This window comes from Hypanus sabinus, chromosome 8 (genome assembly GCF_030144855.1).
Source record: "Hypanus sabinus isolate sHypSab1 chromosome 8, sHypSab1.hap1, whole genome shotgun sequence".
NCBI lineage: Eukaryota > Metazoa > Chordata > Chondrichthyes > Myliobatiformes > Dasyatidae > Hypanus > Hypanus sabinus.
In genome coordinates this window covers 78,243,631-78,315,719 of record NC_082713.1, presented here as the reverse complement: position 1 = coordinate 78,315,719, position 72,089 = coordinate 78,243,631, and the positions used below count along the sequence as shown (strand labels likewise).

Below are 72,089 nucleotides of genomic sequence, written 5' to 3'. Positions count from 1 at the left end.
CTACAGGCCCCCAAATAATAGCCTGGATATAGGGTGCAAGTTGAATCAAGAGCTAAAATTGGCATGTCGCAAAGGTAATGCTACGGTTGTTATGGGGGTTTTAACATGCAGGTAGACTGGGAAAACCAGTTTGGTACTGGACCCCAAGAAAGGGAGTTTGTAGAATGCCTCCGAGAAGGATTCTTAGAGCAGTTTGTACTGGAGCCTACCAGGGAGAAGGCAATTCTAGATTTAGTGTTGTGTAATGAACTAGATTTGTTAAGGGAACTTGAGGTCAAGGAGCCATTAGGAGGTAGTGACCATAATACGTTAAGTTTTAATCTACAATTTGAGAGGGAGAAGGGAAAATCGGAAGTCTCAGTATTACTGTTGAATGAAGGGGTCTATGAAGCTATGAGGGAGGAGCTGGCCGATGTTGAGTGGAAAGATACCCTAGCAGGGATGACAGTGGAACAACAATGGCAGGTATTTCCAGGAATATTACAGAATATGCAGGATCAATTCATTCCAAAGAGGAAGAAAGATTCTATGGGGAATAAGGGGTGACTGTGGCTGACAAGGGAAGTCAGGGACAGTATAAAAATAAACGAGCAGAAGTATAACATAGCAAAGATGAGCAGGAAGCCAAAGGACTGGGAAACTTCTAAAGAGCAACAGAAGATAACTAAAAAGGCAATACAGGGAGAAAAGATTAGGTACAAAGGTAAACTAGCCAAGAATATAAAGCTTCTTTAGGTATGTGAAGAGGAAACATTTAGTTAAGACCAAAGTTGGACCCCTTAAGATGGAAATGGGTGAATTTATTATGGGGAAGAAGGAAATGGCAGATGAGTTGAACAGATACTTTGGATCTGTCTTCACTAGGGAAGACACAGACAATCTCCCAGATGTAATAGTGGCCAGAGACATGACTCCAGGGAGACCAAGGATGGGAGCTCAACATCCAGGGATATTCAATATTCAGGAGGGATAGACAGGAAAGAAAAGAGGTGGGGTAGCATTGCTGGTTAGAGAGGAGATTAATGTAATAGAAAGGAAGGACATCAGCCTGGAGGATGTGGAATCGATATGGGTAGAGATGCATAACACTAAGGGGCAGAAAAAGCTGGTGGGAGTTGTGTACAGGCCACCTAACTGTAGTAGTGAGGTTGGGGATGGCATTAAACTGGAATTTAGAAATGCGGGTAATAAACGAACAGTAGTTATAATGGGTGACTTCAATCTACATATAGATTGGGTGAACCAGATTGGTAAGGGTGCTGAGGAGGATTTCTTGGAATGTATGCGGGATGGTTTCCTGAACCAACATGTCGAGGAACCAACTAGAGAGCAGGCCATTCTAGATTGGGTATTGAGCAATGAGGAAGGGTTAGTTAGCAATCTTGTCGTGCAAGGCCCCTTGGGTAAGAGTGACCATAATATGGTGGAATTCTTCATTAAGATGGAGAGTGACATAGTTAATTCAGAAACAAAGGTTCTGAACTTAAAGAAGGGTAACTTTGAAGGTATGAGACGTGAATTAGCTAAGATAGACTGGCAAATAATACTTAAAAGGTTGACGGTGGATATGCAATGGCAAGCATTTAAAGATCGCATGAATGAACTACAGCAATTGTTCATCCCAGTTTGGCAAACAAGTAAACCAGGAAGGTAGAGCACCCGTGGCTGACAAGGGAAATTAGGGATAGTATCAAGTCCAAGGAAGAAACATATAAATTAGTAAAAAAAAAAGTGGCACACCTGAGGACTGGGAGAAATTCAAAGACCAGCAGAGGAGGACAAAGGGCTTAATTAGGAAAGGGAAAAAAAGATATGAGAGAAAGCTGGCAGGGAACATAAAAACTGACTGTAAAAGCTTTTATGGATACGTGAAAAGAAAAAGGTTGGTCAAGACAAATGTAGGTCCCTTACAGTCAGAAACAGGTGAATTGACCATAGGGAACAAAGACATGGCAGACCAATTGAATAACTACTTTGGTTCTGTCTTCACTAAGGAAGACATAAATAATCTTCCGGAAATAGTAAGGGACCGAGGGTCTAGTGAGATGGAGGAACTGAGGGAAATACATGTTAGTAGGGAAGTGGTGTTAGGTAAATTGAAGGGATTAAAGGCAGATAAATCCCCAGGGTCAGATGGTCTGCATCCCAGAGTGCTTAAGAAAGTAGCCCAAGAAATAGTCGATGCATAAGTGATAATTTTTCAAAACTCCTTAGATTCTGGATTAGTTCCTGAGGATTGGAGGGTGGCTAATGTAACCCCACTTTTTAACAAAGGAGGGAGAGAGAAACCGGGGCATTATAAACCGGTTAGTCTGACATTGGCGGTGGGGAAAATGCTAGAGTCGGTTATCAAAGATGTGATAACAGCACATTTGGAAAGAGGTGAAATCATCGGACAAAGTCAGCATGGATTTGTGAAAGGAAAATCATGTCTGACGAATCTTATAGAATTTTTTGAAGATGTAACTAGTAGAGTGGATAGGGGAGAGCGAGTGGATGTGGTATATTTAGATTTTCAAAAGGCTTTTGACAAGGTTCCACACAGGAGATTAGTGTGCAAACTTAAAGGACAAGGTATTGGGGGTATGGTATTGATGTGGATAGAGAATTGGTTGGCAGACAGGAAGCAAAGAGTGGGGGTAAAGGGGACCTTTTCAGAATGGCAGGCAGTGACTAGTGGTGTACTGCAAAGATCAGTGCTGGGACCCCAGTTGTTTACAATATATATTAATGATTTAGATGAGGGAATTAAATGCAGCATCTCCAAGTTTGTGGATGACACGAAGCTGGGCGGTGGTGTTAGCTGTGAGGAGGATGCTAAGAGGATGCAGGGTGACTTGGATAGGTTAGGTGAGTGGGCAAATTCATGGCAAATGCAATTTAATGTGGATAAATGTGATCCACTTTGGTTGCAAGAACAGGAAAACAGATTATTATCTGAACGGTGGCCGATTAGGAAAAGAGGAGATGCAACGAGATCTGGGTGTCATTGTACACCAGTCGCTGAAGGTGGGCATGCAGGTACAGCAGGCGGTGAAAAAGGCAAATGGTATTTTGGCATTCATAGCAAAAGGATTTGAGTACAGGAACAGGGAGGTTCTACTGCAGTTGTACAAGGCCTTGGTGAGACTGCACCTAGAATATTGTGTGCAGTTTTGGTCCCCTAATCTGAGGAAAGACATTCTTGCCATAGAGGGAGTACAGAGAAGGTTCACCAGATTGATTCCTGGGATGGCAGGACTTTCATATGAAGAAAGACTGGATCGACTGGGCTTATACTCACTGGAATTTAGAAGCTTGAGGGGGGATCTTATTGAAATTTGTAAAATTCTAAAGGGATTGGACAGGCTAGTTGCAGGAAGATTGTTTCCGATGTTGGGGAATTCCAGAATGAGGGGTCACAGTTTAAGGATAAAGGGGAAGCCTTTTAGGACCAAGATGAGAAAAAATTTTATCACACAGAGAGTGGTGAATCTATGGAATTCTCTGCTACAGGAAACAGTTGAGGCCGGTTCATTGGCTATATTTAAGAGGAAGATAGATGTGGCCCTTGTGGCTAAAGGGATCAGGGGGTATGGAGAGAAAGCAGGTACAGGGTTCTGAGTTGGATGATCAGCCATGATCATACTGAATGGCGGTGCAGGCTCGAAGGGCTGAATGGCCTACTCCTGCACCTATTTTCTATGTCTCTATGTTTCTAGAGGACCTGGGTTAACAGAGGAACTGCAGGAAATTCACATTAGGCAGAAAATGGTATTGGGTAGACTGATGGGACTGAAGGCTGATAAATCCCCAGGGCCTGATGGTCTGCATCCCAGGGTACTTAAGGAGGTGGCTCTAGAAATTGTGGAAACATTGGTAATCATTTTCCGATGTTCTGTAGATTCAGGATCAGTTCCAGTGGATTGGAGGGTAGCTAATGTTATCCCACTTTTTAAGAAAGGAGGGAGAGAGAAAACAGTGAATTATAGACCAGTTAGCCTGACATCAGTGATGGGGAAGATGCTGGAGTCAATTATAAAACATGAAATAGCGGCACATTTGGATAGCAGTAATAGGATCGTTCGAAGTCAGCATGGATTATCGAAGGGGAAGTCATTCTTGAGTAATCTTCTGGAATTTTTTGAGGATGTAACTATGAAAATGGACAAGGGAGAGCCAGTGGATGTAGTGTACCTAGACTTTCAGACAGCCTTTGATAAGGTCCCACATAGAAGATTAGTGGGCAAAATTAAAGCACATGGTATTGGGGGTAGGGTACTAGCATGGGTAGAAAATTGGTTGGTAGACAGTAAACAAAGAGTAAGGATTAACAGGTCCCTTTCAGAATGGCAGGCAATGACGAGTGGGGTACCGCAAAGCTCAGTGCTGGGACCATAGCTATTTACAATATACATGAATGATTTAGATGAAGGGATTAAAAGTAACATTGGCAAATTTGCAGATGACACAAAGCTGGGATGCAGTGTGAAATGTGAGAAGTATGTTATGAGTATGCGGGGTGACTTGGACAGGTTAGATGTGTGGGCAGATGCATGGCAGATGCAGTTTAATGTGGATAAATATGAAGTTATACACTTTGGTGGCAAGAACGGGAATGCAGATTACTATCTGAATGGTGTCAAGTTCAGAAAAGGGGAAGTACAACAAGGTCTAGGTGTCCTTGTTCATCAGTCACTGAAAGAAAGCAAGCAGGCAGTGAAGAAATCTTATGGCATGTTGACATTCATAACAAGGAGAGTTGAGTATAGGAGCAAAGAGGTCCTTCTGCAGTTGTACAGGACCCTGGTGATACCATACGTGGAGTATTGTGTGCAGTTTTGATCTCCAAATTTGAGGAAGGAGATTCTTGCTATTGTGGGAGTACAGCAGAGGTTCATGAGGTTCATTCCCGAGATGGCGGGACTGCCATATGTTCAAAGATTGGAGCGAATGGGTTTGTAAACACTGGAATTTAGAAGGATGAGAGGGGATCTGATTGAAACATACAAGGTTATTGAGGGATTGGATACGCTAGAGGCAGGAAACATGTTCCCATTGTTGGGGGAGTCCAGAACCAGAGGTCACAGTTTAAGAATAAGGGGTAGGCCATTTAGAAAGGAGTTGAGGAAAAACTTTTTCACCCGGAGAGTTGTGGATCTGTGGAATGTTCTGCCTCAGAAGGCAGTTGAGGCCAATTCTCTGGATGCTTTCAAGAAAGAGTGAGATAGAGTTCTTAAAGATAGTGGAGTCAAGGACTATGGGGAGAAGGCAGGAATGGGTACTGATTGTGGATTATCAGCCATGATCACAGTGAATGGTGGTGCTGGCTTGAAGGGCTGAATGGCCTACTCCTGCACCTATTGTCTATTGCCAATTGACGTCACTATCAAAGCTTATGATGCATACAAAGTACTGACATAATCTTTGTTTAATATCCAAAGTAGTTCATCTGCAATTGATATTAAACAAATAGTGTCAGTATGTCATTATAATTAGTCTAAAAATTGACTAAAACGAAAGGACATTCCAAAAAGGAGTCCCATGCTTTAACAGGAAATGTCTTCAAATGCTGTTGTTCTAATGTTCTCAGGGGATGCAAGAAAGAGCTTGTTCAGTTCAGTTCAGTTCAGTTTATTGTCATTTAGAAACCACAAATACAATGCAGTTAAAAAATGAGACAACGTTCCTCCAGAATGATATCACCAAAGCACATGACAAAACAGACTATACCAGAAAATCCACATAACGTTTGGCAATCCACAATCCAGAGTCCAGAGAGGCTGCTGCGTATGAATATCACGCTACCGTCTTAGCGCTTTCCCCGGAAAGGAGCTCCAAACCCACCAGACAAAACAAGACTACCCCGGCACACAAAGTCAGGAGACTAACTCTAGCACCCAACAAACCAAAAACTAAAGCTACAAGACCTGCACAAAACCACATAGTTACAACAGTGCAAACAATAGCATAACTGAAAAAAAAACATGGGCACAGTAAAAATAGTCCAAAAATGTTAAAAGACTATAAGTTCAAAGGAAAGCACAAAACAGTTTCCACAAATCCTCAGGGTCCTAATAGACTCACCATCCCACATCGGTGGCAGAAGGGAATACCCCCACTATGAACTTCCACAGCGCCGCCGGACTCAGCCTCGCAGACGCAACACACAATGAAAGTTCCGTCTGACTCAGCATCACAGACAGCTCCCCAGCACCCTGATCGCAGTGGACTCCAAGTGCGTCGAACCTCCGAGCCTCCGATCTTCCATTCTGGCACAGCTTCTCCGAGCACCATCTCCTGCCAAGTGCATTAAGATGCCCCCGCCAACAGCTACCGGCAACGCGACCCCAAGGACTGCAGGCCCGTTCTTCGCAGCAGAGACCTGGACCTCACAACAGCAGCAGCAACAAAGAAGGTCATCCTGGAGATTTCCAGATGTTCCTCCGTGCTCCCACATCCGTTTTTCATCAGATTAGGATTGCACACGGCACCCCGCTTAACAAATAACATATCAGCTCTGGAGTGGCCTCTGCAAGCTGCGTCGCGCTGCCATCTTGGCTCAGCATTTACTCAGATATGTGATCTGATGCTGTGTTACCAAATCAAAGGGACTTCCCCAATTTGAGCTGAAAAAGCATACTTTGCCAATGCCAAGAGCACCAGTGACAGGATATGGAGACTACAGAGATACACTGTACAGCATCTCACAACAAGCACGCTATCAGCTCACCATTTTAGTGGACTGGAAAGTGTAACTCAAGAGTTGGAGAATGAGTAGAGAACTATAGTTGACAGTGTTCAACAAGGAAGAAGATGATGTAATGACATTTCTCTAGGTGTTACTGACAGGACGTGTGTGCAGTTGTACATGTCACAAATATCTACATGTGCTGCAGTATCTTTGCAAGTGCAATTACGGTGTTTGTATATTTTAAATATGAGGAAGAAGGAGCTGTGTTGAACCATGAGGTATTGGAATTCTGGTTCCTGTATGTCCTGCTTGATGGCAGCATCAAGAAGAGTACATGCCCAAAAGGTGAGGGCAAATGATACCTGTCAGCTTCCTGAGAACATCTTGAAGATGCTTTGATATTGGGCTGAGGTGTACCATGCTAAATGTTTCTATCTATCATCTACATGTTTCTGTCTCACACCCCACTCACATCTGTATAGTGGGTATCTCTACACATTATGTGTACTGTTAATGGAAACATGTATTATGGGAGAAAATAAAAAATAAACAATCGATTAAGTCTGAAAATTTTGCTTCTGTGACCTGAGATGGATTGGAACGACATTTTTTTCTGCTGGAAAAAAAGGTGAAGGAAATGAAATTTAAATAATATAATTTCTTTATCATAATTGCAACTGATAGATTCTGGAAAACTGGTGCAAATCTCATCACAGAGATTAAACAGCTGCGAAAGGATTTCTATTTTTCTGCTGTGATAATGACAGTAACTTTTATTCCATGAGGAAGCACCAAAAGCTAATTCATGAAGTACAGGAAAGCATGGGCTGACTGTGTGAGGAAGTTGGTAGAAGCAGGGATTCATGATCTGACAATGTCCATGATGTCTGGTTTTGAACGGGATCGGTATATTGGTGTCAAATGTATTCAGCTCAACAAGTACTGGATCTGCTATATGGGAATGAGATAGGGCAGGTGTCAGAAGTGACTAGGGGAACACTTTGAATCCAGTGACCACAATTCCATTAGTTTCAAAGTAAATATGCAAAAAAGATAGGTCTGGTCCACGGGTAGAGATGCTAAATTGGAGAAATACTAATTTTGATATGGCAGGTGTGGATTAGACAGCCTATTTTCTGACAAGGTTGTACTTGGTAAGTGGGAGGCCTTCAAAAATGGAATTTTGAGAGTTCAAAACTTGTACTTGCCTGTCAGGATAAAAGGTAAATGTCGGGAAAATTGGATTTCAGGAAATATTGAAACCATGGTTACGAGAAGAAAATGAGGTGTGTAGCAGGAATTGGAAGGTAGGAACAAATGAGGTGCTTGTGGAATCTAAAAAATGCAAGATAACACTTAAGGAAGAAGTCAGGAAAGATTAAAAAAAAAGATAGAAATTAAAACACCACGTCAAAACAAAACTACATCATGAGACGAACACGCAGCATAACGGAGTCACTGACAAATTAAACCATGAACTGACCTGCATCACAGCAAGGCTTTCCCGCTTTATACCTGTTGGAACAGGCCATCACATGGTGGGAAATTACATCACCCCACCATCACAAGACCATTACATCATGCTCACCAGGTACTCAATTACATCATGCTCATCAGGTACTCAATTACATCATGGTCATAAGACAATCTCAAGATACCCACGGGGTATGTAACAGAGGGTATGAGCTATTTGGAGAGATTGAACAAATTGTTTTCTCTGGAGTGTTGGAGGTTTAGTGGAGATCTGATAGAAGTTTATAAAATAATGGGAGGTATAGGTATGATAGAGAGTCAGAATGTTTCTCCCATGTTAGAAATGTTGAATTCTAAATGGCATAACTTTACATGAGAGGTGGAAAGTTTTAAGGAGAAGTGGAGGAACACCATTTTTCTCAGAGAATTCCTTAGGTTCTACTGGGCAGGCAAACCAATGACAGTGATCTCTCTCAACACAGTCACTACATGTAACATTGCCAGTCTACTCTGTCACCACTCAGTGAAACTGCGAACCTGCAAAAACATAACAATAGGACCAGCGGGCAAGGTTTGGTGATTGAACAGAAGATGAATATGTGTATAGGCAAAAGTAATAGAGTGAACCCCTATGTGAGGACTGCCAAGTCCAAGATGCAGCAGTGCAGCATTTGGAAGACAACAATGCAGGACTGGACATCTTGCCAACCTCCTGGTGGGTCATGATACACCAGTAGGCTGCCTGACAAGCTGGACTCCTGCAGGGTGAAAATGGGACACCACATCATGTCTGTGCTTAACAAGGACTGAGAGGAAGGGGAACCAGATGGGTGCTTTCTGGTTGTTTACAGCCACAGTAAACAGAGGCACAAGACAGTCTCATAGAAGGAGAAAGAGATATATTGCTTATGAAATAAAGTGGAATTGCTAAACCAGTGATGTGTTACTATGGGGGTGGTTGCCTAACCTGCGTAGACTCAGGCCAAGGAGTTAGAGGATAGGAGTACAGAGATGGTCTGTCAGCTAGGAAAAGTGTAGCAGTTAGAGACTGCCTGCAGCACTAACTGGCAACCATATCTCATTAAGATCCGAGCCCTGACGTTGTGGGAGGGTGACTACGACATGTGGGTGTGGTATGGGGTTATTTGGTTAGATGGTGATGATGGGGAAGAAAGGTTAGCAAAGAGGTTTTCCCTTTAAGGAGTGCACTTCCTCCGATGCAGCCATTTCATTGTAGGCCAATCCTAGACCTGGCAAGTGTGCTTCTGCTCCCCAGTCTCTCCAGCCCCTATTGAACAGGCAGGGAAGAGCAACAGGCTGGGGAGATTCCCACCTGCTTCAAAAGTGTGCCAATCATATCAGTGCCCAAGAGGAGCAGAATGAGCTACCTCAACGACATTCGCCCAGTTACACTCACATCTACTGTGATGAAATTCTTTGCGGTTGGTCATGGCAAGAATCAACAGCATTTTATCTATTGCCACAATAGGCCGACAGTGGATGAAACCTCACTGGCTCTCCGCTCAGCCTTGGATCACCTGGACAATATGAATACCTACACCAGGCTGCTGTTTATTGATTACAGCTCAGCATATAAAACCATCATACACTCAGTACTGATCAACAAGCTCTAGAAACTGCATTTCTGTATGTCCCTCTGCAACTGAATCCTTGACTTCCTTATCAAGAGATGACAGTCAGAGCAGTTTGGAAATAGCATCTCCTCCTCTCTGACAATCAACACTGATACACTCATGTTTAGCTCACTAGGCTACTCTCTCTATACGCATGACTGTGTGGCTCGGCACAGCTCAAATGCTATCTGCAGATTTTTCAATGACAGAAGTATTGTTAGCAGAATTTCAGATGGTGATGAGGAAGTGTGCAAGAGTGAGAATCAGCAGGGTGAGTGGGGTTGAATTTGTTCTGGTGGAAAGGGTGAGCAGTTTCAAGTTCCTGTATGTCAACATCTCTAAAGTTCTATCCTGGGCCCAATATATTGATGCAATTACAAAGAAGGGATGACAATGTCTATAGTTCATTAGGAGCTTGAGGAGACTTGGTATGTCATCAAAAACTGTCGCAAATTTCTACAGATGTTCCATGGAGTACATTCAAACTAGTTACATCACCATCTGGCACAGAGGGACCATAGCGCAGATTCGGAGAAAGCTGCAGAAAATCTTTTCTTTTTCCTTGGAAGTCTGGTTACAGGCTACAGCCATTGGTGGAGCAGTAACAGTGATGAAAGGCTGTTGCTCTCCACCCTGTATCAAAGAGAATCTTTACCCGGGGGAAGACGGGGAATCTAGCTCATTGGCTTGGTCAGGGCCGGGAGGTGCATGGGCTAGTAGATTCCTATTTGTGATCTGTCTATTCCCAAAGTCCTGTCTCTGAGTAATTCCTATAGAACGAGAAAGGGGAAGGAGTGTTGGGGCTGGTGCTATGATAAGCACAGGTCCAATCTGTTAGTGGGAACACTAAAAATACTGCTACAATACTATAGAATTGCAGATCCTAATAATTACCAATGGAAAAATTCATCGAATGCACTCTGCCATTTTATTTTGATTGACCTTAAATGAACAAAATCAATGCAAACATCTTGTGTACATAATGGACTGCCATCATACAATGCTTTCATCCTCCAAATCTTCATTTTCATTGTAACATTCAGGATGATTGTTTTTATTTATTTATTATTGAGATATAGCCCAGAATAGAGCTCTCCAGCCCTTCAAGCCACACCACCCAGTAATCCTCTGATTGAATCCCAGCCTAATCACCGGACAATGTACAATGACCAACTAACCTACGAACTGGACTGTGGGAGGAAACCTGAACACCTGGAGGAAACCCATATGGTCATGGGGGGAACATACAAACTCCTTCCAAGCAGCTTCAGGAATTGTTGATACCTTCAGATTCTTAATATTTCCTAACTTGTTGAAGCCGTAAGATCATTTCACTTTCACTCCTGGCTGTTTCTGGCATCTCCAAACCCGAATGTTTGAAACTGTAGTGTGCAAAACAGTTCTGGTTGTCTTACTGCGTATTTTTCCCCAACTATCAGTGACAAAATACACAGCATTTTTAACAAAAACACACAATCAACACTGTTTAAAAACTGATCACTATAAGCACAGTGTAGTGTTTAACAACCTTGCTAGTACACACGATTGGTGCTAGTTAAATCTGTTCAGCAACAGTCTCCTGTCCCAATTAAGTGACAGTGTCCCTAGTGAACAAAGGCAATCCCAGCTATTTTCTTGATTAGTTTTGTTCAAGAGTTGTCTCAATAAGTGACTACTCTAATTAACAGTTGGCCCAATGAGCTGGAATCCACTCTCGTTAACTTACTTACTGGTAATGAGTGCCTTGTGTCCTCACTCACCATACCCAGGATTTCAATTTCACAAAACAGCCATCTCAGTGACCATAGAAAAGGAATGAAACTATACAAATGGAATACATGGAGAGTTTGCAACAGCTTAGAGCAAAGAGTAGAGGCGTACAGTACATGCATTTCGTCAAAATGTGGGCAGTGAGGCATTCGAGATTAGAAAGGGCAATTTACTTAATGTAATAATTAGCCTGTGTTTTTGGATACTGCCAAGTTATCCTGGAGCTTCTGCACATAAAGATTTCATTTGACTGACAAAACTGTCAGCAGGGAGCTGTATCAGAACACATCAGGATGGTCAGAGACTTTTTGCCAGGTAGTGGGTATCTCACACCAGAGGGCATAGGTTTACGGTGAGAGAGGAAACATCTAAAGGAGATCTGTTGGCAAAGCTTCCCACAGAGAAGGCGGTGTACATATGGAACAAGCTGACAGAGGCAGTGTAGAGATCACCATAATTACAACATTTTAGACAGGCACGTGAATAGGAGTGACTCAGAGGAAAAGGGGTCAATGTGGGCAATAGAGAAACCTACTGACTCTTCCCATCCTGTCACCTATAAAAATACAGTTCACTTTTCTACAGTTCCTCTGTCTCTGCAACATCTGTTCTCTAGATGAGGGTTTCCATTTCAGTACATTTTCCCCTTCCACTTCCATCAATACTCCCCTCATCCCCATCTCCTCCATTTCTCAGAATTCACTCTTACCCCGTCTCCCTGACACCATAACGGAGATAGAGTTCCTCTTGTCCTTACCTACAACTCCACTAACCACTGTAGCCAGTACATCATTCTCTGTTATGTCTTGAATGGGATCCTACCACTAACAGATCTTTCACTCCCCAGAACTCTCTGCTTTCAGAAGGGATCACTCTCCATGCAACTCCCTTGCCCACTCATCCCACCCAACCTGTCATATACCCCTCTATCAGGATGAGTGCTACTTCTGCCCCTATACCTATCCCTCACCACTGGTTTACCAAAGAGTCATTCCAGGTGAAGCGACACTTTACTTGCAAGCCTCCTCTACATCGGTGACCTGAAGTAGACTGGGGGGGGCAATGTTATCGGCACCACCAATGCCCGTCACAAAAAGTGGGTTTTCCTGGTATCCACCAATTTTAATTCCACTTCCCATTCTCATTCTGACATATCAGTCCATGGCCTCCTCAACTGCCACAATCAGGCCACCCTCAGGTTGGAGGAAGAACACCATATTCTGCCTGGGTAGCCTCTAACCTGACAGCGTGAACAGTGAGTTCTCTGACCGTGGTAAGTAAGTTGTTTATTGTTTCCCTTTTCTTTTCAACCAGGAATCTGACTTGGGCAGCAAATATAGGGTAGGAAGGAGATAGGAGATGAAGGGAAAGGGTGCCATGGAGGGGTTTGAATACAGGTAAGAGAATGCTATGAATGTGTTATCCTTTTCTAGGAGGCAGCAAGTACTGACCAGTGGGTGGGAGATGGTAAAACCGGATTAGGTTGGAGAATGAAGCATTTTGCACAATATTAAATATGAGGATGGTGGAACAAAGGAGACAGACTGGGAGGAATTTAAAACAACGAGTTGAAAGGTAAAGAGCCCCTGGTGAGGATTTCATCATGGTTGGAATGAGGTGGGGTGGGAGTGGACAATATTGAATAACCACTGAGTAAAGGCATTGAATGCATTCAGTTTTCTATTATCCCTACACGTGATTTGATTTATCAACAGTAGTTCACTAATCCTGCCATAGTCACTGTTAGGTACCAACCCTGAAGTTGCAAACAACTCACAAGTTTGTGCCTTGCAGGATTCTCACTCCCTTAGCCACGTACTACAGACTGCACTTTGCTGATTGATGACTGATCTACACAGAATTTGTTCACATATTTACAAAATCCAGATAGCTCACAAATGTGAACACCATGATCTGCTCACATCCTTAGAGTAACATTCAAAACAAGGGTTAACAAGATTTCCAGTGACACTGAAGTGACTTCACTACCAGAGTTTTTGATGCATCCAATGTACTGACATACTCATTGTTTGATATCTAAAGTAGTTCATCTGCATTGGACATTAAACAAACAATGTCAGTATGTCATTATGATTCATCTCAAAAATTGACTTAAAGGAAAAGACATTCCAAAAAGGAGTCCCGTGCTTGAAAGGGAAATGTCTTCAAATGCTGTTGTTCTAATGTTCTCAGGGGATGCAAGAACGAGCCTGTTCACTCAGATGTGTGACCTGATCTGTGTTACTGAATCAAAGGGACTTTCCCATTTTAAGCTGAAGTTTTCTCAGTTCCAAAAGCATATTTTACCAATGCCAAGAGCACCGGTGACAGGATATGGAGACTACAGAACCAGTTACCCCAACAAATGCTTTCTCATTTTTTCATTTTCTATCATTTTTATTGATTTAAAAGAATAAGGATGAATACAAGTCAGAGGAGAAGTTATCTCAAATACATATTTCAATAAAAATAAACAAAGAAAAAAATATACACTGTCAAAATCATGTATAGTATAATATTGAGCTAATATTAAAAAAAGAACCACAACTCCTCTTAACAATTTATATAAGAAAATACTCAAAATTTCTATTATTGAGAAAGAAAAAAAAACTAAACTAACCTAAAACAAAAAAGAGGACTGGGTGATCCATTTTGAGGATATAATTTTTAAAAAAAGGAAAAATCCTTCTGGTCAATGTAAAACTTTGCAGAGAGGAAAGAAAGATTACCTAAAAAAGTAAAAAAAAAATTATATCATATGAAAATATTGAATGAAAGGTCACCAGGTTTGCTCAAATTTAAAAGATGTATCAAATGTCTGACTTCTAATTTTCTTCAAACTTAAACATGGCATGACAGAGGAGAGCCAGAAAAAAACAGGTGGATTGGGATCCATCGAATACAACAAAATATCTCTCCTAGCCAATAAAGTTGAAAAAACTATCATGCGTTGAGCAGAAGCAGGAACATTTCCTGCTTCCTTTGGAGTAATCCCAAAGATTGCTGTAAATGAATTAGGTTGTAGGTCCAAGCCTATGACTTTTGATAACGTTCTAAAAACATCTATCCAAAAGTTATTTAACTTTATACAGGACCGAAACATATGAGTTAAGGTAGCCACCTCAGTGTTGCATCTATCACAGGTGGGATTTATATTAGAAAAAATATGTGCTAGTTTATCTTTTGACATATGCACTACCTTGAACTGAATCAAGGAGTGACAGGTGCAGATAGATGAATTGTTAACGAAATGATAAATTTTATTTCATTAATCATCTGAAAGTGACTCCTGAAGTTCCAATTCCCAAGCACGTTTAACCTTATCATTAGACATCATTCATAATTTATTAGCGGCTTATATATAATGGCTATCAATCCTTTTTGAAATGGTTTAAGGTGAAAAATAAGATCTATCAAATTGTTAAATGAGCAAGTGGGTAACTCTGTAACAAATCACCTAAAAAATTCCTAACTTATGAATATCTAAAAAATTATGCAATAGATATATCATATTTATCCACTAGCTGTGAAAAAGACATTAAACAATCCTCTAAAAACAAGTCTAAAAAAGTTTTTATTTCCTTACTTTTCCATGTTAAAAAGTCCTTATCTAGAATTGATGGTTTAAAAAACTAGTTAAGATGGATATTACTAGAGAGAACAAAGTTACTTAAGTGAAAAAAATCTCGCGAAACTGTTAGCAAATTTTTAATGTATGTCTAACAATGGGACTAACATCTTGTCTACCAATCCTAGAAAACAAAAAAGGAAGAGGATCTCCCAGTAAAGAAGCCAAAGAAAACCCGCTTACCGAGTTCTCCGTCTAACCATAAAGGACAGTCCTGATTATCTATACCGTAAATCCAAAACGTAATGTCATGAATTTTAATTGCCCAGTAATAAAATCTAAAGTTTGGTAATGCCAAGCCTCCATCTTTATTTAATTTTTGCAATAATGGTTTACACACTGTAGAACTCTTATTATTCCGGATATGACAGGATCATAGAATCTATTCTATCAAACAACATTTTTGGGACAAAGGATGGAACAGCTTGAAATGTACATAGAAATTTCTGTAAAATCGCAATTTTTATAGCATTTATTTGACCAATTAACGATGTTGTCTTAGGTGACTATTTGGAAAGCGTTTGTTGTGTATATTAAATTAGAGGAAGAAAATTATACTTATGTAAATCTTTGAAATTTTTAGTAATTTTAATACCAAGATAGGTAAAATCATTTTAGCGATATTAAAAGGTATTTGATCATAATAATCAGAATATTTATTAATAGGAAATAATTCACTTTTATGTAAATTTAATTTATATCCAGAGAAAGTACTAAATTCAGTAAATATGGATATCATAGAGGGAACAGATTTCTATTTGTACCTGCCATTTCTTGATACAGTTCAAAGTAGTGCATCGGGCACATAGGTCAAAGGATAAACTAGCACGTATTTTTTCAAACCTCTATCCTATATCTGACAGATATAACATTGAGGTGTCCACTTTAACTCATATGTTTTGGTCTTGCATAAAGCTAGACAATTTTTGGAGAGATGTTTTTAAAGTGTTATCAAAAGTCTTGAATCTTGACCTACAACCTAATTTACTTACGGCAATCCTTGGGATTATCCCACTGGAAGTAAAACATTCCTGTTTCCGCTCACTGTATGATGGCCTTTTCAACTTCATTGGGGAAGAGCCATTTTACTGAATTGGAAGGATTCTAATCCACCTACTGTCTTTTATTGGCTTTCCTCCATTATATCCTGTTTAAGTTTAGAGAAAATAGGAAGTTGAATATTTGATACATCCTTTAAATTTGAGCAAATCTGGTGACTTTTTATTCAATATTTTCATTTGATTTGATTTATTACTCTTCCAATTTTTTTTTTCAAAATTTTAGATTTGATCAGAAAGTCTTTCCTTTTTTTCTGGTCGTATCCTCAGAATGGACTCCCCAGTCCTTTTTCCCCTTTTCTCGGAGAGTATAGTGGTTTTTCAAAATTTAAAAACTTACATTTTTTTCTTTCTATGAATTGATGAGAATTAGCTGTCTTTTTTATTATATACTATGTATTAGCTTAATACTATGTATGATTTTGATAATGGCTATTTCACTTTCTGTTTGTATTGGTATTGATGTGTATATTTGAGATAATTCTCCTCTTGTTTGTATATGTGCTCTTTTTAAAGCAATAAAAAGATTAGTAAAGAAAGAAGAACCATTTACACTGTATATCATCTTACAACAAACACACTATCAGCTGACTATCTCAGTGGTCTGGAAAGTGTAGTTCAAGAGTTGGAGGAAGAGCAGAGAACTGCAGTTGACAGTGTTCAACAAGGAAGGAGATGATGAAATGACATTTCTCTTGGTACTGTTGACAGGATGTGTGTGCAGTTGTATATGAGATAATGATCTACATATGCAGCTGTATTTTTGCAAGTGCAATTAGGATGTTAAATATGAGGGGAAAGAAGCTATGTTGAACCTTGAGTTGTAGGACTTCAGGCTCAAAGTACCTCCTGTCTGATGGCAGCATCAAGAAGAGTACATGCCAAAAAGGTGGAGGCCAACAATGCATGTCACCTTCCTGAGAACATGTTCCTTTCTATCATCTACATGCTTCTGTCTCACACCCCGCTCACTTCATGTCATGTGGGAGAAAATTTTAAAAAATAAATTAATGCCTACTAAAGTTTGCTTCTGGGACCTGACGCAGATCAAAACTACAAGCTTTTCTGCTGGTAAGTAGCTGAAGGAAATGGAATATAAATTATACCATTTCTTCATCATAATCACAGCTGATAGATTCATGGAAACTAATGCAAAACTCTCCTTACAGATTAAACAGCAGGGGAAGAGTTTCTATTTTGCCTGCTGTGAGTTTGAAGTAATTTTATTCCACAAGGAAGCCGCAAAGGGTAATTTACAAAGCAGTTACAGGAGAAGATCTGGACTAACGTGTAAGAAAATTGGTAGAAGCAGGGATTTGTGAACCACCACTGTTCTTTATATCTAGTTTTGAGCAGTATTGGTACATTGTCATGAGGATTGGCATATGCCATTAGATTCAAATTAAATATATAAAAATATAGGTCTGGTCCGCAGGCTGTGAAATTGGAGAAAGGTCAATTTTGAAGGTATCAGAAATGATTTAGCAAGGGTGTATTGGGACAGGCAGTTTTCTGTCAAATATGTACTTGGTAAGTGGGAGACCGTCAAAAGTGAATTTTGAGAGTTCAAAACTTGTATGAGCCTGTTGGAATAAAAGGTAAAAGATAACAATTGTTGTATTGTAGGGAACCTTGATTTTCAAGAGATACTGAGACTCTGGTAAAGAGAAAACAGGAGGTGCTTAGCAGGAATAGGAAAGCAGAAACAAATTAGGTGCTTATGAGAAATGCTAGAAAACTTACAAAAGAAACCATTAATGCTAAAAGAATGCATGAAATTGCTCTAGCAGACAAGGTGAAGGAGAATCCTAAGGGATTCTACAGATATGGTAAGAGCTAAAGGATGGCAAGAGGCAAAATTGGTCCCCTGGAAGACGAGAATAGTAATCTATATGAGGAGCCAAACAGATGGGGGATATCTTCAATGAATTCTTTGCATCTGTATTTACTCAGGAGATGGATACAGAGTCTATAGAAGTGAGGCAAAGCCCCATCAACTTTATGGACCCTGTATGAAATACAGAGGAAGAGGTGTTTGCTATCCTCAGGAACTTCAGGGTCGATAAATCCCCAGGACCTGACAATGTGTTCCCTCAAACCCTACAGAAGGCAATTGCAGAAATTGCCGAAGCCCTAGCAAAGTTATTTAGATCATCATTAGCCATAGGAGGTACCAGATGATTGGAGGATAGCCAATGTTGTTCTGTTGTTTAAAAGTCTCTAAACATAAAGCAGGAAGTTATACGTGAGTGAGGCCGACATCAGTTGTGGGAAAATTATTGGAAGATATTCAAATGGACCAGGTATATAACTATTAGATAGACATGGACTGATTAGGTAGTCAGGTAGTCAGATAATACAGATACAGATTCTGTATCACTGTCGCCAATCACCTTTCCAGCTCTTCGCTTCATCCCACCGCCTCTGGCCTTCTCCTATCATTTCGCATTTACCCCTCCCCTCACTACTTTCAAATCTCTTACTATCTTTCCTTTCGATTAGTCCTGACGAAGGGTCTCGGCCCGAAACATCGACAGTGCTTCTCCCTATAGATGCTGCCTGGCCTACTGTGTTCCACCAGCATTTTGTGTGTGTTGTTTGAATTTCCAGCATCTGCAGATTTCCTCGTGTTTGCTTGGACAAAGTAAGTACTTTTGATTCTGATGGTTCTGGTAACCACTTCCCTGATTGGAGTGTGGTAAACAATCCATAAGCAGGGTGGGTGAGATCCTTCATGATGTTACTGGCCCTTTTCTGGCACCTTTCTGTATCCACTCTATGTCCTTGATGGTAGGTAAGCTGGTGCTGGTGATATGTTAGCCAGTTTTGACTACCCTTTGTAGAACCTCCCTGTCTGCCACAGTTTCCATATCATGCAGTGATGTAGATGTTATCTAGTCCACATCTGTAGAATGAGGACTTGAGTGTGGATGTGCATAATCCAGTTGTTTTCAGCATCTTATGATACTTTCTTGTGCAAATGGATTCCGATACTCCTCACTTGTAGATCCCAGTAAGTACAGATTGCCAAAAACTGCTCCTCCACAATCTCCATCAGCACAGGAACACCACAGGGATGTGTATATAGACCCCTGAAATAGTTGTGTTAAATGTATGACTGTGTAGCGAAGTACACTCAAACACCTTATACAAGTTTGCAAAGGACACCACTGTTGTGGGCTGTTTCAAAGGGGCTGATGATTCAGCACACTGGAGAGAGGTTCTAAATTTGGCCCGGAAGCGTAATACCAACAATCACTCACTCAATGGCAATAAGACCAAGGAACTGATTGTAAACTTCATGGGAGGGAAACCAGAGGTCCATGAGCCAGTAATCATCGCAGGATTGGAGGTGGAGAGGGTCAGTTACTGTTAATTCCTGGGTGTCACTGCTTTAGAGGACCCATCCTGGACACATCATATAAATATTATTGTGAAGGAAGCTTGACAGAATTTTGCACAGGTTCAGCATGACATTGAAAACCTTGACAAACTTCTACAAATGTGTGGTCAAATCCAGAATCAGTTTTATTGTCACTGACATGTGACGTGAAAATTATTAACTTAGCAGCAGCAGTTCAACGCAATACATAATTTAACAGAGTAATAATAATAATAATAAATAAAGTTAAAAAATAAATGAAATTAAAAATACAATAATAAATAATCAAGAAAATTAATTACATATATTGAATAGATTCTTTAAATCGTGTCAAAAAAAAATACTGTATATTAAAAATAAAGCTAGGTTGTGTCCAAAGATTCAATGCCAATATAAGAATTAGCATTGGGGTGGGAGGAACCAAAATCCTGGGAGGGAGCCAAATCACAAACAAGAGAAAATCTGCAGATGCTGGAGATTTGAGCAACACACACAACATGCTGGAGGAATTCAGCAGGCCAGGCAGCACCTATGGAAAAAAATACAAAGTGTCCTGCTGAAAGGTTTTGGCCTGAAATGTCGACTGTACTTTTTTCCATAGATGCAGCCTGGTTTGCTGAGTTCCTTCAGTATTTTGTATGTGATCCTGGAAGGGAGGTTTGCTAATGCTATTGCAGAGGGTTTAATCTAGATTTGCAGGGGGATGGGAACCGAAGTGGAGAAACAGAAGATGGCACAGAAGTAGAGACAGCTTGCGGAGAGTTTGTGAGGAAGCACAGACAAATGTTAGAGCAAAGGTGCACTCAGCCAGGTGGTTTGAGATGTGTTTACTTTAATGAAAGTAGTATCATATACAAGGTGGTTGAATTTAGAGTGTGGATCAATATGTGGATCTATGACTTGGATGTCTTAGGGGTAGGAATGGCTGCTGAATGTGCTGGTCTCTAGAAGTTTCAAAAAGGACAGGAAGGGAGGCAAAAGAAGTGGGGGCATGGCATTGCTAATCAGGGATAGTATCACAGCTGCAGCAAAAGAGGAACTCAAGTAGAGTGATTTTAACTTTCCTAACATTGACTGGCATCTCCTCAAAACAAGTGGTTTCAATGGGGTGGAGTTCGTTAGCTGTGTTCAGGAAGGTTTCCTGACATAATATGTAAATAAGCAAACTAAAGAAGAGGCTGTACTTGCTCTGGTATTAGGCAATGAACCTAGTCAGGTGTCAGATCTATCGAGGGATGAGCATTTTGGAGGCAGTGATCACAACTCTATCTCTTTTACCATAGCACTGGCGAAGGTTAGCAGCAGACAATTTAGGAAAACATTTAAATGATTTAGGGGGAAATATGATGCTGTTAGGCAGAAATTTGGAAGTATAAATTGGGAGGAGATGTTCTCGGGAATTGCACAGCAGAAATGCAGCAAAAATGTGCAGGGAACATTTGCATGATGTTCTGCATAGGTATGTTCCATTGAGGCAGGAAAAGGATGGTACATTAAAAGAACCATGGTGTACACAGGATGTAGAAAATCTAATTAAGAAGGAAAGAATAGCTTAGCAAATGTTCAAGAAACTAGGTACTGTTAGAGGTCAAGAAAATTTCAAGGTTGACAGGAAGGAGCATAAGAATCTAATTAGGATAGTTAGAAGGGGCCTGGTGAGGGCCTTGGTGAAGAGGAATAACGAAAACCTCAAGGCATTCTACAATCATCTGAAGAGCCGTGTGAAAATAGGACCAATCTGGTGCAATAGTAGAACCATGTGCATGGAGTCAGAGGAAGTAGCGGAGGTAATTAATGAATACTTTGCTTCAGTATTCACCGGGGAAAAGTTTCTTGACAATTGTGGGGATAACCTATAGCAGACTGTAACACTTGAGCATATAGACATTAAGAAAGGGGATGGGCTGGAGCTTTTGAAAAGTATTAAGTCAGATAAGTCACCAGGTCTGGATGAGGTATACCCCAGGCTACTGTGGGAAGTGAGGGAGAGATTTGCTAAGCCTCTGACGATGATCTTTGCATCATCAACAGAGATGGGAGAAGTGCCAGAACATTGGAGGGTTGCAAATGTTGTTCCCTTGTTCAAGAAAGGGAGTAGAGGTAACCCAGGAAATTTTTGACCACTGAGTCTGACTTCAGTGGTGGACAAGTTGTTGCAGAAGAATATGAGCATTTTGAGAGACATAATCTGATTAGGGATAATCAGCCTGACTTTAAGCAGTACAGGTTATGCCTTACAATCATGATTGAACCCTTGAGGATGTAACAAAATACATTGATCCAGGTAGGACAGTGAATGTAGTGTACATGGATTTCTGTAAAGCATTTGATAAGGTTCCCAGTGCAAGGTCCTTTCAGAAAGTAAGGAGACATAGGATTTAAGGAGACCATGCTTTGTGGATCCAGAATTGGCTTGCCAATAGAAGGCAAAGGGTGGTTGTATATGTTCAAATTCTGCATGGAGGTCAGTGACCAGTGGCATTCTGTAGAGCTCTGTTCTGGGATCCTTCCTGTTCGTGATTTTTATAAATAACCTGGATGAGGAAGTAGAAGGGTGGGTTAGTACGTTTGCTGATGACACAAAGGTTGGGGGTTTTGCAGATAGTCTGGAGATTTGTCAGAAGTTGCAGCAGGACATCAATAGGATGTCCATTCAGAAAGTAAGGAGGCATAGAATTCAAGGAGACCTTGATCCAAAATTGGCTTGCCCATAGAAGGCAAAGGGCTGAAAAGTAGCAGATGGAATTCAAACCAGGTAAGTGTGAAGTGGTTTATTTTGGTAAGTTAACTTTGAAGACAGAATATAATATGAATGGCAAGACACTTGCCAGTGCGATGGATCAGAGAAGATCTTCTACACAGGACGTTCAAACCTGCTACACAGTTTAACAGTGTTGTTAAGAAGGCTTATGGTGTGCTGGCCTTCCTCAACTGTGTGATTGAGTTCAAGCGCCGTGAGGTAATGTGACAGCTATATAAAACCATAGGCAGACCCCATTTGGAGTATTCTGCTCAGTTCTGGTCATCTCACTACAAGAAGGATATGGATACTATAGGGAGAGTGCTGAGGAGATTTACAAGGATGGTGCCTTGACTGGAGAGGATGCCTTATGAGAATAGGTTGAGTGAACTTGGCCTTCTCTCCTTGGAGTGACAGTGGATGAGTGGAGACATTATAGAGGTGTATAAGATGATGAGCGGTGTTGACCGTGTGGACAGCTGGGCTGAAATAGCTAACATGAGGGGCATAGTTTTAAGGTGTTTGGAGGTAGTACAGAGGGTATCTCAGAGGTAATTTTTTTTACAGAAAGTGTGAGTGTGTGTGGAATGCACTGCCGGCGATGGTGGTAAAGGTCAATACAATGGGATTTTTTAAGAGACCCTTCCATAGGTACATGCAATAGAGGGCTATACATTAGGAAAATCCTAGGCAGTTTCTGGATTAGGTTAGATGATCAGCCCTTTAATGTGCTGTAGATTTCTATGTTCTATGCTAATAATCTCAGGATTGTATGTGGTGACATATATGTATTCTGATAATAAATTTTCCTTTGAACTTTAGAAATTAGAGGCGTTGGTGAACTTTTCTGATTGTGCAGGATGTGGTCGGAGACCTTGAAAAGATTTGTAAGATGTGCACGCCTGGGATTTCGAAACTGCTCGCAGCTTCCAGTCCCTTGCGGCAGATGTAAACAGGGTGTAACTGGTGCGAGTTCTCCTGAAGTCAATAATCTCCTCGTTTGTCTTGTTGACCTCTAGAGGAAGAAGTTGTTAGCCTGGCACCTGGCCTGGAATTAACATTATGGAGATGTGCTCAGCGAGATCAAGATGAGGGAGTGGGGTGGTTTTGTAAGTACCGTGTCTGCTTGTATAAACATGGTCGAACCTAGTGGCCATAATGACGTGTTACTGGAATTTGGGTAAAATCTCCTGTAACCAGTTAGGATACTCCCCGCTGAGTATCTATAGAAGTTTGTCTCTCACATTATTTTGGTTTTATAGAAGTCCCTCGCGTGCTATTCAACTCTTCATGTTGCCCATCAAACCGCAGGACCTTTGATTGCTTTAGGTAGTCGGCTGCGGTAAAGTATTCTAAACGTAGATGACTGCCTGAAGAATTCAGAAATGTATACATTGATGGGCATGCGGGTAAGGGTATATTGCAGGAATCTAATAAAGAGCATTCTGTAAGTACAGAGTTTCTAAGTGCACTGTCAGCACTCTTGACACACCCAACCAACAGAATGAAAAAGAAGTCACCCGGCAACAAGTAATTACATACATATCTTTATTTCTTATTGGATAACACACAGCGATCTGTCCAATCGATGAGAGGTACACAGTGTGAAGGAGAGATGAAGCACAGAAATACAAATCGCAACGGACTTCTGATCAAAGCGGACATTCACTGACGGAGCCTTCTTGATCAAAGATCCGGTGCAGGTAAAGACAAGAATCTGAATGACAAACTGAGTCTATTTATTACTTTTATAGATGTTAATCTATTATAGATTGAAACAATTCTGGACAGCGTACCCTACCTGTTTATAAGCAAGGTCTCGTTGTAAACGACCGTAAATCCAATATACAGCGCGAACAATTTGAGAAACCTCCTGAACCGGTGTTACTTTTCTGTCCTTTTTACTGGCGTGTAGGGATTTTACATCGGGGATCTGCAGGTTTCTGAGTAAAACTGAAGTTGAGCATGTAACAATAGCAGCAAACTGCCCTAAATTTATGATAAAGAGGTTCGGGTGTTTCCAGGGAACGAGAGCTGAAGCAAATCACGATTCAGAGTGACCCAGGATGCTGCAAACAAGACAGCAGCTTATTGCAAACCGCCCAGAAAACAAGTGAGGAAACAACAATTTTCTGTTTACGCAAACGCGAGAAAATATGCAGGTGCTGGAAATTCAAGCAACTCACACAAAATGCAGGAGGAACGCAGCATCTATAGGACGAAGTACAGTTGATGTTTCGGGCCGAGCCCATTCGTCAGTCCCCGTTTACGTTTAGTTAACTTTTCCAGCCTGTCTGACTATTCCCGGCATTGAATGAGATGTCATCACAAGACCGCTTAAAACAAGGTACAGATGGATTAACAAAAGCATCTGACCCGCGTTCTTTGTGGAGAAGTTGTGGAGGCCCAAGCGTTTGTGGGCTCGTCTCTCAAGTTTCAATACCACCGGGTGCCAATGGAAAGATGGTACACAGTTCATATGGAAAGGTCCAGCCAGCCAGAGGACAGTGACCTTGGAAGTTGTTCGAGCCATCTGACAGAGCGCTGCAACGATGTTTCGTTGTAGACAACCTGAAGTGGACGGTGTGTGGGGTCGGTCGTTCCGCAAAGGAAAGTTGAGAGCTAAAACACACTGCCCCGACCTCACTAGTTCCAGTCAGCAGCGTTCTTAGCCGGATAAGCAGTGGAATCGCTAAAGCACAGAATTCATTGATTGAGTGTGTGCCTTCAGGTTCCTGTACCTCCTTCCTGATGAGGAGCAATGAAAAGAGGGCAAGTCTTGGGTGTTAGGGTTCCTTAATGTTGTTTGCCGCATTTCGGAGGCATCGCCCCTTGAAGAAGTGCTGGTTGCTGGGTAGGCTACTGCCCATGATGGAGCTTACTGAGTTTACAACTTTATGCAGCTTATGTTAATCGTATGCAGTGGCTCCTCCCGACCAGCCGGCGATGCAGCCAGTTAGAATTTACTCTCTGGTGTAACATTGTCTCACTCTATTCTAACTCATCAATGCTTTATGGATACAACACTGAAACATCTCATCCTCTTGATTTAGTTTGGTATTTAATTTTATTATTTTCTGTAATAACGAGATAGAATTTCAATAAATCATCTTTTTATTTTAATTTAATTGCTATTTCCCTGACAGCTGCTGTCCAGAAAAATAACATCTTTCTATGAATTGCTTGGACTGTGAGTGCAAATTTTTATTTTCCCCGAAGTGATTGCCACTGTCTTTCCACCGAGACAGCAAGTGGTACCTTGCAGCACAAGGGTTTCTGTCACTGCATGGCAAGGTAGCAACTGACTTATGTTTGAGAGTCCAGACAACCTCTATTTCTTGAGTTTTATGATAAGTTTTTCTTCCTTGGTACATTGAGAAGGAAGCACGACTGCCCTCACAATCACTTTCTTCAGGTTGACTAAGGCAAGGTGAGTCAATGCAGTTGCATATTTTCAAGTTGCATGCCTAAAACCAACACTTAGTAAGAATGATTGTGTGATTTGCCTCAGAGTGTTGGATATGTCTGCTATTAAAACAAAACACACCTCCTTCTCTGTCATCTCTTCTAGAAGTAGAAAAATCACAGAAGGAAAGTCAAAAAGGCTCCCCAGAGCATCCATTTAAAGCCCTGTAGGCACCAGATCATTATACACGCCAGCCAACAAAAGACGGAGATCAGGAATGGGAGGGTCAAGCTCCAGGTAGGTCGGAAATTACGGACTTTGTTTCTTCCCAGCTCTCCTGCGTGAACAAAACCTGCCAGAGCAGATGCCGTACAGTGTTCAGCTTTCTCTTTAGAACAAGGCAGATCTGGATCTCTGGCAGATTAAATCCTTTTTATTTGTTTTTGAGATATGGACATGGACATCAAGAACATCATAGAGTAGGGTACATGGCTGGCACAACATTGTGGGCCAAAGGGCCTGTAATGTGCTGTAGATTTCTATGTTTCTGTGTAACAGCAGTTATTACAAGTTTCTAACAGCCTGTGAGCATGTGGCTGGGACCTGCCTTCTTGAAAAACTGCATTGTGGATCAATCTGATCCCATCTTGGGGTTGGCTCACAATTTCATCACAGTAGACCTGGCAACATAAAAGAAGCAACAATAGCTTTCCTCATAAGCATGGTGCATGATGGAGATGAAGATACATGAGGAAATGTTACCTCATACTAAAGCCCTGGTCCATTCTCTTAGTGGACATTTTATTGTAGAATAGCATAAACAGCCAGCATGATTAAATCTTGCAAGTATGATTCAATGTTTTGGGCAGCATATGGTGTACCAGTCCAACTTCTTAAGTGCTGCTGGAGCTTGATTCACTGTAGGAAAGTGAGGGGTAATCCTGCATTCTTGAGACTTCTGCCTCACAGGTATTAGAAGGCCTTGGGGTGTCAAGAAATAAGTCACTCACTGGAGGATACTGTTACAAGAATTATCCTTTGTAAAAATTATCAGTGAGGCACAGAGAATTTGTAATTACCAACAATAACTTTTATTTTCTCAATTAAAAAGTACGTGGGTTCACAAACTACCTACATGCGTGAAAACTACAGGAATCCCTGACCCTCCATAAACAGTCAATGAAGAGAAAAGCTATTACCCAAGAATGGAGTCTATGCTGGCCAGGCATTCCTCTTGGTCCCAATCTCCACATGTGGGGTCATCCATGTCTGTGATGGCTGGTCTCTGGTTACTGTAGAGTTATTGCCCCTGTGTATTTGGAGTTCCTGACTCTTGTACTCTTTCTCTTCAATTGAACTGTTGGATCTCTATCCCATTGGCTCAAGCTCACCTGAGCTATCTGGTTCACCTTCTTACTCGTCATTGTACAGGGCTACAACTAAGATTGGTTCTGCCCACCCCAGCCTTGTGTATGAGTCTTTCAACTCTGACTGGTCTGAACCAGTTAAATGAGGCAACCCAGACAGAGTGATGAGATTACCGATTGCTTCTTTGGTAGGTCTGGCATGTTACATAATAAGTAGCTACTCCTCCAAAGATGGTCTCAGACTTAGCAGGTCATTACCTGAAGCTTCCTGTGTTCACATTCAATTGCTCTGTTTAGATTATCTAAGAGCAAGAATCAGTTCAGAATCCACAAAACGGAGGGAAGAAAGATAACTAGTTTGTCTGCTTCCCTGTCCTTCATTAGACTGTAGATTCTTCTATCCAACATCGCCCTCCTCTTACCTTGGAGTTACTTATCTTAGGATCATTATCCTCCTCTCAAACAGTTGAACCCCAGCAGATGCACAACACTTGCATTCTATAAAGAATATTAACATTTACTTACTAAATTCACACATTTTATACTGACAATCATCTCTGCTGTTTCATTAAAGCATTATCCTCAATTTTTTCCATTATTTCGGCCTTCCAACTTTTCAGTTGATATACATTGAGTAAGACAATTATCAGGGTACATAAAATTAATAAATTTTACAACAGCATGTGATATTATTCTTACCCACAGATAAATTTGAACATTTGTCCCCAATTGGAAATCTTAATCCAAAAGCCTGGTTGTTCAATATTTCATTTGCCTTACCAGCATGTGTTTTTAATTACTTTAGTGTGTTTAGTTCATTGATGAATTATCTCTCTGGCCCCCTCCACAACACGTGTCCAGTCTGCAGTCAAGTGATGAATTGGTGGCAATTCAGTAACAACATAGTGCTACAGATATTCATCTGTATCAGTGTGTTGGATCTTGAAGTTCTCCTTCATACAAGTTTGAGTCCTCTATTTCTCCTTTTCTGGACCACATTACCCATGTCAGTTGAGAAGATATGCTTTTTATTTTTGTTCAATGAGTGTTTTCCAAGCAATGATATAACTGTTGACACATTTGTCCGCTGCACTGGCTCTGGATCAAGACTGACCATGACCATGACCATGACCAATGCCTGTAACACACAAGGGTATTATCTGTTATTCTTCCCAGTTTAAATCTTAAATTATTTTAAGACCATATTTTCTATTTGCTTTGTAGACTATCCAATCTGGCCTCCCAATTGTCTTTGGACTCAAAGCATCCATTTTTCCTCACCCAATATTGTTTCCAGATAGGAGGGACAAGCACTGTCATATCTTCCTTTTCTCTTGATTTTTTTTTTGACAAATCTTCCCTGGTTCTCAGGATGAGGGAACTGAAAATCACCCCCTTCATCGGACCTGTCCCCATCTTCATGGTAGAGTTGTTTCATCCTCCAGTCTCCCAGATCACGGCTATCATGTACATCAATTGTTACATGCTGATGGTGATAACGTTCCTTTTTTTCCCCACCAATTTCAGCTGGTTGATATGTTGGCAACCACTTTGATCTGGAGAAGTCAGTACTTTGTACATTGAAGGACTTCATAGGGCCCTGCAAACTTTGGATTTAAAAAGGAGGTGGGTTGATATATTCTAATCATCACTCTTTGTCCTGGGCTTAATTCTATGGGACTGACTTTTGAGGAAAAGTAGGCTTTACTCTGTTGCTTTTTCTTTCCTTTTTGGTGGGCTGCCACATAATTGGCCTGTCTCACTGTCTCTACCAATTATTATACACACTTTTCTGATACAATCCTGTTGATTTTGGGTTCTGACAAATCTAATCCTAACAACTCCTCCAATCCTGTCGTGTCTGTTCCGGTCATGAATTTATACGGGACTTAACCAGTTGATGATGTCACTGTATTCCTTATTATTAGCAAGGCACAAGGCAAAACTACTTGCCATGTTGTTCATGGTCCATGTTGTCGCACCATTTGTGCAATCATATTTTTTAGTGTTTGATTCATCCTTTTCACAATTCTACTTGACTGTGGTCTATAAGTTGTTGGAAATCTCTGCTTAATCCCTAAAAGTGCCATGACATCTTGAATTACCTAGGCCATGAAGTGTGTGTCTTGATCCAATTCGCTACTCCAGGGTAGTCCCCAGCGAGTGAATATCCGTTCCAATAAGATTTTTGCATGGCCTCTTGCTGTGTTTGTCTTAGCCGAGAAAGCTTCCACCCACGTCATAAAGGTTTCTATTACTATCAGAATATACTGTATTTGTATCCTCCTGAGGTGACTGGCAAGTGGCCAACATAATTTATCTGCAAATTAGTTCAAGGCCCTTCCACTGGTTTGGTGTGTCAAAGGGCTCCTTTCTTTACATTTCTTTCAGGATTATATTGTGCACAAATCAAGTATTTTTTGACATAATGCTCCACATCATCCTTCATCCTAGGCTGCCAACACACCTCCTTTCTTTTTTTCCAGGGTGCCTTCAGCACATTGGTGTCCCCATATTTCATGGTACCAATGGATCATCTGGTTTCTTCCTCCCTATGGAATCACAAGCTTTCCTTCATGAAGGTCAACTCCATCTTTGACAAACACTCCTTTATGCTCTTTGTATCTTTCAACGCTGCACCCTCTATCAATTTTTAAAATTCATTATCTTTCTACTGCTCCTCTGTTAAATCCATAACCTTTATCTGTTGTTCTTTCTGCCTCCCAATCTCCCCAATCTGTGGTTGCCATTCCTGCCCAAGTAAAGCACCTTGCCTTGCCAATTTGTCAGTCTTTCCCTCGGGAGATAATTTAGAGCAGGCTTTCAGCTTTATGACTCCATATTCCTTTCCCTTTACCTCTTAAATATGCATTTTAATAAAGCAGCAGATGGGAAGGGTTTCCCGTCAGCTGAAACAAACCTTCTGGCTTCCCACAGAGGCAAATATTCTGTAAGGCTATTACAAACGTATAGGCTAACAGAGTGTATGACTGACCCTGGCAGAAAACATTCTGGCTGGTTGATCACATACTCAGGCCAATTCTGCTGCCTGTGCACTTATGGTTTTGGGTAACCTTAAAGCTATACTATATAATTCCTGACCATGTTCACCGTCTACATATATGCCACACCCAATTCTCTTCTCACAATCCTGTACTGATCAGGAGCGACCTACAAAAATAATTAAAATGGGGCTTTTCTTTTTCCGTTGTATTTTTATTTTCAGGCATTACTTTATCAGACCTGCTTCCACTCCTTCCTGTTTTTTTGATACAATTGGTACTTTGGGTTCATTTGCTCTCATAACTTGACACTCATGTTCACTTCCTTGGTACACCAGATTATCGGCTAACATGGAGGTAGTGTTTACTTGTTTTACATTAATATTTCTTCCTTGCAGCTGCAATGTCCATCGAGCAATTCTGTTGTGGCTTACTGAACCATTTTTAATTCTTCTATCTAACAGTCATTGTATAGGGATATGTTCTGTCAGTCTTGTAAGTGGATTACATCTCACTCTATGTAGGCAAAACATTGTAAAGCCCAGAAAACAGCGAACAAGTGTTTTTCACTTACATTATACCCCTGTTCTACTGGTGAGAGCATGTGTGATGTATGCACTACTGGTCTTAACTTCCCATGTGTCTCCTCTAATAGCATGGCTGAGAGTGTGGTATCATTTGTAGCCACTTGCAATGAGAATGGCCCATTCAAATTTGGAGTTTTTAAAGCAAGTGCAGTGGCCAACGCTTGCTTCAGAGCAGTGATGGCTTGATCTGTCCTGATTTTCATTCCCATGCCACATTCTTTTTCAGTAACTCCATTAAAGGAACTGCTTTAGTGGAAAATCCATCAATGTGATCCTTACAGTAGCCTAGCAGCCCCAGAAAGGACTATAGCTCTTTTAGGTCTCAGGGAATAGGGGAGTTTCATAACTGATTCTACTCTTTACTTATCCATTTCTCTTTTTCCCAGGTCAAGATCATTCCCAAATAACTAACTTGCTGTTTCATCACCTGTTCTCTTTTAGGGTATACCTTTGTTCCCAATGCAAGTAATAATTGCAGCAGTTCTGTCAATAGCTGACAAAGTTCCTGCTTGGTTTCAGTCTGAAAAAGTAGATTATTTACATATTGTACCAAGCACTCGGGTTTTGAAAAGTGTTTTAACCCCTTCCCTAAGCACTGGAGAAATATAGATGGGGAACTATGGAACTCCTATGGCAGGACAGTCCATGTATACTGCTGAACCTGAATGATAAATGCAAACTTGTATTGACACTCTCGTTCTAGTGGGGTCAACCAAAATCCATTATTTATGTCTAAAACTGAATCATTGTGCTCTTTCATTTTATTTGACCACAGTCTATGAGTTAGTTGCTACAGTTAGGGCTGTGAACGGGGTTACTTTACTCAGCTCTCGATAGTCTATTGTCAACCTCCAACTACCATCTGGTTTCCTCATTGGCCATATTGGTAAGTTATTCACGGAGGCTGCTGGCCTCAGTGCCCCTTGTTATACCATCTCTGTATCTTACCTACATCTTCCTCTGCTTTTTTTGGAAACCTATATTGCTTCTGTGGTTTCAAGTTGGGACCTTGTATACACACAATGTCAGCCATCTTTCCGCAGTCATGCTTGTGCCATGCAAATGCCCCCGAGTTTTGTGCAATAATTTGATGCACCATCTGCCCTGGATGAGACTAGGATTCAGGGCCAGGGCTAGGACTAAGACAAGGAATGTGGGACCAGGACAAGGAACTTGGAACTAGGTGCCTGGGCTAGGACTCTGAGCCACAGACTGGACAGGGACCCGGAACCTGAGTCTTGACTTGGGCTCGGACCCCGGATCTAGGCGAGGTCGAGACGTGGCTACAGGACTGGAGGTGGAACTCCTGCACAGGACAAGGCACATGGACAGGACGAGAATACAAAGCCATGACTTGGACAAGACAAGGTTCTAGGACTTGGTTTGGACAGGAAGAGGCACCAGAACTGGATGAGGACACGAAGCTCAGACTTGGACAGGGAACACGGTACTCCAGAACAGAGCCTGGACAAGGACCCAGAACCTAGGTCTTGGTTGGAACTAGGAACCCGGGTCTAGGCGAGGACAAGATGTGGGTACAGGTCATGGCGTGGCTACAGGACAGGACAAGACACATGGATGGGATGAGACTCATTGACGGGATGAGAACACGAAGCCTTGACTAGGTCTTGGGAGACAGGAAACACAGAGCCTAATTCTTGGGCAGGATGCAGATCTCCTGGGCAGGCAAGGCCTCAGGCAAGTTTACAGAAGGGAAGGGAAGGGACAAGTCTGGCCAGGAATCCTCAGTTTGCAGAGGTATTTATATGCCAGCGCAAAATGAGAATCAGGTGCATCAATTAAGATACACCAATGGTACCAGGGAAAACAGGAAAAACCGGAATAAGGATCGATGAACTGGACCGTGAACTGGAATGTGGATTTCATGGACCGGACCATGACAATTAGTGGTGTTGACAGTGGTCAGGGATCCTCCAGTGTCCCATAAAAAGATAACAGGGCCTCTGACCCTATGACTCACTAGAGGTCTTCCAGTTTCATCCTGCCTTGTGTCACACATCCATGTTGGTGAGGCCTGACACCGTCATTGAAGCTCAGGGTACAATTCCCTGGATGGTGGTGTCTCCACCTTTGTTATTTTGTGGGCTCCATTTTTCTGACCCCTCCAAGGGCAAACCACATGGCTGTTTTCTTGTCTCAGGTTCAGACATTCTCTCGTAAAGTGTCTCTCTTGACCATGGTTATAACATTTAATTACTCCACCTTAAGTTCTCCCTATTACTGGCCCTGTTCCATTTCCTCTGCCCTTCCTTGCCCCTTGACAACGTGGCAGGGAAGCACTCGGCGTGGATCCCCTGCCCTCATTTCTCCAGGTAGTTGCCTGACTTTTAACAGCTATCACCATCCTATTAGAGTTTAGATGGTCTTTGCATCTCCTTTCCCCACACTCCATTCATTTTCCTCAGTACCCATGCCTCAGTATGTATGGGTTCAGAAGGATCAAATATTTCCAGTGCCTTATCAGATTCACCTATACAGTGAGATACCAGTGTCCTCAATCATCTGTTTGAGGCCTTTGGTCCAAACTGAACTCGATCTAATGCTGTTCCATAAACCCCTTGGAACACCATCCATAAACGAAATGCAAATACAGTGGAATGTTCACCTCTCCTCTGGTAACACTTGGCTAATGCATCTACTGGGTCCCCTCTGTTAACACACATAACAGTCAATATTGTGTTCTTTGGTTCCCCCACCATGTCGTTGGCAAAGCTGAGTGTATATTTGGATGCAAAATCATTATAATCAGTTTCCTTTCCTCGGAGTCATCTAGGCCATGTATTACTCTGACTAGTGGTTTGGAAAAGCTCTCGAGGATAGTCTCCGAGCATACATGTCCCGATATCTTTAGCAATATCTCTAAACAGTGTGGTGTATGTTATATTCTGATTTGGATTTGCTCCCCCTGCTCCCCCCTCCCTGATAGTAACAAGGGGTGCCAATCGTGCAGACGATAGCACTGGCTCCTGTTGGTAGGGTGTTGGTGGCAGATCCTCGGAAAATAATGCTTCATAATTATTGTAACCTTATCTAGTAGCTTCATTTGCTAAATCATGTCAATCAATGTCTCCATATTTAGCTTCCACCCCCTTTTCAGATCCAAAGCACATATTATTCCTTGCTGTGCAGCAAGTTGGTCCTGCAAGTTTTGAATCTGCTTGAAACACTTTGCATGATCGTTAGTGTTACCCTTCCATTCCTGTGTTGATTTCTGAATCACACTCATAGCTGTTTTTAAATCACTGCACGGTTTCCTTAATACTTCCAGTTCCTCCTTCACCAATTTGGTTACTTCCTCTAGTTTACTTTTTTCATTAAGTAAGCTCTCACACTTCAATTGAAACTGGTTCATATGCATCGACCATGCTTCTATGACCCTGTATATCAGTAACCCTTTCTCTAAATGTTTCCAGTTCCTTTTGGAGCCTTTTGTGTTCACCTTCTAACCTTTCTTGCTTGGCTTCTACTTGATGCTGATATTCTAAAATTTCCTACCTTAACCTATCTCACTCGGCTTCTGCTTTATGACGACATTTGTTTTCTGATTCTAATTTGTGCCATTCTGCCTTAGCATTTTGTCATTATTCTAACAAATCCTCAATTAAACAGCCAAATAGTTGGCTGGTTTTGTAATTGTTTAAACTTCCTGCTCAATAGCTTCCCTTGAGCAATTTTCCACAGGGCGTCTCCAGCAGTTTTCCCTACACAGCCAGGGTGTGACTCTTCATGTTGTGACCATTTCCCCAACATGTATTTCTGGAGGCATCCTCTCCAATCAAAACAATCTAATTCCTCTGGACTTGCAGAATTTCCTGTATTTTTCATCCTGGGTTGGTAACGCCCATCTCCCCGGTGCCAGACTTCTCTGTACCTCACTCACGTGGTCCGACTCGAGTCTCCCGCTGAACAAAGATTTATTTTCGATACCCCACCCATGGACGCCAATTCTGTTACAAGAATTACCCCTTGTAATAATGATCAGAGGCACAGAGATCTGTATTTACAGACAGATAACTTTTGTCTCAACTAAAAAGCATGTGGGTTCACAAATCTCCTAACTGTGTGCATCCTCCTAGAATCCCTGAACAGTCAAAGAAGAGAAAAGGTATTACACGGGAAAGGAGTTGACGCTGGCCAGGCATTCCTCAAAGTCCCGATCTTCACTTGTCCGTGGCATCCTCCTTATCCACAATGGTTGATCTCTGGCTGCTGGAGAGTTATCACCCCTGTGTCTTTGCTCCTGACTCTTATAGTGTTCCTCATCAATTGAACTGTTGGATCTCCATCTCATTGGCTCATGGTCACCTGACCTACCTGAGTCACCTTCTTACTGGTCATTGTAGAGGGCCACAATCAATATTGTTTCATGGTTCTGCCACCCCAGCCTTATGTGTTTCAGTCTTTCAACTCTGACTGGTCGAAACCCGTTAAATGAGGCAACTCAGACAGAGTGATGAAATTACCAATTGCTTGTTTGGTAGGTCTGGCATTTCACATAATAAGTAGCTACTCCTCCAAGAAGGGTCTCAAATTTAGCAGGTAATTACCTGAAGTTCCTCTTGTCCACATTCAGTTGCTCTGATTAGATAGTCCTAGAGCAATAATCAATTCAAACAGCTACTTCTTTGAGAATGGCCTTAGGTTTCGCAGTCATTACCTGAAGCATCCTGTGTCCACATTAAGTTGCTCTTATTAGATTATCCAAGAGCAAAAATCAGTTCAAAGTCCACAAATTGGGGGGGGGGGGGGAACAAAGACAACTGGTTTGTCTGCTTCCCCTGTCCTTGATTAGACTGTAGTTCCTTCTGGCCAACAATGTCAGGACTTTGACCTTATTGATTCCTCTTCTGACCACCATTTTCATTTTTCTGGTCTTGCCAAATACTTGATCAGTGAGGAATTTAGCTACAATACTGAAATGAAGTGCTTAGATTCTCCTCTGGAGATTTTTTAGTTGAATGAGTTTCACCACTGTTTTGGTTATTCTCTACCTGAATGCTTCTTACCCCTTTCATATTTTCAAGTCACTCTCTCTCTGTTATTTCTAATTGACTTGGTGACTTAAGAATCTGGAAATATTCAGGCCATGAGATTTTTCATAGCTCCAGAACAGTCAACCTTTTATTCCTTCTGTTATATATCTTTCATCAGGCCAACATGTTCCCAGTCACCTCATCACCCAATGGATTCTTTTGAATGTAGGGGAGAGTGAGTGGCCCATGGGAAACAGATTGTCACAGAGAAAGATCGCAATCTCCATCCAAACAATACAGAAAGAATTAAACCCACTTTACTGGATGCATGAGCCAGCTGCCTTAACTGAAGTACCATAGAGTCACTTCACTGTCTGTTGTTACGTTATATGGAGGTAGGAAATGGTATATTTTCATTGTGAGTGAAATTGAATTTTGTCCTTCAGCAAAGATCAAACTTTTGACCCTGTAGTGAAAGGAAGTCATCCATAAGGCACTAAAGATGGTTGGCTTGGCAATGAGTTGAATCATCTGTAACAACCTGCATCTCTGGTTCAATCCTTTGCCTTGGTTCTGTCCTCAGAAATTGGAACATTCTCTTTGTGATCAAATGGGTTTACTGAGCTGCTGCGATTTCTCTCATTTCTCAACAAAATACAAGTTGTAATGTTAGTTGGCCAATGTAAACAGTTGGTTTGTAGGTTAGTTGAAGGTAAATAAAAGGTTGTCTCAGTTGATAGACAGGCATGAAATGAATAATAGGTTGCTTCGAATTAAGTGGAATGAAGATATTGCTGAGGGCCAGTCTACTCAGTGGGATGGATAACTTACTGTCTTGGAAAGGAGAAGAAAATGCAGAACAAATGAAGATGCAAAAGAGCAACAAACACAACCATCATTGTTTAGACCATAAGGCATAGGAGCAGAATTTACCCCATCGTGTCTGCTCTGCCATTCAATCATAATGGAATTATTATTTTTCTCAACCCCATTCTCCTGCTTTCTCTCCCTGATCTTTTATGACCTTACTAATCAAGAGCTAGTCAACTTCCACTTTAAATACTGTATACCCAATGACATTGCTTCCACTACTGTCTGTGGCATTGAATTTCACAGATTCACCATCCTCTGACTAAAAAGATTCCTCTTCTCCATTCTAAATGGATGGCCTTGTGTTCGAAGGCTGTGACCTGTGGAAACGGACGCTGGAGTTACTGGAAATGTCTCCTCTGTATCCACCATAACCAGGCTTTCATTATTTGGTAAACTCTCCACAATTCTTCTAAACTCTCATGAATACAGGCCCAGAGCTACCAACCATTTCTCAGACATTAACTCTTTCATTCCCTGGGACATCTTCATAAATATCCTCTGGCCCCTCTACAATACTAGCAAATCCATTCAGAGATACAGGGCCCAAAAACTGCTCACACTACTCCAAGTACGGTTTGATCAATGCCATATAAAGCCTCTGCGTCACATCCTTCCTATAATTATTCTAGTCCTCTCAAAATCAATACTAACATTGCATTTACCTTCCTTACCACTGACTTAACCTGCACGTTAACTGTTAGGGATTCCTGCACAGGGACACCAAAGTCTCTTTGCTCCTCTGATTTATTAATTTGTTCTATGTTTACAAATAGTCTTCCCCTTTATTCCTGCTACCAAAATGCATGACCATACACTTCACTACACTGTATTCTATCTGCCACTTCTTTGCCCATTTTATGTATTACCTTTATTCCCACTCTTTATTTTATGGCAGTCAACCAATCATCTATTTGTGCTAGTTTTTTTTTCCTGGGATCTTAGCTCATCTTGTTTCCAGCCTTCTATGCAGCATCTTGTCAAAGGCCTTCTGAAAATGCAAGTAAACAACATGTACTGTCTCTCCTTTATCTATCGTGCCTGTTATTTTCTCAAACAATTCCAACAGATATGTCTGTCAAGATTTCCATTCAGGAAACTATTCAGAGTTCTGCCTATTTATCATGAGAAGGACTTAAACCAATTAGGCAAATAGGTGAAGAATTAGCAAATGGAATACAGCTTCAGCAAGTATGTGGTCATGTGCTTTGGTAATAACAATAAAAGTATAGACTATGTTATAAATGGGGAGAAAATCCAAATATTGGGAGTCATTGGGATGGATTCCCTAAAGGTTAGTTTGAAGGTTGAGTCCGTGTCGAGGAAAGCAAATGCAGTGCTAGCATTCATTTTGAAAGGCCCAGAATATAAAACCAAGGATGTAATGCTGAAGCCTAACAAGGCATTGGTGAAGCCCCCTTTATGTATTGTGAGAAGTTTTGGACCGTTTATTTAAAAAAGGATGTGCTGACACTGGAAAAGGCTTAGAGAAAGTTCATGAGAATGATTCTAGGAATGAAAGGATGAATGTTTGAGGAGCGCTTGATGGCTGCGAGTCTGTATTTGCTGGAATTTAGAAGAATGAGGGTGAATGTTATTGAATTGTATTGAATGTTGAAATGCTTCGATATAATAGACATGGAGAAGATGTTTTCTATGGTTGGGGGGGTGTCTAGACCAAAGGGCATAGAGTCAGAATAGAAGGGCGTTAATTTACAATGTAGATGAGGAGGAATTTCTTTACCCAAAATTCATTACCACAGGCATCTGTGCAAGCCAGGTTGTTGGGTGTATTTATGGAGGTGGTTCTTGTTTAGTCAGGGCATGGAAGCTATGGGTAGAAGGCAGGAGAATTGAGTTGAAAGGGAAATGGATCAGTTATGGCAGTGCAAACTTGTAGGGGCAAATATATCTAATTCTTCTCTTATGTCTTGTGCTCTAATTATTCCCTGAAACTCCAGCCATTACTGTTCTATCTTCCCTGCTAGTATCGCCTTCAGAGGAACTTTGGCCAACTCTTCTCTCATGCTTCTATTTTCCTTTATTTAACTCCATTAGTGATACATCCAATTTTATCTTCTCCTTCTCAAACTGCAGATGTGTTCTATACTAGTAGGATGACTGTCTCCTAAAGGTTCCTTTACCTGAGGCCCCTTAATCAAATCTGATTGACAATGCAACACCCAATCCAGATTTGTCTTTTCCCTCACGACCAGAAGTTGCTTGAAAAAGCCATTTTTTTTTTTAGGCATTCTACAAATTCCTTCTCTTCGGATCCAGTACCAAAGTGATTTTCCAATAAACCTGCATATCTTAATCTCCCTAGACCATAACATTACCCTTTCCTATCTCCCATTGCAATTCCCATTGCATTACTCTACACACTGCATCCACAAAGGAAACAGCCTTATGAAGGACCCCATGCAATGCTCATACAATCTCTTCTCCCTCCTGCTGTCTGGGAAAAGACTCCAAAGCATTCGGGCTCTCACGACCAAACTATGTAACAGTTTCAAATCTCTTACCATCTTTCCTTTCGGTTAGTCCTGGTGAAGGGTCTTGGCCCGAAATGTCGACAGCACTTCTCCCTATAGATGCTGCCTGGCCTGCTGTGTTCCATCAACATTTTGTGTCTGTTGTTGTTATGTAACAGTTTCTTCCCCCAAGCTGTCAGACTCCTCAATACCTGAAGCCTGGACTAACACCTTGCCCTACTGTCCTGTTTATTATTTATCGTAATGCCTGCACTGTTTTTGTGCACTTCATGCATTCCTGTGTAGGTCTGTAGTCTAGTGTAGCTCTCTCTGTGTTGTTTTTATTTATTTATTTATTTATTTACATTGTTCAGTCTAGTTTTTGTACTGTGTCATGTAACACCATGGTCCTGAGAAACGTTGCCTCATTTTCACTACGCACTGTACCAGCAGTAATGGTCGAAATGACAATAAAAGTGACTTGACTTGTACCGCACACCATTGCTTCCGTTTGGAGGCCTCTATTTAGCTCCCATCGGGGTCTTTTTTTTGATATACCCTTACAGATTCCTAACTCTACCAACAAGTATTCTCCATCTTCCTATCATATGCTCTCTTTTTTAAGTGACTTGATTTATTTGTTTTAACCAATAAAGCCTTCCTAACCTCTCTGCTTAGCTGCCTGTCCTTTCAAAATGAAGTGCATCCTTGGTTGTTAAGCTCCCAGCTGTGATCTTTCAGCTATAACCCAGTGATGCCCACATTGTACCTGGCAATTTGTAATTGTGCTATCAGGTCATCTACTTTATTATATATACATCATGTATTCAAATATAACAGATTCAGTACTGTATTCACTACTGTTTTCAATTTTATCTCCATGTTGTCCAAAGATGATTACTTATCCCTTTCTAAACTTTATCTTATTAATTATTCTGGAGATTTCTGTAAATTCTCCTACATTCTCCGTTCCTTTAATGTTATTCTCACGCTTCCAGCATGTTAAACCAGCCACTACTATTTAGTTTAAAGCCCTAACCACAGCCTTAGCCATGTGATTTGTCAGGACCCTGGTCCCAGCATTGTTCAGGTGGAGCCTGAACCATTGGAACAGCTCCCTTTCTCCAAAACTCGTTCCACAAGTTCAAACCCACTTCTTCCACATCAAACTTTGACAACACATTTAGCTTTCTGATCTGATTACCCTGTGCAAGTTTGCATGTTGCTCAGATAGCAATCCTCTTGTTCCTGCCTTTTAATCTAGTCTGTGGCTTCTTAAATTCCCTCTATGGAACCTCCTACCTTATTCTTCCTACTTCGCTGCTATCCACATGGACGAATAAAATTGAAACTGACCCCTTCCCATGCCAAATTTCTCTGCAATTCAGATGAAGTGTACCAGACCCATGCAGTCCTGTTGAAGGGTTTCAGCCCTAAATGTCTACTGTACTTTCTTCCATAGATGCTGCCTGGCCTACTGCATTCTTCCAGCATTTTGTGTGTGGGGCAAGTTCAGGGGCTGAGACTCCTCCAGCACTCCCTCTTGGACCCTCCCTCTCTCAAGTGCTTCACTTGCAGTCACAACCTCATGCCCATAATCACAGAGCAATTAGTGCCCAGGTGACACTCTCCCTCCCTGATGCATCACGGTGTTTAAAGCTCAGATTCCAGCTCCTCATATTTGAGCACAAGTTCCTCGAATAACTCACACTTGCTGCAGATTTGGTCACAAGGAACCACGATGGGGTGCACCAGCTCCCACATCACCTGCTCCTGCATCAGTATTTTACTTAATTTGTAACTGGGTATCCTTTTACTTAAGTATTTATGTACAGTACTGTACAAATATCATAGGAACCCTAGATACATTATATATACCTGTGACCTTTGCTCATACTCAAGCTACTCACCTGTATTTCCTTACCAAAGACCCTGGACTACTCCACTGACCCACTCACAAAGCCAAACCAAAATCCCCTCCAGGACTTTGGTGTCCACCTGTTCCCACCAAAACCTCAATTCCTCAATAATGGCAGTTCTGCTTAAACCTCACTTTTTATTGCCTCGTGAAAGTCACACACAAGTAGATTTGCAGATTTACTCTCCCCCCATACAGATCTCACTATTGCTATTCCAAACTCCAGTTTATATGGACTACATCACTAACAGTTGGTATGAATTCTTCTTGGTGCCTGCTGAAAGATTGTGGTTCTTTTTTGCTGTACTCAATGAATTTTTAGCCTGGGATCAAGGAGAGTTTTCATTATGTATGGGAAGCAGTTTTCATGTCCACAATTGAGCTAAGTTGAAAATGAGGTTTGAAGATACAATTGTCCTGGAAAAATCCAAATTAGGCAAAGGTGGGCTGTGAATAAGTGCTTCCTGAGAGCCCGATCGTGGCAAGGCCCATTACTTTGTGATCTTTTATATTTTACAGATTTGATGTTATTAGCCGTACTGGATTTGACACACCTGAGCAAAGTTCTGGCTTGTGTAGATGCCTGCATTGAAAGCTAGTTTTAGAGCGAAGGTCTTCTGTACTATATCTTGGAAGTTGCTTGTTCTCATTGCCTTTATATTTATGTATTGCCATCTTCCCTTTGTTGGTATCATGTAGAGTGAATGGAAGTGTCTGTGTCCAGGTTCCGTGGTGGCATAGACCTGTATATCAAACAACATGCTTGTGAATATTTCAGCTATGCTTTTAGCACTTACGCCAGCTGAAGATGACCATGTTCTTGGAAACTGTCCTCTTTTCCCCTCAACTATTTCTCTGCAACATAATTCAGAGCTTATTGTGCTGAGACTAGATGATTGACTGTGGTATCAAAAGTTCAATTTATTATCAAAGTATGTACACAGAATACAACTGAGATTTTTCTTCTCCAGATAGCCATGAAAGAGAAAAAATTGCAGTCATTGAAAGAAAAGACATCAAACCACACTTTCACCCCCCACATGAAGAAAAAGAAACAAAATTCATAAGCCCTAAACCCCCAAAACCCTTCCTCACACAAAAACTAACAGGTCTCCTACCCAGGCATCTCAAACCACTCAAACAGGTCTCAAACCAATAACCCACAAGCTTTCCCTACAAAAAAAAAGTTGATGATTACAACAAACACCCAACCCCTCCTTCGCACACTAAATCTAATAGATTGCTTACATGGAGAAATGCCAAGAAAAACATCAGACCCAAATTACCAAACCCCTCCCTCACCCATAAAAACCTGCCAATCAGCAACAAGTAAAACAGAAAAACTGAAAGACGCCAATAAATTGCCATCCACACTATTAATATCATATGCCTCGGCATTTCAAAATCAGCTTCCATCAGAATTGAGGAGAGCGACAGTTCAAACTCATCCCTTTGTGGAGACTGACTGCTGAGCCAGCAGCTCCTGTGCAGTGATTGCTGATCCATGGAAAGCGTATCAAGGATTGAAGCATGCCAGGTCTGAAATGAGTTGTTTCCATTCCCATTGATGCATTGTACTGCCGACAGAACGCATCAACTGCATAGGAACCTCTGAAAACCACTCCTCTTCTGCACCCTATCAGACAATTACCCATGCCCTTCACAATATAGGGCTTCATGTGCTCCAAGTCACCATTCACTAACTTCAATACCAGTTTAGAGGGGCAAGAGTTTAAATAACCTTGTTCAACTGGGAGAGATGACATGGTGAAGCAACATGGGTGAATGGAAACGGAAACAAAATGGTAGAAGAATGTGAAGTTGCTGCTCTGTGGACCAACAAGCTTCATAAGCATGATGTCATGTCTATAATTAGTTAAATCAATGGTGGTTAAGCAAAGTCAAAACATTAACTTATTTATCCTTATGTACATTACTATACAAACTGTATAGATAGCTATTTGTTAGCAAATTCTAACAGCAAAGAGCGCTTTGGCCATTACTAGGATTGACATGAAGATGTTCTGTGAATGCCATGACATACAATATACTGCAAATGGAAGCTGTTTCAGTTGAGAACTTTAATGGAACATATTTTCTTTCAGTGAACAGGTGACAGAGACTGAGACCCCGTCATTCTTCACACAGGAAGAACTGAGCAAACTGAAGTCTGATTTTGAAACAGGTGGGGTTGAAAAAGTTAAACCACTGATACAGAAGAAACTAACTGATCTGGACAAAACAGAGTTTAACGTCGCAGTGACGGGAGAAACAGGTGCAGGAAAATCCACCTTCATCAATGCCATGAGGGGACTTCGGAACACTGATCCGGGAGCAGCTGAAGTTGGGATCACAGAAACAACAAAGGAGCCAGCCAGGTACTCACATCCCACTCTGCCCAATGTTCGCTATTGGGACCTGCCAGGGATCGGATCTACACGAGTCACAGCAGCTAAATATCTCACAGAAATGCAATTCAAAAGATATGATTTCTTTATCATAATCTCTGCTTGTCGATTCAGAGCAAATGATGTCAAACTTGCCAGGGAGATTAAACGGCTGGGGAAAAGGTTCTATTTTGTCCGCTCTAAGATTGACATGGATCTTGACAACATGAGGGAAGTCAAGAAGGTTATTAATGAAGAAGAAGAGCTGAAAAAGATTCAGAATGACTGTGTCAGGAGGTTGGCAGAGGCAGGGTTTCCGGATTCATCTGTGTTCCTCATATCTGGTAAAAAGCCGAAACATTTTGATTTCATTCGGTTAAATGAAGGACTCGAAGGTGATCTCAACAATGTAAAGAAAAGGATCTTTGTCCTGGCCCTTCCAAATCTCAGTGTGGAGATAGTTCAGAGGAAATCTAAGATTCTGAGTAAACATATCTGGATGTTTGCAACACTCTCTGGGGGATTGGGAGCGGTCCCAGTTCCCGGCTTCTCTCTCGCTTGTGATATCGGAATATTGATTGGAGCCATTGTCCACTTCCGGAAATGCCTGGGTCTGGATGATGCTTCTCTTCAAAGACTGGCCAACAGAGCAGGAAAACCTGTGGAAGAGCTGAAGGCGACAGTAAAAGCTCCACTGCTGGGGGACATAACCCCAGATGTAATTATGAAGATAGGTTGGGGTACTACTACTGCTGCAGTTTCCCTTCTGGAAATTGCTCTCCACCATGTGCCAGTCATCGGTTCCATTTTTGGAGCAGGTTCATCATTTCTCATGACACTTAAGATACTGAGTTGTGCACTAGATGATCTTAGAGAGAATGCAGAGAGAGTGGTGAAAGTTGCCTTTGAAACTGATTAACTGAGCTGTATAAGCATCTACCCAGTGAATTTATATCACACCATAATTAATATTTTTTATGAGGTTTAACACCAAATCTTGTTGTAATTCAACTCTATAATGTTCACTTCTACTGCTTTAGTTCCTGGCAATTTTTCTTATCAATTACCTAAGGGGGTGGGAGGGAGTTTCTAAGCTGCAGCATTTGTTAGACCATTGTAAGATTAACAAAATGCTACTCTATCGATGAACATTAAAAATTAGCTGCATCTGCTTTCAGAAGTGTACACAGAAAATGTACTTGATAACTATTGGTCTATAGAAGGCACAGCTGGGTGGGTTGCTATTCAATAATCCTTGCATTACTCAGCCAATTACTTGTATAATATATAATTGCATAGGCAAAATGATAGCTGATACTTGGGTGCAGTGAAAAGATGTCTGTATCAAGGTTGTAAACCATTGGTTGAAAGGTCAAGTGCCACCCCAACCACCTGTACTAACCTTTGATGTTAACTTACAGGGAAGATGTTCACAGCAACTCTTTGCTTATTGACCTGCTACATTTGACTTACATTCAAGAGAACCTCTAAATAATAAAAAACATCTTTGGAGAATTTGGGTCAAGATTCATGGCAATATCCTAGATCAATGATGGCCTTGCACATTTAGTTCTCAAATGAAATAGTCAAACAATTTTAGAGAATACTCTATTATGCAGATTCTATGAGTTTCACATGATCACTTCTGGACAGTGTAAATTACTCATAACACATAAATTAAGGATTATTCTAAGTTGCTGTCAAAGGGGGGCACTGAAGGTGGACACAAGTGCAAGACACAGATACTGAAGTACTGGGAACCGGACTGGACTAGATTTAAGTACAGGACTGGACAGACTAGGAGCTGGGACAGGAACACAGACTAGAGCTATGAAAGCAGGACCAGGACAAGGAACAGGGAACTAGGAGCCTGGGCTTGGACTCCAAGCCAGAGACTAGACAAGGACACAGGACCTGGGACTTGACTGGGTTTCAGACCCCAGAACCAGGCAAGGACATGAAGTGGCTACAGGACTGTGTTCTCCAAGGCTTCCCTGGGCAGGACAAGGTACTCCTTCAATCACAGAGCCAGGATGCTTTCACAGGGCTGGGCCCCTTCCTTGGACACCAGGCTGGGATGACTGCTGAGGCAAACTGCCAAGGAAACTGTCAGGGATTCAGATAGGGAGGGGAAGAGAACAGTTTTGCCTCAAGATAACAGCAAAGACAGCCTGACTTACCCCATAGAGTCAAGAATAGAAAGGGACAGATCCCAACACAGGGTAACAGCAAGCACAGTCTGACTTACCCCACAGAGGCAAGGACAGGAAGGGAGCTCAATCCAGGCTGGCTCCAAGTCTCAGGGCAGCCAGCAACCTTGACTGGTTATGGAAACAGCCAAATCCATATCTAGCTCAGAGTGGCAGGCAGCCACTCAGCTGGTCTCTGAAACAGCCGAATCTGTACGACAATGACAGCTCCGACTAGAGACAACAAGGCTTCATGAAACAGTAGTCCTTCAACCAGGCCAAGAGATCACAAATGGCTGCTCCAGCTTTCCCCCAGCAGGTTGCTCCCAGGGGATACTGACAAGCCAAACCAGCACCCACACTCGACCCCAGAGCCGCTTATATTCCCAGCCCCAAGATGAGCATCAGGTGCCTATGATTAAGCCCAACTGAAGCAAGGGACAGCCTTAAGACCTGGAGTCTGAACTCCATGGACCGGACCGTGAACCAGAATGCAGATTTCATGAACTGGACCATGACAATTGTTTCTTAATACTTGTTAATAAATCACAATATAAAAAGAAATATCACAAGATAACATAAGAAATTACATGTTATTGAAATAAACTTACAAAACTTTAGATATTAATTGTAATTGTAAATTGAGCTCACATAGTATTCTCTTCAACTCTGATTGAGCTTAACACATTGTCACGGAAAAGAGTACTTGGACCTGGAGTGAAGTCACTTCAGAAAATCTTTACTGATGCAGGATATCATAGAGAGTCCAGACACCTAAAGCAGAGTTCTGAGACTGCTCAACAATAGATTACACTCTTATTTATACCCCAGGCGTACGTGACAAGAAGCACTTAAATCTGAAAAAGGAGGAAACCTCAACTACAACTCGTTAGAATAGCGAAGTTGCACTGCATGTCCTTGAGAGGTTGTACATTTCCTTAAAGTTTTAGTTCTCAGCTCAGTATATCTGGCTTTCCCAAACGCAGACATTTGAAGATTCTTAGAACAAGGAAGCACAAACATAGTTATTTTTCCAACCCATCTACAAAGCAGATTTCAGTCACACAGTGTACATTAGTCGCAGATAAGTGATTACAGAATTTGAATTCACAAAGTACAAGGTGGTCATTAACTTCTTAACTTTCATCACAATGGTGGGGGGGAAGAGAGAGAGAGAGAGATATTTTCGTGCTACCTGTTCCCTTCAGGCCACAAGGGAGGCTCGCCAGTAGAAAAAGGGACTCTGTTGAGTCTGACAACATTCCCTACTGTCCCCCAATCCCGGATGCAGATCCAAACTACTGTAAGCTACAACCAACAGTCCCTGTCCTTGGCTGTCTTGATAGACTCCAGTGCTGAGAAGAATCTGTTGGATGAAAACATAGCTTCCCAGGCCGGAATTCCTCAGGAGCCATTGAATACCCCTCTGTGAGCCCGGGCACTGGTCAGAAAACTTCTGGCTCGAGTCACTCACTATGCACCACCAGTGTCTTTGGTTCTCTAGGGGAACCATCGCGAACAGGTACCATTTAACTTAATTTCCTCTCCTCAAGCTCCTATAGTTCTTGGGTACCCCTGGTTAAGCCGCCATAATCGTTACATTGACTGGTCCACCGGAAAGATAGCCAGTTGGAGTCCGTTTTGTCACTCCACTTGTCTACAGTCAGCCCTTTCCCTTGTAAGAATCACTACAACCTCATCTGCCGTTGAACCCCCCAACTTGTCCAGGGTTCCAGCGGAGTACCTGGGACAAGTGTTTAGTAAACAAAGCCCCCTTTCCCTGCCTCCACACCAACCACACGACTATGCTATGGACCTTCTCCCCGGAGCTCCTCTACCCACCAGGCGGCTGTATAACTTGCCCCGGCCAGAGAGGGAAGCAATGGAGTGTTACATCAGTGAATCTCTCGCGGCGGGCATTATCCGACCGCATCCTCCACTTCGATTACCTGGTCATGCCTTTTGCTCTCACCAATGTCCTTGCAATTTTTCAAGCCTTGATTAACGATGTACTAAGAGACTTTATTAATCGCTTTGTATTTGTCTACCTGGATGACATCCTAATCTTTTCCAGCAGTCTCCCAGCAACACGTTCATCATGTCTGACAAGTCCAGCAGAAGCTGGGGGAGAACAAATTATTTGTAAAGGCAGAGAAATGTGATTTCCATGTCACTCCGTCAGCATTCTATGTTATATCACCGAGAGCAGACAGGTGAGAGCTGATCCCGAGAAGATCCGGGCTGTGGCGAAGTGGCCCAAATCGACGGACCGCAAACAACTCCAACGGTTCCTGGGGTTTGCGAACTTCTATCACCGGTTCATCAGAAACTACAGTCAGGTGGCGGCTCCCCTTACCCGACTTACCTCACCTGCCACCCCTTTCCTTTGGAACTCCGAGGCGGACTCAACATTCGTTGCACTGAAGATGCTTTTCACGTCTGCCCCTTGTTCTGATTCAACCAGACGCCTCCTGTCAGTTCATTGTGGAGGATGACGCCTCTGACTCCGGGGTGGGAGCGGTACTGTCCCAACGTTCGGGCCCGGATCAGAAACTACATCCCTGTGCCTTCTCTCGCTGACTGTCTCCCGCTGAACAGAACTACGACATGGGGCACCGGGAGCTACTGGCGGTCAAACAGGCGTTGGAAGAATGGGAGGCACTGGCTGGAGGGGGCAGAACACCTGTTCATCGTCTGGACAGACCACAGGAACCTTGAATATATCCAGACCGCCAAACGCCTGATTTCCTGTCAGGCCCGTTGAGTTTACCCTCACCTATTGTCCAGGTTTACCCTCACCTATTGTCCAGGGTCCAAGAATGGAATGCCCGATGCCCTCTCCCGTCAATACGTTTCCGAGGAGGACCTTCCCAACCCCGAGACCATTCTTCCACCATCCTGTGTAGTGGCTGCCCTCACCTGGGAGATCGAGCCCAGATCAAAGAGGCCCAACGGACTCAACCTGACCCAGGCATCGGACCTCCGAATCGCCTCTTTGTACCCGATTCTGCTCGATCGCAGGTTCTCCAGTGGGGGCACACCTCGTTTCGCCAGCCATCCCGGAATCGATGGGACCCTGACACTCCTGAAGAGGTATTTCTGATGGCTCTCCATGGACGCTGATACCCGTTCCTATGTCTCTGCATGTTCCATCTGCGCCCGTGGAAAAGCCTCCCATCGGTCACCTGCGGGATTACTTCGCCCCTATCTGTCCCTGGTCGTCCCACTCTAGATTTCATCACCGGTCTATCCCCTTCACATACACCGCCATACTCACCATGGTGGACCGTTTCTCCAAGTCGGTGCATTTTGTAACCCTCCCTAAACTACCTTCCGCGCGGGAGACCCCAGACGTTCTCGTCCCCCACATTTCCCGACTTCACGGAATCCCTTCGGATATTGTATCCGACCGGGGACCTGAATTCATTTCGCAAGTTTGGAGATCTTTTTGTCGAGCCCTTGGCGCCACAGTTAGCCTGTTGTCCGGGTTTTACCCACAGACAAACGGGCAAATGGAGCGGGTCAACCAGGATTTGGAGGCGGCTTTACGTTGTTTAACAGCCAACAACGCGTCTACCTGGAGCATCCATGTCGCATGGGTAGAATACCCCCACAACTCCCTGGTCAGCACCGCTACCGTAACATCTCCTTTTGAAAGCTCTCTCGGTTACCATCCCCACCCCCCACGCTGTTTCCCGCCCAGGAAAAGGAGATTGCGGTGCCATCAATCCAGGCCCACATACACAGGTGCTGAAAAATCTGGGAAGACACACGCACGGCCCTGCTTTGCTCTTCCGACCGCCATCTTACCCCTGCTCCTGACTATCGACCTGGGCAGATGGTGTGGCTCTTGTCTAGAGACATTCCTCTCAAGAATGAGCCCAGGAAGCTCGCCCCCTGCTTCCTGGAACCCTTCGAGATTGGGAGCATTATCAATCGCACGGCAATACGGCTCGAACTACCTACCTCTGTGCAGATCCATCCTGCATTTCACGTCTCCCAGGTAAAACCGGTTTCTGTCAGCCCCTTGTGCCCTCTGACCAAACCTCCTCCAACCACCCCCCCCCCCCCACCCCAATCATCGACAACTATCCGGCCGTTATTGGGTGCCAGCCGTCCTGGCAGGGGTCTCCAGTACCTGGTCGATTGGGAGGGGTATGGCCTGGAAGAACGTTCCTGGATTCCCTGCTCCTTCATCCTGGACCCTTCTCTCATCCGGGATTTCCATCGGGACCATCCAGACAAGCCTGGGGGATCGCCTGGAGGCTCCCATTCAGGGAGAGGTACTGTCATGGTTCCAGTTGGCTGTTCCCCTTCAATGCCCCTTTCTCCCTGATTATGCCCTACTTTCATTCATAAGATTTCCAATTACTGCTTGTTTACTTAATTTCAGTACACCTGGTTTTCATCAGAGACTGTGGAATAAGTACGATGGCATCACTATCACGGTTTGCCAGTTTGTTGGTCTAATTTCGTGTGGTACTTCGTTCCCTTGTCCAATTAGAATCGTTAGTTCTAAATTCCGCTCTAGTTTCAAGATAGTCCCTGCAAATCCTGTCTCCTTGTCAAGATTCCTCCGGTTTGCGGTTCTACATTCACGTCTACAGCAGCCTCCCAATTCAGTCGATGTGCCGGTGTCCTGCACTTGGGTTCACTTCAGTTGCCCCGTGCAACAGTAAGAATCTTACCAGTAGTATATTCATTAAATATTTATCTCTCTTCAACCATTCTTGAGGTATATATCCAAAATATATGGTCTTACTTTCTAAGTGTATTTTACATTTAAAAATGTCTTGTAGGGCATTGTGTATCCCACTCAAATAGTCTTTGATAACAGGGCTGTCATGGTCCAGTCCGTAATGTACGTATTCCGGTTCACGGTGCAGTCCGTGGATCCTTGACTCCGGGTCTTCTGGCTGTCCGTTGTTTCAGTTGGGCTTAATTACAGGCACCTGATTCTTATATTAGGCTGGAATATAAGTGGCCCTGGGGGAACCAACAAGGAGCAATTGATGAAGTGGTAGAGTGGGGATGTAGATTTTCAGCAGAAAAAACTCAAACTGTATTTTTCACTAGGAAAAGAATTGAGGTAGGGAAGAAGTTAAGGATGGATGGGATTGAATTAGAAATGGTTGGAACATTTAAATTTCTGGGAGTTATATTTGAATGATTAACATGGCCAGACCATATCAGGAAAGTTGAGGAGAAATGTAAAAAAGTAATAAATGTGATGAGATGATTGACTGGTAGAGAATGGGGAGCAAGTTGTTCAGCATTGAAGAGAGTGTATGTGGCTTTAGTAAGATCTGTGTTGGATTATGGAAGTGTAGCATATGGATCAGCAGCTAGGTCTCTTATAAGGAAACTGGATGTGTTCAGGCTCAGGTTTTGAAAGTGTGCAGTGGGGCTTTTAAAACATCACCAGTATCAGCCCTGTAGGTAGAAATGTGCGTAATACCTTTGGAATTAAGAAGGATGCAATTGATAGTAAACTACTGGGCTAATTTGCAGGGACACAATGATTCTCACCCTGCTAAAGAAGTGTTGCAGGAGTCCTGGGAAAATGGGAGGTTTCAGAGGTAAAACTTTAGTCGGGTAGGGAATGATATTGCTAGATCATGTGGAGTGTTTGATCTAAGGATAAGTCCTTCAGTAGTTTATCTGGTTGTAGCTCCATGGAAGCTGGTATGGCCTGACGTAGACTGGCATTTGTTAGAGGTAAAAAGGAAAGTATAAAACTGATTTGGTAAGTGCATTTAACTGTCATGTGATGGAAAAGTATAGTGATTATACTCAGGTCTATAGAGATGGTGCTAAGGAACCTGAAACAGGAGTGATAGGGTTTGGGGTGGCTATACCAGCAAAAGCAATTGCAATCAGCAGAACAACATCTGATAAGTTAGCAGTGTATACAGTGGAGATGATGGTAGTGTTGGTTGTGTTGCGTTGGTTGGAGAAAGCGAGACCAGTCAAAGTGTTGATATGCTCAGATTCATCTTCAGTTCCAGCAAGTTTAAGGTCTTCTCACTCAAACAGCCGGCAAGATGTACTTCATGAAGTCCTTCAGTCAGTCACAAGAGTTGCAAATCAGGGAGTTCAGGTTAAATTTCTATGGGTTCCAGCTCATGTAAGGGTGAAGGGGAATGAGAGGGTGGATGAGTTGGCAAAGAGGGCATTAAAGAAAGAAAACGTAGAAATGCACATTAGTATCAATAAAGCAGAGGTTAAGTGTGTAATCTGGGGAAAAGATCAACCAAATGTGGCAAGAAAGATGGGACAGGGAGGGGAAAGGGAGGCATTTGTATCAAATACAAAAAAGTGTTGCAGGTACTAGGGTAGGAAGTAGATACAGAAGAGAGGAAGTTGTGTGGACTAGGTTAAGGCTGGGGCACTGTGCACTAAACCAAACATTGAAATTGATAGGGAAACACCAGACAAGATAGTGTGAGGAATGTCAGGAAGAGGAGTCAGTAGAACATGTAATTCTGAGTTTCAGGAAGTATGGGAGACAGAGAGAGATGATGAGAATTAATCTAAGGGAATTGGGGGTACAGGAATTCACATTAAAAGGGTTGCTGGGCATGGGGGAGAGTACACAGGTTAGGGTATTTTTAGCTTTCTTAAGGGGTACAGGGTTTTTTTTAATAGGATATGATGGATAAACGGGAATAGGGTACTCGGATGGCCAAAGATGGGAGGATATATGTGAGTCTATCGCACATTCCGGAGCAGAAGGTGGTGGTAATGCACCATTAAGCTGGGTGCCAACCACTGTAAAACAAGATGGAGAGTGAGAGAGAGAGTGGCCCTGGGTTAGTGGTTGCTGGTTTGTCTTGTTGGTATCCCATCCTTGCCTCTGTTGGGTAAGTCAGGCTGTCTTTGCCATTACCCTGAGGCTGGACTGTTCCCTTCCTTCCCTCTGAAGACTGGCCTGTACCCCTGACTACAAACTATGCCTGTAGCCTTGCTTGCAGCTATGGCTCTCCCTGCTTTGCGTTCCTGCTCTCCCTCGACCTAGGCTCTGTGTTCCTGCTCTTTCTTGACCAAGTCAAAGCTTTGGGGTATCTTCTAGTCCTAGCCAGGTCCAAGAACCTTGTCCTGTCCAAGCCACAGCGTTTTCTTGTCTTTTCCATGTGCCTTGCCCAGCCCGGTGCTGGGGTTCCCTCATTCTGTGCTGAGGTCCCCTTGTCTTGTCCAGGAGTCTCACGTCCAGGCCTGTTGGCTTTCCTTGTTCTGTAGCCACGTCTTGTCTTCACCTAGTTCTGGAGTCCAAGCCTGAGTCAAGACCCAGGTTCTGGCTCCTTACCCAGTCTCTGGCTCAGAGTCCAAGCCCAGGCTCCCAGTTCCCAGTTCCATGTCCTTGTTCTGCTATCCTAGTCAGGTCCTAGCCCAGGCCTGGAAGCCTTGTCTCATCGAGGGCCTGTGTCATGTCCAGCAACCTTTCTTCCCCACTTACTTGGCTTTCTTTACACTTAGTTCTTTCCCTAGTACTTCATTGTCTGTGGCCTGTATTTGGGTCCATTCCCACCCCCCACCTTGTGACAGGGGCAATCCCAGAAAATATAGTAATCATTTGCATTTTGATTTCCACAATTTCTCCAGCAAACAGGGAGGTTACTATTATAACAACACAAACCAAATGCTGGTGGAACACAGCAGGCCAGGCAGCATCTATAGGGAGAAGCACTGTCGACGTTTTGGGCCGAGAGCCTTCAGCAGGACTAACCGAAAGGAGAGATAGTAAGAGATTTGAAAGTAGTAGGGAGAGGGGGAAATGCTAAATAATAGGAGAAGACCGGAGGGGGTGGGATGAAGCTAAGAGCTGGAAAGGTGATTGGCAAAAGTGGTACAGAGCTGGAGAAGGGAAAGGATCATAGGATGGGAGGCCTCGGGAGAAAGAAGGGTGGGGGAAGCACCCGAGGGAGATGGAAAACAGGCAAGCAACTAAATATGTCAGCGATGGGGTAAGAAGGGTAGGAGGTTACTATTATAATGGGATTTCTGAGAGGGTGTAATAAAATATATTATTAAGTGTTTCCATCCAAACTCCCTCATTTCTGTGAAGTGGTACGCTTCCACTGATACCAAGATGGACAAGAATTGCCCATTCTTCCTCAGATATAATTATCCCTCCTTGTCTCATTTTGTTTTACTGTATGAAGTCGAATGTGTTTTAAGATTTGACAAACTCTTATACATGGTTGAAATGACTCTACTACCATTATCTGAATTATATGCTTTTCTAAATAGCTCTAGCAAACATGTATTTGCATTGGTTACATTTTTAACCCTCCTATTAACATACTGTCACATCTGCAAATACTGGTAAGTCTTGTTTTTCTAATAAGTGTTTCTCTTTATGAATTTCAAAACTGAACAGTGTTCCTTCTTTCAAAGTTCTTTCGAAGAACTGTTATTCCTTTAGTTGTCCAGTCCTTAAATCTAGCATCCAGTTTATTTGGCGTAAAATCCGAGTCATATGCACACAATTTATATGGTTTGTTAATTTAAGAATTGCAATATCTCCCTCTAGTTTATATACTTTTATAATAGTTTTCCATATGTTAAGAGTTCATTTCATCCATGGGTTATCAATAGTATTAACTTTGTAGGCTCTTATCAGCCAAAATTGCCTGTATGGGGATAGAAATTATCCTCTCCTCAATGTTTTTCCATTGGGCATCATATGATGGGTTGCACCAGCATATCACAGCTCTCAACTGTGCTGCAAAATAATAATCTCCAGGAGAAGGTAGGCCACATCCCCCTCTTTTCCTTGGCTAATTGCAGAGTTTTGAGTCGAACTCTAGGCTTTTTACCTTGCCATATATATCATGATAACATTTTATTCCATTCATTGAATTGATTTTGGTTAATCTCTCTTGGTCGGGTCTGAAAGAAATATAATAGTCTGTGGAGTATATTTATTTTAATGGATTCAATCCTTGAACTGAGATAAAAAGAGGAATTGGGTTCCATCTTGTTATATCTTCCTTAATTTTCTATATATATAGGCAGATAAATGCATTCTGACAATTTTGGCAAATCCTTAAGCCTGATGATGCCCAAATATTTGAAAGACTCTGTTTGCCATGCCCAGAGATATATACTTTCAATTTCTCTTGTTGGGCTACAGTTATATGAAACTAATAGGGTTTTATCTATGTTAATCTTGTATCCTAATAATCGACCATATTGTTCAAAGGAGTGCATAAATTTAGGTAAAGAGTATGTTGGTTGCCCTAGATAGATCAAAATAACATCTGTGTAACAGGCCAATTTGTGCTCTGTCCCTTTAATAGTAATTCCCCTGAGGGCAGCCCAATCTTAAACAGGTGAATGGAAATTACAATGGACATTTACAAAATGGAGAAGATAACAGCATCTGTTAATCATAAGTTGGAACAATTTGATTCATACTGGGAAAATAGTTTAACTACAAAGTACATAACAACTCAGAGACATATTTTATTCTCAACTCAATGAATATGTTGTATGAAAAAATGATCACTCCCTTCTTGTACCTGGTGTTTCTTCTTTTACTTGTTCTTTCTTTTCTCTCTTTTCTATGTGTATATCTTAGATAAATATGTGGAGATTTGTGAAAAAGATGAATATATGATACATATGTACAGTATCTGAAATTACATCTTATGGAAATGTTTGACGATGAACTTCAATAAAAAATAAATTACAAAAAAAGAAAATAAAACTCACTTGTGAATTTATTAAAAGTACACCATTTATGATTGTGCAAATTACATTCACTCTTTTCTACTGCAAGTCCAGTACTAGTGAATTTAATTATATCACATCATCAATATTAAGCTGTATTTTTTTTTGTCTGTAGGAAACTGAAGACAGGAAAGATCTTGCCTTAGTCAATGCTTATTGTCAACAGGAATGTTCTGGGGCTGTCCTCCCATAGAAACTCTATGATAAACAGATTAATAAATTGTTTTGCTTCTAACTGAACTATTCCATTCATGCATTCCTTCACCCACCTTATATAAAATAAACAAAAATGCGCTTAATGCTAGAAAACTGAAATGAAAACCAAGTGTGGGAGATACTCAGCAATTCAGGCAGTAATTATAAAGAAAAGAGAAAATGTCATAATCAAAGTCATTTCTCCTCATTTGAAACAGCATCAAAAGTTTCTTCAATCATTGCAGTGATTCCTTCTTTTATAACAGATAAACAGAGAATCAACTTCAGTGCAAAGTGTGAATCAATGTCTTCCATGTTTGGCTATAATCACCAAAACTTCACAAAATATTGTTTAATCAATTTAACAATACAGAGTAAAGCAATGTAAATGTTTAAGTAAACTCAACTAATATGGTGCAACACACAATACACCTTGGTCGACAGCTTCCGGATAGCCGAGGAAAATGTCTATTTTACTACTTTTACGTCAGTTTTTCATCTTAAATAATTTTCTGGAACAGTTGGAACCTGTAATTTTTAGTCTGGAGATCAACTGAGTGATCCAGCCCTTCGTTGTCTCTGAGGTTTCCGGAAGCGAACAGAGACTCAGGAGGCCTCGAGGAGGAAAACAACTTCGAGTCAGGGCATATCACTGATTAAACCGTACGTTAATCGCCGATTAGTGAGTGTAACGGCAAGATTAGCTCCCCCTTATGTGCGTATTTGACTGTTTAAGAGTAATGAGTCTTTTTTGGGTTTTTTTCCATTCATTTATTAACTGTATGCTTAAGTTTACATTCTTAAATATATTTCATAATTGTATGCAGTGTACGAACTGTTATTTCTTGCTGGGGGCAGTAAATCACACAGCATTCACACAAACCGGGGTTCTGGTCGCCGAGACATCCCAACTTCATGGATTTGCGGGACCTAAGTTGTATATACCCTAGAGTCTCGTACCAATCCTGAAAAACGAGGCTTTCTCGCCGCGCAAACCAGTGGCAGATCGCGATGGGCTGACGAATCGGTTTTCTAGAGACGCCTAGTAACAGGGTGTTTCAAAAAGTTCAAGGCAGATTGAGCCATTGAGGTGAATGCGGAAGGCGAGAGAGAGTTCTACACATAGGCGGCCTTATCTATGTTTCACCCGGTTCAACTGAAAACGGGCCCCGCCCTCACAGGGGCTCCCGACTGCCATGCAAAAATTTAATGCACAGCTCCCAGACGCTACAATATTCTCCTGGTGGTCAGTCGAACCACCAGTGGGCGCTCGCTGACTGACATCTCAGAAAATACTGTAAACATTGCTCCTGGCTAAGAAGGCTACTTTTCAATGAGAGGAAAATGAAACGCTCCTATCCTAGTGGAGCTGAAAAACGAAAATATTAAACAACAATACAAAACATCTAAATAGTCTCCCAAAAGTTACATTTTTCTTTGGTCCAGCATCTGTAAAAGGCCCACCTGCAGCATCGTCACAGCATGGGGCTGCAGTGCCAAGTGACAGTGTAAGCGGTACAGGAGATGTTGATAATCAGAGCAATGAAAATGAGAAGAACAATTCTACTCAAACAGATGGTGATAATGATGGTCAAACTTTGTTTGATGAACAAGCACCACAGTATGATGACAGTCCTACAACGGAGACAGGTGAGGGAGATGCCGCCACCAGCACACCAGACAGAGAGAAAGCCCCACTAACGTTCAGAGAGATCGATCCGGCACGTTGGCCAATGCATATTACCAGTGACCCACGGATCGACATTGTTAGGAGAGGTCAAGTTCAGTTAGAGGACATTAATTTTTAGAGGACAGAGATCTTATGAAGATGAAAAATGGAGAAACCATTCGTAGGTCATGGTTAGTGTACTCAGAATCATCTGATTCAATCTTCTGTTTCTGCTGTACCCTATTTGGCAAGCAAAATCACAGTCTCACTTGCGGATGTTTCAGAGTGGGGGAGCGACTCACTCTCACACTCGAGGATCATGAGAAGCCAAATGCGCACCGTACCAACAGGGATAGCTGGCGCGACCTGGAAACGTGCTTAAGAACGCACAGTGCCATTGACAGCACGTACCAAGAAATGCAAATGCTGGAAAAAAAACACTGGACTGATGTCACGAAGAGGTACATTGCCATAGTCTGTCACCTTGCAGAATGAAACCTTGCTTTCCATGGCCACAATTCTACCCTACATGAACCAAATAATGGGAAGTTTCTAGGTCTGGTGAAGCTGCTTGCCAAGTTCGACCCAGTGATGAGCGAACATATCAGACAAGCAGAGAAAAAAGATTGCTGACCACTACATGGGGAAAACCATACAAAATGAGTTAATCACGCACCTTATTGGAGACAAGCCACTGAAAGCGATTAGAGAGAGAGTAAAACAATCACGTTACTGCTCGGTGATAATGGACTGCACCACTGACGCTGCACACATAGAGCAGCTCTCTGTGACACTGCACATTGTCACCTGCCAAGTCAATGTCGGAGCTACTGTTGGTGAGCATTTTGTCGGTTTCCTACCAGTGCTTGACACAACAAGTGCAGCCCCTAACCGACGTTTTCTGAACGCATATGGAGAAGTTAGGATTAGATATCTCAAAATGCAGGGAGCAGGCATCTGATAACGGGAGCAATATGCGGGGGAAAATAGCGGGGTGCAGAAGAGGGTGCTAGATATTAACAGCATCATTCATGCCGTGTGACAGCCACAGCCTAACCCTAGTCATTGTTGATGCTGCAAAATCAACAGTGGAGTCTGTGAGCTTTTTTGGGGTGCTGCAACGTCTATACACACTATTCAGCTCATCGACTCAGAGATGGGAGCTTTTCAAGGAGAACGTGCCACAGATGACCCTCAAGGCCATATCCAACACGCGATGGGAGTGCCGCGTGCAAAGTGTGAAAGTCCTGCGCTACCAGCTTCCCGATGTTGGCAATGCGCTCCTGTCACTGATTGAACATGCCACACAGAAAGGTGACAGTGAAACCACATCTGCAGCCAGAGGCCTGGAACAGGAGATCATGTCGTGGAAATTCCTGCTGACTGTTATCATCTGGTACAACGTTTTACATGAGATGAATCGTGTCGGCAAGCAGCTCCAGAGCCCACAAGAGGGAATCGATGTGCTACAGCGTGAGGTGGAATATGTTCTGAAATTTCTCAAGGAATACAGAGAGAACGGCCTTTCATCCGCCCAACCAGATGCCAGAGACATAGCTGAAGAGATAGGGATGCCAATGGTCTTTCCTACTGCACGAATCAGAAAACCAAAATGCCAGTTCCAGTCCGAGTCCCAAAGTGCAGATCCTTCCCTACAGTGGCACCCGAGAACCGGTACGAGAGAGAAGTTTTCCTTCCACTAGCGGACTCTGCCATCACAGGCATTAGTGAGCGCTTCAGGCTGATGGAGTCATTTTCCAGTCTGTTTGGCTTCACTTATGGAAGAGAGGAAATGAAAAAAGCCACCCAAATTCGCACACTGAAAGACAGCTGTGTACACTTGGTGATGTGGATGCTGAGGACCTTTTGCGCGAGGTGTTGGCTGCTGTCAATGCCGTGTCTGCAAAAGAAACCACTGGCCTGCAGATTCTGAGCCACATTTACAGAAACAATCTGATTGAACTGTATCCTAACCTCACCGTTACTCTAAGACTCATGCTGATAGTGCCCGTGACTGTAGCGAGTGGAGAGAGAAGTTTTTCGAGCCTAAAGCTCATCAAAACGCATCTGAGGACAACCATGCTCCGGGAGCGTCTGTCAGTTTTTGCTGTGATATCAAATGAGCATGAAGTAACAAGATCGCTGGACAAAGATGAGCTCATTAAAGCATTCTCAGCACTCAAGCACAGGGGGCTGGTGAAGTTCTAGTGGTAAGTCTTTGAACACGTTTTTAGCAGAGATAAAGTTTATAATTAAAACAATAAAATAAACCACGTATTTCACTCAAAATGTGTATAGGCGATTAGGCGGCGCTTCCACAAATCGTAATTTCTCTCTGCCGCTTGCGTCCCCTCTCTCTCTCTCACTCTCCTGTTCGCTCGCCAGGCCTTACGTGAGCTTTCCGTGGTGCTGAAAGAGCGCGCGACGCAGTTTGTTGTAAGCTTCCAGTAGTTAACTTTCAGACACTGTTCATCGAATAAATAAAGTGTGAATTTTCATTAAATATGCTTTTGTTTTTAATTTAATTAGAGGGAAATTGTTTAAGCTGTTCTTATGTCAGCTGATACCTAACACATAGAGCCATTCAATGCAGACTAGTTGCTGAAAAGAGCGAGGCTTCTCACTCCAAAGCAAAAAATGTCATTGTTTCAGTTGTTAATTAAGAGAATTTTTTGGATTATGTTGAGCTGTCTGTCAATTATGCTGAAAGTGCATACAATGCATCAACGTTTAAATCCGAAATTATACCATTATTGATGCAAACCAACGAGAATAATCGCTTTTTTCTTTTTTTGTGGAAGCGGGGTTAGGGCCCCGCATTAACTCTTGAAACGGGCCCCCAGATGCTTAAGGCCGCCTATGGTTCTACACCAAATGCTTTTCTTTTGATCGCTGCGAGAGAAAGAATCTAGGAGCAACCTTTCGCTATGGCAGCTCGGCAGGCCTCTATTGCGTCTGTGACAAAACAGACTGACAATGCTAATTCTCCCACTAACATTAGCTCTTTGCCCGGTAGGTCACTCTTCCTTGTTCTGTCTTTAGTCCAGTTTCCCCACTAGTTCGACACTTTGCCCTCCCTTTCTACAGTTCTTGGGAGTTCACCATTCACACAGCCCAACAGAAAACCAGTCGCTAGCCTGGCTAAGCAAAACAGTCCCTTCAGTTAACTTGCTCTAGTGGTTTAAAACTCATAAAAATAATAATTAGAGACACAAGCATTTTAAACATTTTCATTTATTTTCACTCACGCCGTTACATTGGTTTGTAGACAGCAAAACGGCCCCAGAAGACCCGAGGGGTAGTCTGGAGCGTTTTAAAATAATGCCTGGCTTCGTGGCAGCAGGCGCCATACACTCGACGCAGGCAGATTTAAACCCTCAGTTTGGCTTTGCTGAGAGGTGTGGAGGTTTGACGGCTGGTGAGTAGTTATATTGGAAAGTTAACGACGAAACATGTAAATATTTTTGTTCATCACAAATTTTGGGGAGCCATTGCACTTTTTTTTCAACCTGGCACTAAATGAAACCCTTTGCACTAACTTACCATTTTTTTTCAACTGGGGACCCTCGTCCACCGCACTTACACACCCCTGATAGCGATTCATAGACTGTGGACATTCTCAGACTCTTGGTTTTTATATATCTGTGCTTTTCCTCCGTTCCTTACCGTTTTGTTATGCGAGGGAGGGGCTTTGAGAGTTTGTGAGTTGATACGAGGAAATCTGCAGATGCTGGAAATTCAAGCAACACACACAAACTGCTGGTGGAACGCAGCAGGCCGGGCAGCATCTATAAGGAGAAGCACTGTCGACGTTTCGGGCCGAGACCCTTCGTCAGGAAAGGGCAGACATTATGACATGAATATTATGGAGTAAGCATTGAGTGCCCACGTGCTTTCTTCCCTGTACTTCAATTTTCAGAAAAATTGGCCCGTTTCCAGCGGAGACATTGTAGCGGCTGCTTTACAGAATCATCGTCAAAGGGGCTGTGATCAGGTATGGTGCTGTCAAAAACAGAAGAGATCCCGCACATGTTGGAAATCCAGAGTCACACACACAAAATGTTGCAGGATCTCAGCAGGTCAGACATCATCTATGGAGAGGAATAATCAGTTGACATTTATCTCACTTCATCAGATTCTAATGAAGGGTCTCAGCCCAACTGTTTAGTCTTCTTCATAGATGCTGCTTGAACTGCCGAGTTCCTTCAGCATTGAGTGTGTTACAGTATGCTACAGTTGTAAAGGAGAGAGAAATGATCTGGAAGAAGCTATCTTCAAAAGGCTAGCTGCTATGGCAGTAACTTGTGGGAGCATCTTACAGCAGCTCACTTGAACTACTCTGCTTATTTACAGACTTGAACATTCGATTGATTAGTGTTGTGATGTACTTTGTTCTTTAATTTATGAAGTTCCAAATATGTATATTGCTGGTCCATAACTATGCCTTAAGAGAACTTGTATGGCTAAAACGTGTCTCAACATGCGTATAACCAGTTTTAAAAAAAATTCTCTTTTGCATTGTAGTTTCATCACACCAAATGAGATATCAGGTCAGATGATTTATATTTCACATTACTGCCAGATTGTAGTATCCTTTGCAGTAATTATATTCTGGACATTCTTCGAATAATTTCTGCATCAGCTTATGCATATAATAGCTGCATAGTTTAAAATCAGAATTTGGCAGGGCAGTCTGAATATTGTGCAAGGACAATGCCATTCATTACATTGAACAGCAATGCAAGGTAAAGTATTACTGATGGGGAAAACTAACAATTCAAATTTAGCTTTTGTTTTGCCAGGATGGGTTAATACTGTCTCAACATGCAGTTATGCCTAAATATTGTTTTATGAAATCCCCTTCTCTGATTAACCATTAACTTTGGCAGTCAAGGTGAAGAATAATCCAAAGAGTTTCTACAGGTATATTAAGAGCAAAAGGATAGCAAGGGGTAAAATTGAGCCTCTTGAAGATCAGAGTGGCTGGTTATGTATGGAACCAAAAGAAATGGGGGAAATCAGAAATGGGGTTTTTGCATCTGTATTTACTAAGGAAACTGGCATGAAGTCAATGGAAATGAGGCAAACAAGTAGTGAGGTAATTGAACCTATACAGATTGAAGAGGAGGAAGCTCTTGCTATCTTGAGGTAAGTCAGAGTAGATAAATCCCCAGGACCTGACAGGGTATTCTCTCGGACATTGAATGAGGCTAGTGTTGAAATTGCAGGGGCCCTAGCAGATATATTTAAAATGTTGGAATCTACAGGTGACGTGCTGAAGGATTGGAGGATAGCTCATGTTGTTCAGTTGTTTAAAAAAGGCTCACAAAATAATCCGGGAAATTATAGGCCAGTAAATTTGACACCTGTAGTAGGTAAATTATTGGAAGGAGTACTGGGAGATGGGATCTACAAGTATTTGGATGAACAGGGACTTATTAGGGAGAGTCAACACGGCTTTGTGCATGGTAGGTCATAGTTAACAAATAGAGATTTTCGAGGAGGTTACCAGGAAAGTGGATGAAGGGAAGGCAGTGGATGTTGTCTACATGGACTTCAGTAAGGCCTTTGACAAGGTCCCACATCGGAGGTTAGTTAGGAAGATTCAGTCGCTAGGTATACATGGTGAGGTAGTAAATTGGATTAGACATTGGCTCAATGGGAGAAGCCAGAGAGTGGTAGTGGAGGATTGCTTCTCTGAGTGGAGGCTTGTGACTAGTGCTGTGCCACAGGGATCAGTGCTGGGTCCATTCTTATTTGTCATCTATATCAATGATCTGGATTATAATGTGGTAAATTGAATCAGTAAATTTGCTGTTGATACAAAGATTGGAGGTGTAGTGGACAGTGAGGTAGGATTTCAAAGCTTGCAGATGGATCTGGATCAGCCGGATAAATGGGCTGAAAAATGGCAGATGGAGTTTTATACAGACAAGTGTGAGGTATTGCACTTTGGAAGGACAAGCCAAGGTAGAGCATGCAAGGTAAATGGTAGGACACTGAGGAGTGCAGTAGAACAGAGGGGTTTATGAATAAAGATACAAAATTCCCTAAAAGTGGTGTCACAGGTAGACAGAGTAGAAAAGAGATCTTTTGGTACATTGGCCTTTATAAATCAAAGTATTGAGTATAAGAGTTGAAATATTATGGTGAAGTTGTATAAGGCATTGGTGAGGCCGAATTTGGAGTGTTGTGTACAGTTTTGGTCATCAAATTACAGGAAGGATATTAATAAGGTTGAAAGAGTGCAGAGAAGGTTTGCAACATGTTGCTGGGACTTGAGAAACTGAGTAACCAAGACAGGTTAAGACTTTATCCCCTGGAGCGTAGAAGATTGAGGAGAGACTTGATAGAGTTATATAAAATTATGCTGGGTATAGATAGAATGAATGCAAGCAGGCTTTTTCCACTGAGGCTAGGGGAGAAAAAAACCAGAGGACATGGGTTAAGGGTGAAGGGGCAAAAGCTTAAAGGGAACATTAGGGGGGAGGGTTTCTTCACACAGAGAGTGGTGGGAGTGTGGAATGAGCTGCCAGATGAAATTGTAAATGCAGGCTCACTTTTAACATTTAAGAAAAACTTGGACAGGTACATGGATGAGAGGTGTATGGAGGGATATGGGCCTGGTGCAGATCAGTGGGACTAGGCAGAAAAATGGTTTGGCACAGTCAAGAAGGGCTAAAAGGCCTGCTTCTGTGCTGTAATGTTCTATGGTTCTAACCATTAATGAACTGAAATGTCATTCAAGTACTACATGCACAACACAGATTCAAAATAACATTAACGTTTTAAAAGTAGTGTACCTGTCCAACATACACATGCCAGTAAAGTTCCTTTCCATGAGCAAATTTGACTGATCAGTAGTTCAAATTGGGGGCTGGATATAATGCAAACATTTGAAGTTATCACCTCAGGTAACTGAGGGTTAAAGTTCTCACCTCAGAGCTTCAGTGATCTGGGTTCTATTCTATCAGCTGTTGTTCCATCTTTAATCTTTTCCTGTCTTTTATTTCTGTGTTGGGATGGGTTTCTCCGAAATGCTCTGTTGCAGATTACCTGGTCACTTTACGTTGCCATAAGTGCATTCAAGTGAGGGGTTGATGGGAAAATGGGATATGTGAGTTACCGGGCTAATTATTTGGGAATGGTATTTTCTGTAGGCTGCAATAAACTCAGCGAGCCGAAACCTACCTTGAAATATGCCCCATGTGGATTTTTAAAACAACAAATGAAATATATTACCCCATTAATTTTTTTGGGATATTTTGATTAAAAGAACATGTTATGAACCCCGTAACTGGGTCACTTACCAGCAAGGATAGAGAGATCTGTTGAAGTCTGATGGTACTATTTCTAACAGTACTTATTGGTAAAAATACACAAAAATAATATCAATGCAAACATACAGATAATATACGTCATCAATAATAAATCTAAACGTGCGGGTATAATAATAATCAATAAGAAATAAGCTCTATCATTGTCTAGGGGATAATGTATTGTCTGATGGAAAGATTAAAGTCACTCAGTTCATTCAGCTGCAGCCTTTGGTTGGAGTCAAGAGAGAGATTTTAGAACTTGCCAGCTTTTCCTTTTTATGATGTTGATCCTTCGAAATTTCGTTGGTGGCCTCCTCTTTGGCTAAGCCGCTCTTCCATGGTAAGCCCGCCAATTCCTAGGCAAATAGAGATAACGCACGTGGGCCCCCACCGGCTGTCGCTATTAAACACTGTCACGGGATTTCTTGCGTTTCTCCTGGTGCGTCTGAAGGGGTTGTTCCCCAGACCCTCTTTTATCCTTACTCACGGGGTCTCAGATGTCAATCAGGTTGGGATGATGCAATCTTTCAACCAGCCCACTCTGGTCATTCCCTGAGGGCTTCAATGAATGTACAGTACTCAATACACAATTCCGTCTCCAAGAGACAATGGCCGTTATCAATGGTTCCACCTTTCTGGGGCCAGGACACATTCAAAAACCTGTGTATTCTGGACATCTCTCTCTCATTTCCTGGGTACCATACCTGAATTAATAGCGATCTTGCGATTCTCGAAAAGGAGGGGGCTACTTTGTACCGTTCGGCCCCTCAGAGTTGTGGCACATTCGTAACAAACAATAATCAAAAGAACCATTATCACTGTACTTTCTAACATATATATTAGACTGTGGATCTCAGAGTGCTCGATGTCAAAGAAGATGTGGTGGGAAGTGAATTGTGTCTGTCTGAACTGGACGTCAATGACTTTAAATGGGCAATCCCTCAAGGGTTGGGAGGTAGACAGCTGCAAAGAGTAATCAGCACCCAGAATTGAACAAACTCATGAACTTTTCTATACTGATCCGAGGCTGACGACAGATCCCAAATCACAGGGTTACATTCCAGGTTATTTTTAACCGTCTTTTTGTAATCTCCTCTCTGAACTATCAGGTGGGACTCTGTTCATGATGGAGAGCGGTGTGGTATGTGAAGCGAATTTCTACTCCAATGTTACAGACGAGTACCCAGGCATCACAATCCAGAATATGCAGACGTCCAGAAATTCGTAGCAGATATTATTCATGCAGGAGAGGAACCTTCTCCAATTAGATTCCTTTGTTTTATTCTGGTTTCTGCCCCCAACTTTCCAGCCCAGTTGAAGGGTTTCAGCCGAAAATGTCAACTGTTTGATCCCTCCATATTTTTAAAATCAAGCTACAAAAGTTTATTCACTCGTAAAATATATACAATGATTTGCGGTGAATAAACCTACACCAATTTCAAATGAAAATGCAAACGCTATTATCCAGAAAACACTCAATTTTCGGATAATTGGGCAACCTTTCTCGGAAATCCCGCTCTCGTCCCATAAAACCACATGCTCCCTCTCTAAGCACACCCAGGCACGGTTCAGGATTTGGGGAGTGCAATGCGTCGGAAGGAACAGAGTTTGTACCTCGACCTATTCCACGTGCGTTCATGTCACCACCGAAAAGTGTCGAAAAAACTTTTTCGTTTGTAAAAATATGGTATAATTTGTTAAAGTGGCACAAATTCAGTCATGTGTTTGTGTCAGTATGCTGATGGCTGAAATGAAAAATGGACTGAGAATTTTGGAAGGTGGAGAGTGAGGACTGAGTGACGAGAAGTTTAGTAAAATTGTGTATGAATGCTTAATTATAAGTAAGGGTATTTAGGATGGTTCATGGGTCATGTTTTCGGTGAGCTTCTCTTAATGTTCAGAGGGAGGAGTGCCGGATTTTAAGTCAGGAGGAGTAATTCATTCCTGCAGCCACAAGTGGGTGCCATAGCACTTCTCCCTCCGCAATGAAAATGTTACTATGGTATCTTAGTTATTAACGTGCATCAACCTGTAACGAAAATAAGGCATCTGTTGACATCTACTCCATTGAGACCCATCCTGATCTTATAAACTTCTAGTGGTTACCTCCATCCTGTTGAACATTATTGTTGAAGCTTTCCTCTGGAAAAGTGTCTCAATGATTGGTTGCCAGGCTGAGTCTGATCCGATTTGTTATAGCAAGGTTCTCTATCTTCAAACAGTGGACTACCAGGGAGAGCTTAGACCAGGTAGACCCAAGTGTTGAGGAGACCAGACACAAGGATGGAGTTGAACAAAGAATCTTCACTTGTAGATTTGTAGACACTACTGACTTGGACTTGGGAATTGCTGCACCCAGAGAAGCTAAACTCAAGACTGAGCAAAGAGAACCAAAACAGAGAGAACTTAATGAGAGAAACAAGGCACAAGTGAAAGTAACTAATAATCAGGGTGGAGGAGCGTCAGTGCCTGGGGGACTCTGGTGCCCGCTGGTGATCACACTGAGGTATGGTAAAATGAATTCAATTTCCAGGATCATCTGTGACCTGGATATTCCTGCTATTCCCAGACCTTTAAGAGATCAAAGATTTGTGATGGACTGTCAAAGTAAAAATAAAATGGTAATCAGTTGGACTACAATGACTTCTGCTAATCCTGTGCTTGTCTGATTGCATAGAAATGTCGATTAGGTTCTGTTTTATTTCTGTTTAGCAAGCATAACATTCTGCAGTTTACCTCGGCTAGCAACTTACTTTAGGTAGTCTATCACTGATTCCGCTATGTCTTACGCATCATTGCTCTGATGGCCTGAGTAGACGATACTTAACCCATCTGTCAGTCAAGTCTTTCCAGATGACATCCATCTTGTCTCACACGGTCCAAGAAGAAGTGACAGTTTGTACCTTTTTATCTCATCGGCTATGATGGTGGATTTCCCTGCCTGGTACATGTCCTCACATTCCAGTTACCCAATGTAGATATGGACTTTGGTGACAAAAGCGTTTTCGGCTGTACGGGATCCTAATGACTTTCCCTGTGCTGTGTCATGTGCTCACTCGATAATGATCCACTTCTCTCAAAGTTGATAGTCTGGTTGGGGTCTATCATTGTTTCTGTAATCTATTATATCCACTGTACACGGGATTGACCTATGCAGCTTCAGCACAGGCCTATTGGCCGGCCTTACCCATTTCTCCCTTTCATGATGGGGATCCTACGCTAGACTTTGAGAGGTCATTACTATAATGTGATTTAATAAGTATGTCCTTGGCTTGAAAGCGGAATACAGGTTTGCTGGTACGACAATCTCTTTTTTTAATGGATTCTACTGGGATTCTTTATTTTGTGGCTGCCTGTAAAGAGATGAATCTGAAGTTTCTGTACAATGTATACATACTTAGAGAATAAATGTATTTTGAACTTTGAAAACAGAGACTAAGAACACCATGAATAATTTTCCATTATGAAGATTCTGTTCACCTCAGCTGATGTTCCAACAAATTACAGCCTATCTACAATCTAAATTAATGATTTGACTGCTGAATGAAATGCAACTGTATAAATTTGCTGTCGATAGAAAGCTGGGCATCAGGTGGTCTCAGTGTGGGATACTGTGTAGTTTATGGAAATATAGATCTATGAAGGTGATTTCCTTCCTATGGATGGCTGGAAAATAGAATCCCGTCTCAGCAGCATTCCATTCAAGTAGAACAGAGATGGGAAATGCCTTCACCCAGAGTATGGTTATCATGCTGAACTGTTCTGATGAAAGCCAGCTTCTGAGTATGATCAAGAGTGAGCAGATAAATTATTTTCAAAACTGATGTGAATCAAGGAATGTGGGAATTGCACAGGAAGGAGCCTCTATAACAGATGTTTGCCATGATCCCATTGAATGGCCAAATCATTATCATACAGGCAACATCTGCCTGTATAGGATAAAGGTACTCATTCATAAAGAAATGCATCTTCCCTTCTGTTCTGGTTCATAGAGTCCTCAGTCACATTTCATTTGATGTGTGGATTTCTTCTCTCAGCCACACTGTTCCCTCTAAGCTGTGTGGGTGTGTGGCCGTGCAGTAAGTGAAATGCTCCCATGCCCATAGCCTTTGTTGCTGTGCGGCTGGAATTCTCTTTTGTATAATGATTAATTAAAGTGAAGAGCAGATTTCAGGATGTGTAACAAATCTCCTACTCAGACCAATGGGGTTAGTCCATGCTACTGTAAAACAAAATAGAGGAAAGGTTAACTAGGGTTTTGAAAGAGACAGCGGTAGAGATTGTGGAGACATTAGCAATGATCTTTCAAAAATCATTGGACTATGGTACGGTGCCAGAGGACTGGAAATTTGCAAATGTCACTGCATTCTTTAAGAGAGGTGGAAGCCAACAGAAAGGAAATTATAAACCAGTTAGCCTGACGTCAGTGGTTTGGAAGATGTTGGATGCAATTGTTAAGGATGAGGTTATGGAGTACTTAGTGTTATGAAGGTACCACAACTCTGAGGGACCAAAGGAGTGGGAGCAGCCCCCTCCTTCCGGAGAATCGCAAGATCACTATTAATTCGGGACTCGGAAGTGAGAGACAATGCAACGGTTTTGACCATTTGTTCTTAGAGGCACCTGTGTCACGTGCAAGCCCCGGCTACGTGACAACTACCATGAACCTGAACACCCTCGGGCCATGTGGGGGTGGAGATTGCATCCCCCTACTTTGATGGACAGCTACAACTCTGCAAGTAAAGATAAAAGCGGACTGCAGGAGGCAGTACCCTAGCGATGCACCAGAGGAACTTGCTCGCTCAACGCTCCCGAGAGAGCTGGAAGCCACTCAGCGCCACGTGCGCTCCTAACTCCTTTGCCTGGGGAGCGGGTGGCTGATAATACCGAGAAGGACTTCGAACTAACAACGGGGAGACCAACGATCCCCTGATTTTAACGGAGTGGTCATAAAGACACGGGCAAGTCTTCTTTTCATTCTCACCGATCCCTCTAAGACACATGAAACCCAGCTATTCCTCGAAAGACTTCTGAATGACTCTTTAGATTTCCAATGGACAAAAATATTATCCCCTAGACAACAGCTGAGATTAATGATTATGACTATACCCGGGCTTTAGACTGCGTATTGGTAATGTGCATTATCTGAATGTTTGCATTAACCTTATTTTTGTGCCCCTTTATAAATAAAAATGTTTGAAAATAGTGACATCAGACTTCAACAGACCTCTCTATCTTTGCTGGTAGGTTCTCCAGTTACGGGATTCATAACATTAGCGACATAGGACAAGAAAGGACAAAGTCAGCATGGTTTCCTTCAGGGAAAATCTTGCCTGAACCTGTTGAAATTCTTTGAGGAGGTGACACATAGGATAATAAAGGGGGTGCAGTGGTTTTGGTATATTTGGACTTTTAGAAGGCCTTTGGAAAGGAGCCACACATGAGGCTGCTTACCATGATCAGCGACCACAGTAGTTTTACAGGAAAGTTACTGGCATGATGAGAGCATTGGCTGACTGATAGGAGTCAGTGGGTGGGGATACAAGGATCCTTTTCTGGTTGGCTGCCAATGACTAGCGGGTCAGCATTAGCACATCTTATTTTTATGCTGTATATCAATGATTTATATGATGAAATAGATGGCTTTGTTGCCAACTTTGCACATGAGATGAAGATTGGTGGAGGGGCAGGGAGTGCTGAGGAAACAAGTCAGCTGCAGAAGGACTTAGATGGATTAGAGAGTGACAAATAAGATACAATGTTGGAAAGTGCATGGTAATGTACTTTGGTAGTAGAAATAAATATGCAGGCTATTTTCTAAACGGGGAGAAAATCCAAACATTTGAGAGGCAAAGAGTCTTGGGAATCCTTGTGCAGAGCACCCTGAAGGTTAACTTGCAGGTTGAGTCATTGGTGTGTAAGGCAAATGCAATGTTACCAGTCATTTCAAGAGGTCTAGTCTACAAGAACAGGGATGTGATGCTGAGGCTTTATTTGGCAGTGGTGAGGCAACCCCTTAAACAGTTCATGTTCCTCATCTAAGAAAATATGTGCTGGCATTGGAGAGGGTTCAGAGGAGGTTCAAAAGGATAATTCAGGAATGAAAATCTTATCATATGAGGAAAGATTGATAGATCTGGGTCTGTACTTGCAGGAATTTAGAAGGATGAGATGGGATTTCATTGAAACCTTTCAAAAGCTGAAAGGCTGAGACAAAGTAGATATGGAAAGGGTTTTTCCCATTGTGCGGGAGTCCAGTTGAAGTGGGCATAGACTCAGGATAGAGAGGTATCCATTTGAAACAGAGATGTAGGGAAATTTCTTTAGCCAGAGGGGGGTGAATTTGTGGATTTGTTATCACAGGCAGCTGTGGAAGCCAGGTCGTTAGGTATCTATAAGGCAGAGCTTAATAAGTTCTCGATTGGACATGACATCAAAGATTACAGGGAAAAGGCTGAAGAGTGTGGTTGAGGAGGGGAATAAGGATCAGCCATGATTGAATAGTGGAGTTGAATTGGTAGGCCAAATTGCCTAATTCTGCTCCTAGGTCAGATGTTCTTATCAGCCCACAAACTGAATGAAGATGGAAACCCAATGGTAAACACCTTTATTTCCAATACCCTTAGCAGCCATCGCATCATGGATCTTCTGTCATGAACCCAGTGGCTTGACATAGAGCATTGAGCTTCTCGTGTTTTTGAGCACCTTTACCTTTATTTGCTAATCAGCATTTCATATTGAGTTTTTCAGCCCTTTGTTAATCTTGTTAAGTTAGTTGTGACTGGTACATTTCCCACATTGTATGTTTATTTAAAGAGGTCTCCCATTCAGTACCTTAGTGTGAGGGCATTGTGGCAGAGAGGATTGATTGCCTCACGGAGTCGCTCAGTCACTCCCCATGAAACTCTGATTCTGAGTTTTAATCTCTTCTTTCCATCTCTTCCTGGGGATTGTGCCCTTCTTTCACACCAGGTTCCCGTTTTTCGAGAGAGCACCATGGCATCATTCAAAGGTCCAATTTAATATCAGAGAAATGTATACAATTTCCATCCCAAAATGCTTTTTCTTCACAACCATCCATGAAAGCAAAGGAGTGCCCCAAAGAATAAATGACAGTTAAATGTTAGAACCCCAAAGTCCTCCCCCACCTCCAGTCCCTCTTGAATTGGAGAGGAGTGAGTTTGCAGGAAACCAAATGATGATAGAGATGGTCACAACATTCTCAATGATGACTTGGCAAAAATTGTACTAACCTGTATGTCTTTGGAATGTGGGAGGAAACTGGAGACCTGGAAGAAACCCATACAGAGAATATACAACCTCCTTGCAGACAGCAGCCTAATTGAACCCTGTTTCCTGGTGCTATAACAGCATTAAAGGCTACAAAACTGTGCTGTCCAAAATTTAAAATGTGTGTAATAATAAACTGTGGCTGTGGGATATGTGGGCCAGTAAATCAAGTATCAAAAAAAGTCCTTGTCTGCAAATGTAGCCGAGGCAGAGCAATGACTGTACAAGATCAGAGTACCCATTTTCTTCCCCATGTCGATCACCCAGGATTGATAATTTTTTATTGACAGCCAAATGATTCCATTAGTTCAATCCTGTGAATATAAAGA

At 42.2% G+C, this 72,089-nt stretch overlaps 1 protein-coding gene across 3 annotated transcripts; it reads left to right on the top strand.

Moving 5' to 3' along the window:
• The first annotated feature begins 17,224 nt into the window (after nucleotides 1–17,224).
• Nucleotides 17,225–46,139, top strand: LOC132398243 (interferon-inducible GTPase 5-like). Of its 3 annotated transcripts, none has more exons than XM_059977380.1 (4): nucleotides 17,225–17,307; nucleotides 23,932–24,061; nucleotides 25,930–26,061; nucleotides 43,082–46,139. In XM_059977380.1, the coding sequence occupies exons 3-4, from the start codon at nucleotides 26,042–26,044 to the stop codon at nucleotides 44,280–44,282; spliced, it is 1,221 nt and encodes a 406-aa protein (XP_059833363.1). In that variant the 5' UTR covers nucleotides 17,225–17,307; nucleotides 23,932–24,061; nucleotides 25,930–26,041; the 3' UTR covers nucleotides 44,283–46,139. The 3 variants fall into 3 exon arrangements, with proteins under 3 accessions (XP_059833363.1, XP_059833362.1, XP_059833364.1); XM_059977379.1 differs by lacking the exon at nucleotides 17,225–17,307 and adding an exon at nucleotides 23,328–23,467; XM_059977381.1 differs by lacking the exons at nucleotides 17,225–17,307; nucleotides 23,932–24,061 and adding an exon at nucleotides 24,084–25,788.
• Nucleotides 46,140–72,089: the final 25,950 nt, after the last annotated feature.

Bases quoted from the DNA above. Each gene is read 5' to 3' on its own strand.
- LOC132398243 (XM_059977380.1), top strand. From the start codon at position 26,042: ATGGGAGGGTCAAGCTCCAG. The intron at 26,062-43,081 runs GTAGGTCGGAAA...ATTTTCTTTCAG, and splicing joins ATGGGAGGGTCAAGCTCCAG to TGAACAGGTGACAGAGACTG.